The sequence below is a fragment of the Ochotona princeps genome, chromosome 23 (assembly GCF_030435755.1).
Source record: "Ochotona princeps isolate mOchPri1 chromosome 23, mOchPri1.hap1, whole genome shotgun sequence".
Classification (NCBI taxonomy): domain Eukaryota; kingdom Metazoa; phylum Chordata; class Mammalia; order Lagomorpha; family Ochotonidae; genus Ochotona; species Ochotona princeps.
The window spans coordinates 11,208,512-11,280,600 of NC_080854.1; the positions used below are offsets into that span (position 1 = coordinate 11,208,512).

The window sequence follows — 72,089 nt, forward strand, 5'->3', positions numbered from 1 at the left end:
GGTGGCCAGTGCACCAAATGGTGCCAGGCTGTGCCTACTGGCCGCCCAGCAGCAAGCTTTGGGAATTTTGGGATATGAAATTGCTGCTTAGGGACACCCATGAATAAGGCCAGCTTTAGTGTAGGTGAGAGATGAATTCCGGATGATTCCCATTAGCAGGGTCATGAAACTTTCAGCCAAGCATGGGGGCTGAGACCTGATGGTTTGGAGGGGAGTGTCCATAAGATCTATTTGGGCCACACTGATTCACCAGCCCAATTAGGAATCCTGACATGGGCTGTTAGCATAGAGCATCACTGACTGTCACACATCAGTCCACACCAAAGCTTTGGATGGGGGGCCTGTCTGGCAGGGCTAGGTACCATTACTTGACTGGGTGGTGGAATAGTGGACAGGTCACATTTGGCAGGGTCAAAACACTAACCAGCACGTGAGAGAACTTGGTCCGGGGCAAACTCTGTGGGGGAAGTGTGGGCCCAACCCTGTGGAAATACAAGTCCCACAAGTTAGCTCGCGAGCTGGGGTGGCAATGGGCTAAGCTAGGAGTGACCATGGCACCTGCCATCACTTATGGGTAAAGGAACTGATGGCAATCTGGACAGATCAAGGCAGCACCACCCGAAGGTGCATCCAAAAATAGGATGTGGGGTGGGCCAAGCTGCAACTGGAAGGGAGTGGACCGGGCAGGGCCAAGCAAACTTCAACTCACAAAAAAGAACAGAAATCAGGATGGAGCACATGTCATTCTGATCTAGGCTCTTACACTAACTGGTCTGCCTGAGGCAGGGATGCTATGCCACAGAATCGAAGGCAAAGGCTGAGACAGGTGAGGGGCTAAGCCAACTGGGTCAGAGCACCTACTGGCATGCATGCAGTGTAGGACTGGGAATAGACTCTGTTGGGGAGCTATGAGAGAACACCCTTACTGGGTTGGGATTCCCACGGGAGGGTGCGGGAGCCAGACTGGGGACTGCGTTCTGGTCTGGATATGGCTGCAATCTCCCTTGGCACAAGTGTGGACTGGGGCTGGGTGCACCAAGCAGGGCTAGATGCCTTCACCATCTGGCGCTCTGGAGAACCTGGGTAGATGTAGGACGGACTAGGCTGGGTCTCTGCCCCTACTGAGCCATGTGTGAGCAGTGTCTGGGTATGGACAAGCCTTGGCTGGGTGAAACAGCCAACACCAAGAACTGGAATGGATTGAAGGCCAGCAATGAGGGCTGGCCCATGGAACCATCAGTACACACAAGACCTGGCATAGGGAGAGGTTCTGAAGGAGGAGCTTGGGAAATTCCTCTGTCGAAACACGGTCCCTACAGGTGAGCGCAAGAACCACAATATGGAGCAACCTAGACCAAGCCAGAGGAAGATAACCACCATCATTCGTATAGCATAGGTGGGGGGCAGACCAGGCTGAACCCGTTCACATCAACCGCTGACGAATCCAAGTACCAGCACAGAGTGTAGGTCAGGCCAGTTTTGGTCGCAACACATACCAGTGCACATTAAGGAATGCCAAGGTGAGGTGAGTTGTACCAGATGTGGTTGCAGTGCCCAAACAGCACACGTGAGAACCGGGGGGGGGGGGGGGGGAGAAAGAGGAAGCAAAGGTGGCAGGGGAATGTGGGCTCCCCTGCTGGACAACCACTCCCACTGGAGAGCATGAGTTGGGTTGGGGGCAGACCAGACCAGGCAGGACTACAACACCTGTGGGCCTCATGTGAGCTAGACTGGGGAAGGGCCAGATTGGGCTGACTGACCCGACTGGTGCAAGCAAAAATTAGAGTGGGTGAGGGTTGGTTGGGCTTTGCCATATTATCAGATGGCAGAGGCTGGCACTGGGGGCCAATTCTGTTAAGTCAAATGCCAGAACCACCTGGAGAGTGTACAATGCAGAAGTTGGAGTGGCCTAGTAGGGAGATAATGGGCACCTCCCTTGCAGGTAACCACTCCCACTGGGAGAACATGAAAACCAGGACTGGGGCAGGGGTGGCTAGACAGAAAGGCACCTGCCAGTATGTGTGTGGGCTGGATAGTAGGTTGGTTGGGTTGAACTAGGCTTCAACGCCCATTGACAAGTACCAGAGCTAAATGGGATGTGGGACAGACTGAACAAGCCTGCGGTGCATACTGGCATACATGGGAACCAGGGTAGGGGGCAGGCCTGGTGGGAGTTATGGGGAGTCGCCCCAACTAGGCTGCAGCTCCCACTGGTTTATGTGAGGAACGAGTATGAAGCGGGTAGGATTGAGCTGGACTACAACACCCACTGGTTCAAGTGATGACAGGGCTGGAAACAGAACTGACCCAGCAATTGCAACCACCAGCATGTGAATAAGCTGATCGGGGTGACAGACTGTGCCAGACCCTGTACTGGCAAATTCACACAAGAACCAGATTTGGGATCATCTCAGATGAAGTTTCTTTGGAGATCCGTCCAAATGAACTGCTGATCTCAGAACCCCAACCATGAAGAGACTGTGTCAGCCAGTGGATTCTGAATAGGTTTCATCGTGATTGGAATGGCGAGATTGGCAGCAATTCAGAACTGTTGAACTATCAAAACTGCATGAGCAGGACCCTTAGAGCGTGCCTCGCATCAGGGACCTGGGAAGGGTGGGAGGCTGGGTGGGGCTTTTCCCTTTGTTTTTCCCCTAACCCCAGATACAGGAAAAAAAATGATATTAGTGTGGAAACAATGGTATTACCCACATTCCTGTAGCCCTTGACCCTTTGTACCCTAATCAACTAAGTAAGATCATTTAAAAAAATAAATTAATTTAAAAAAAAGAAAAAACAAAGCAAAACAAAACGAAAAAATAACTTTTATCTAAAACAAATCAAGGGAAAGAATAGAGACAAGTCCCTCCCAATGGGACTGCTAGGTAAGATAATCAAGCAACTTCATTTAATAACTAGAGGCCCTGATAAAGTCCCCCTATATTCCTGATATCTGTATGGTTCCTGAAGAAAAGACAAGGAAGGGGCCCAGTGCCGTGGCCTAGCGCTGTGGCCTAGCGGCTAATGTCCTCGCCTTGAACATGCCAGGATCCCATATGGGCACTGGTTCTAATCCCAGCAGCTCCACTTCCCATCCAGCTCCCTGCTTGTGGCCTGGGAAAGCAGTCGAGGATGACCCAAGGCCTTGGGACCCTGTACCCGCATGGGAGACCAAGAAGAGCTCCTGGCTCCTGGCTTCAGATCGGCACAGCACCGGCCGTTTGCGGTCACTTGGGGAGTAAATCATCGGACAGAAGGTCTTCCTCTCTGTCTCTCTCCACTCTGTCCGTCTCCACTCTCTCTATATATATATCTAACTTTGCAATAAAAATAAATAAATCTTTAAAGAAAAAAAAAGACAAGACGAGGAAGAAGCCTACACACCTCCTCCAAATTTGAAAAGGATGCATGAAATATATTCAAGTAAGCATCTTAGCTTTCTTAGGTGTCTCTGAAGATCTTCTCACACTCATGATGTAATGGATGTTTTTAATCTTGGAAACAAATTGGATTAAATAGAACTTATTTTTACTGTTCTAAAGAAAGTTACACTAATAATGATATGCCACGAGCACAGCGCATTAGCCTAGTAGCTAAAGTCCTTGTCTTGCTGCTTGTGATGTAAGCATCCCATATCAGAGTCAGTTCAAATCCCTGTTGCTTTATGTCCCATCTAACTCCCTGTTAAAGCACCCAGGAAGGCAGTGGAAAATGGCTCACGTATTGAATCCCTCTTATACTAGGAGACGACTAGGAGAGAATTCCTGCCTCTTGGCATCAGCCAGGCTCACATCTGGCTTGTATCCATTTGGAAAGTTAACCAGCAGATGGAAGATTCTCTCTCTCTCTCTTCTTCTTTTCTGTTCTTTTTTCAACTTTTTCCATTTTTAAATTATATTTTTGACAATCTTTACATAATTAATTAGGGTAAAAAGGTTCAAGGGCTACAGGAAAGTGCGCAAGACCACCATTTCCATATTGTTTCCTTCATGTATCTGAGGTAAAGGGGGATATTAAGGGAGAAGCCCCACCCAGTCTCCCACCTACCCACTCGCATGCATAGTTACGGTAAAAAGGTTTAGGGGTTATAGGGAAGTGGGTAAGACTATGATGTCCATATTGTTTCCTTCTTGTATCTGAGGTAAAGAGGGATATTGAGGGAGAAGCCTCACCCAGTTTCCTACCCTCCCCAAGTCCTGGATGTGGGGCATGCTCTGAGATCCTTGCGCAAGTGGTTTTAATAGTTCACCAGTTGTGAATCGCTGCCATTTTTGCCACTCCCAGCTGGGTGAGGTCATTGAAGAATCCACTGATTGTTAGAGTCTTCATTTGCCCAGTATTTCGCTGCCAAAATATAGCTGAGGTGGTTGATTGACTTGTTCTTTCTTCTGTCTTTTCTTGGGTAGGGTTCTGAGTCCAGCATTTCGATTGGGAAGATCCCCACAGAAACTCTGAGGTATTCCCAGACCAGATTCTTGTATGTTCTAGCAAGCACAGGGCCCGGCACAGTCCATCTCCATGATCAGCTGGTGGTTGCAGTTGCTGGATTGGTTCTGGTTTCAGTCCCAACTTGTACTGGAGCCAATGGGTGTTGCAGTCCAGCCTGGTTCTGCCCAGCACGTACTTGGCCCTCACATCAATCAGTGGGAGCTGCAGCCTAGTTGGAGCGACCCACAATAACCCCCGCTAGGCCCGCCCCCTGCCCTGGTTTGCCAGTATGTGTAGCAGACTAATCCAGTCTGCCCCATATCCCATTTGGCTCTCGTACATGTCAATGGGTATTAAAGTTTAGTTTCATCTAACCAGCTCAACTATCCATCCCTCATGGATGTTGTTGAGTGCCTCTCTGTCTAGCCACCCCAGTCCCCATCCTAGTTTTCATGCCCTTCCGTGGGAGTAGTAATCCAAGAGGGGGGAACCCACTATTTCCCTCCCGGGTCTGTCTCAATCCCGGTTTATGCACTCTTTGGGTGGTTCTGTGGTTTGACTTGACAGAATTAGCCCCCAGTGCCAGCTTCCGCCATCTGATGCTGTGGCTAAGCCCAAACAACCCTCACCCACTCTGGTTTATGCTTGCTGTTCTGGTTTTCAAATAAGTAAATAATTACATTTTTTTAAAATGAGGAATAGAAGCACAAGGTGTTCTTTTTTTTTTTTTAATGCTAAGTCCGATATACAGAGACAGAAAGGAATATCTTCCATCTGATGATTCACTCCCCAAGTGACCTCAATGGCCGGAGCTGTGCCGATCCAAAGCCAGGAGCCAGGAGCTCTTCCGGGTCTCCCACATAGATGCAGGGTTCCAAGGCTTTGGGCCGTCCTTGACTGCTTTCCCAGGTCATAAGCAGGGATCTGGATGGGAATTGGGACTGCTGGGATTAGAACCGGCACCCATGTGGGACCCCATGAGTTCAAGGTGAGAACTTTAACCGCTAGGTTGCCGTGCTGGGCTCATCCTGTGCATTCTTTTTTTTTTTTTTTTAAAGATTTATTTATTTTTATTACAAAGTCAGATATACAGAGAGGAGAGACAGAGAGGAAGATCTTCTGTCTGATGATTCACTCCCCAAGTGACTGCAACGGCTGGTGCTGCGCCGATCCAAAGCCGGGAACCTGGAACCGCTTCTGGGTCTCCCATGCGGGTGCAGTGTCCCAAATCTTTGGGCTGTCCTCGACTGCTTTCCCAGGCCACAAGCAGGGAGCTGGATGGGAAGTGGAGCTGCTGGGATTAGAACCGGTGCCCATATGGGATCCTGGCATGTTCAAGGCAAGGACATTAGCCGCTAGGCCACGCCGCCGGGCCCCATCTTGTGCATTCTTACACTTCTGCTGTCAACAGATGGAGTCTATTTATCGTCTTATTGAATTCTGCTGTCTTTATGATCTGCTTTGCCCAACCGAATGTTGCTGAAGAGATGTGTGCGTTCCAGAGCTGAGACCTTTCCAGGCACAGAAGTTGCTATTTCACTCACCTGGTGCTCTGTTATCTGGGAATTCTGTCTGACAACCTAGCTGGAGAAACTAGCGTGAGGACAAGGCTCAGATTTGGTATTCTGACTATCTCAACATTAAAACTGATTTTTGAATCCTCACCCTCAGGTAAGCCTGTAGTAACTGCAGTTGCCTGAGTAAACTCAAGATGAGCAGAACCGCCCAGCTGAGACCAGCCCAGAATCTAGAATTGTCAATAGGTATGTCATCATTGCAGTGAGTCGCCAGGTTTCAGGATAATTTGTCACATAGTCATAGATCATTAAAGTTCTTCTCATACCTTTCTACAAGGAACGGATAAGCTTGTTTGAAGTTTGTAGTGGAGGAACTAAACTTCAGACAGGTTAAGTAACACACCCAAGGTCATAAGACCAGTCAATAACTGAGCTGGGATTTTAAACGGGGTGTGTGATGTGTCAGACTCCAGGGTGCCAGCGCCAACCATTCTGTCTCTGAAAAGGGAATTCACAGAGCTAAGTCACTGTGAGTTTCCCACTCGCAATTTTCTAATCTGGAAATGAAATTTCAGTAACATAGAAATCGAATCTGAAAGAGGAAATAGCCCCAGCTTGAGGAGGACATACTTCTTCTTTTTTAAAACGTATACTTTAAAAAAGTGTTTTGCTTGAAAGGCAGATTTGCAGAAAGAGAAAGAGAGAGAGAGAGCAAGCGAGCTCTTCCATCAGTTAGTTCACTCTCCAAATGGCCACAATGGCTGGAGCTGGGCAGATTTGAAGCTGGGAACCTAGAGTGTCATCCAATTTCCCACATGGGTGCAGGGCCCCAAGGACTTGGATCATCCTCTGTTACTTTCCCAGCACATTAAAAGAGAACCGGATGGGAAGTAAAGCAGTGAGGGCTTGACCTATGCCCATAAGGAATGCCATTTGGGATCCGTTTTTTTTTTTTTATCTTAATTTTTATTTGAAAGACAAATTATACAGAGAGGGAAGGCAAGATGAAAGTTTTCTGTCCACTGGTTCACTGTCCAAATAGCCACAATAGCTGGAACTGAGGCAATCTAATGCCAGGAGCCAGAAGCTTTTTCTGGGTCCCATGTGGATGCAGGGTTCCAAGGCATTGGACCTAGGAAAAGGCTGCTTTCCCAGGCCTGAAGCTGATAACTGGGTTGGAAGTGGAGCAGGCAGGACATGAACCAGCACCAATATGGTATGCTATTGCCACTGGTCAAAGGATGAGCTTGCTGCACCTCCACACCAGCCACCTGGTCCTTTTTGTCAGCAGAGATGAGATCTCACTCGGAAAGGACAACACTGATCTTTGCTGTAGAAATGTCCCCTGTAGATGCTGGGTGAGGCATCAGTCTGTTTCCTGAAGGACAGTGTCTTTAGCCAGCCCCAAGCATTACAGAAATTGTCTTTGTTTAGTTGGTTGAAATGAAAGACATTTCCTTGGAGGTTTTCTTACCTTTGTGTCCGCCTTGTTTGAGGAATTGATTTCTGCTTTCAGCTAGGACACTAATAATGCATTGGCTTGACTTTGAGGGAGAATTGACTTAGTAAATCTTTGGGGCCTCCAAGACCTTTATTTAATTCCAGTCTTGATTTCAAGTGATGTGATGGTACATAGAATATTTTTAGGGCTTTTTCAAAGCCAAGTTAGATGATAGAGACGGAATTTAGTCCTGCAGACTCGTTTTGGCAAATGAAGAAGGTGGTATGCCCTTGTCATTACAATTAAAAGAAAACTATGCCATATTTTGAGATTCCAAAGCAACGTTTTTAAAGATGTTCTTAGCCCCTCTTTTAGGTTTTAAATATGTGTCTCCTAGATGAAGTGCTGGTTGGATGGATTATCTATGTCTTCCATAGAAAATGTAATACAAACACTTTTGGCAAAATAAGACAATTTCAAGTTTATTTGAAAAATCTTTTGTATTTTATTTTATTTATTTTTAAAGGTAGATTTAGAGAGGGAGAGACAGAGAGAGAGAGAGAGAGAGAAGGTCTTCTATCTGCTGGTTCGCTACCCAAATGGCTGCAATAGCCAGTGCTGTGTCTCTCCAAAGCCAGGATCCAGGAGTCTTTTCTGAGTTCCCCATGTGAGTACCAGTTCCCAAAGACTTGGGCCATCCTCCACTACCTTTCTAGGTCACAAGCAGAGAGCTGGATGGGAAGTGGAGCAGCTGGGACATGAACTGGCATCCATATAGGATGTTGGCACTTGTAAGGTGAAGGGTTATCCTGTTGAGTTATTGTTCTGGTCCCAAGAAAAGACAATTTCAAAAGCACATAATGGCTGTGTTAGATCACGGCTTCTGTTTCTCCTTGAACATTTAACTTTATTTCCAGAAAAAGCCACTGCTCATTCATTTAAAACAGAAAAATGAGAAAATCAAAAGGCAGGTATGCCCTGAAATTGCAGAATTTGACTATGATTCTGAAAATTCGCTGTGTCTCACTCTTTTTTTTTTTTCTCTAGAAAGGCCAGCATGTAAGCATGTGTATAAAACCTAGAATAAAGTAAAAGAAACCGATAGAATAAGAAGTGAAGCTAAAATCAGATAAGAGGAGTCTTCAGAAATTTCATGCAGAGATCCCAGTGTGATGGCTCATTGGCTAAATTCTCACCTTGTAAGCATTGGGATCCCATATGGACCCTGGTTTGTGTCCTGGCTGCTCCAGCTCCCTGTTTATGTCCTGAGAAAGCAGTGGAGCATGGTCCTAGCCTTGGGATCCTGCACCCATGTGGGAGCCACGGAAGAAGCTCCTGACTCTTGGCTTCGGATGGGTGCAGCTCTGATGTTTGTGGTCCTTTGGTGAGTAAGACAGCCAATAGAAGATCTTTTTTACTGTCTCTCCCTCTCTTTGTAGATCTGCCTTTCCAATAAAAATAAATACTTCTTTTAAAAAGTAACAACAAATGCATACATTAAAAGAATTTCTTGGAGGATGCATATTTTGAAGAAATGATACATAAATGTCAACTTTTTGCACCCAGATTTTTCTTTTAAGTCTATTTGGATGTTTTGAAGGACTGTCATTTGCGTAGAGGTTTAAGCAAGGTATACCCTAAAGTGAAGGACTAGATTGGCTTATTTTTGTTGTTACTGTAGTGGAATAACCATGACATGGTAACTTTATAGATAGGTTAGTTTTAGTTTACAGATCTGAAGGTCACATGTGTTGAGGCTTCTTGTTGTCAGAGTCCTGAGGCATCAACTCCATTCTGGTCACCTTATTTAATCCTAATCATCCTGGAGGTCCCATCACTAAAAACCACAGTAAAATTACTTTCTAAATACCTTACAATGGGTGTTAAACTTCAACACATGAAACCTTGGTCAACATGCTCAAACTGACGTGGGTTATGTGGAAGTTAGCAAAAGGGTGAGTCTTCCGGTAGTCTGTCAGAGTCAGGCACCACTGCAAATCCCACTCCCTTCGGGGCTGATCCAACATGGCTGCAGGCATGGCCCACCCACTTCCCCATCATGCAGAAGATGCCCATGTGACCGTGTGTGTACTGCAGCTCCTTGTGGAAATGCCAAGGTAGCTTCCTAGAGAACACGACTTGCACACTGCCCCCTACCCAACAAACACATGGGAGCTGAGGTGGGGAGAGGTTGTCCACATTCATGTCTGAGTATGCACAGCCTCTTGAAATAAATCTCCTTGTCCTTTTTGGACCTTTATTTGAAGAGACAAGAACTTAGAATAAACCCAGCCAGGGACTGCCAATCCCCCAACAAAACCATATTCAAACCATGACAAGGGGAAATGAAGTTAGGTAGGCTTCAAATGTAGTGGAAGAATTCAGTTGCTTACACAAATGAAATAATAGGAGAAAAATTTCTAACTAAATAATTTGGAAGTTATCCAACATTTAATTGGGGTATTTTGTGTGTTAACATCAGGGCAGTATGTTAAATGTTTTAGCCAAGAAAATGTCAACTAGGGTCAGAAGGTCAAATGTCCAAAGGAACCATGCAAAATATGGATAGTTATCATATATTTGATAAATATATAATATCCGGAGCATATAAAAAACTTCAACAAGAGGTCCAGCGTGGTTGCCTAGTGGCTAAAGTCCTTGTCTTGCACGTGCCAAGATCCCATATTGGCTCAGGTTCGTGTCCTAGCAGCCCTGTTTCCCAACCAGCTCCCTGCTTGTGGCCTGGGAAAGCAGTCGAGGATGGCCCAAAGCCTTGAGACTGTCCCCGTGTAGGAGACCTGGAAGAGGCTCCTGGCTCCTGGCTTCAGATCGGCTCAGCACTGGGGTCACTTGGGGAGTGAATCATCAGACAGAGATCTTCCTCTCTGTTTCTCCTTCTCTCTGTATTTATCTACCTTCCCAATACAAATAAATAAATCTTTCAAAAAAAATATTTGTACACTCATTTTTGTAGTCATTTTATTTGAAGTAGTCAAAAAGGGTGAAAGTAACCCAAATGCACATAAATGGATGATTGGATTAGCAAAATGTGTCATTCACTCACAATGGAATATTATTCAGCCATAAAAAGAAAATTCTGTCCACGTGCTATGATATGCATGGGCTTTGAAGACATTCGGGCAAGTGAAACAAATCAGTCATGAAAGTGAATCAGTGGTGGCTGGGGTATAGGGGAGGGCAAACATAGAATTACAGTTTCACAAAATGAAAAGAATTTTGCAGATTTGTTATACAACAGTAGGAATGTAACTGATACTATTAACCCTTTAAAAATGTTTAAGATGATGAGTTTTGGGGTCCGTGTTGTACAGTAAGTAATCAGGCGTCCATCTGCAACAATTACATCCCATTTGGATGCTGGTTTGTGTCCCGGTTGCTCCACTTGCAATCCAGGTCCTTGCTAATGTGCCTAGGAAGGCACTGGAACCTGGCCCAGGCAGTTTGGCTCTCTGCACCCTTGAGGGAGACCTAGTTGGAGTTCCAGGCTCCTGGTTTTGGCTTGGTCTAGCTCTAGTCATTGCAGCTACTTAGGGGAGTGAGCCAACAGATGAAAGACTTCTCTAGTCTTTGTTACATTACATCACTGACACTCCCACTTCTATCTCTCTCTCCTGTAGTTAAGGACCCTGCGGTTATACTGGGCTCATCGTTACAATTAGGAAAATGCCTTTGTTTTATGGTTAGCTCATTAGCAACCTTACTTCCATCTGTTGTATTTAAATTCTGTTTTCCATGGTATGGCATAACAGTGTTACTTGGAACCATGCCTGAGTTTCTTCTTCTTCTTTTTTTTTAAGATTTATTTATTTATAAGTTTATATATATAACTACTACATATTATTTATATATAAATCCTCCATCTTCAGCATTAGAATCCCATATGGGTGCTGATTCATGTTCCAGCTGTTCCACTTTTGATCCACTCCATGTTTATGACCTGGAGAAATAGTACAGGATGGCTCAAGTCCTTGAGACCCTGTACCCGTGTGGGAGATGCAGAAGAAGCTCCTAGCTCCAGACTTTGGATTGGCATAACTCTAGCTATGGCAGACTTTTGGGGAGTGAATCAGCAGATGGAAGATCTTTCCTTCCCAGTCTTTCTGGAAAATCTCTGTAAAATTTGCCTTTTAAATAAAATTTAAAAATTTTTTTCTGGATAGTGGTCTAGTGGCTAAGTCCTCGCCTTCCACATGCACTGGGATCCCATATGGGCGCCAGTTCATGTCCTGCTACTCCACTTCCTCCATCTCCCTGCTTGTGGCCTGGGAAAGCAACAGAGGACAGCCCAAAGCCTTGGGACCCTGAACACACAAGAGAGACCTGTTGTGGCCACTTGAGGAGTGGATCAGCAGGTGGAGAATCTTCCTCTCTGTCTCTTCTCCTCTTTGTAAATCTGACTTTCCAATAAAAATAAATAAATCTTTTTAAAAAGAATTGTATAAAATGAATCAATAAAAAAGGAATTGAGTGTAAAATAAGAACAAGGGATGATTTAATATTTACTGTCATCAAGCTATAAAAAGGCAGATAGACAAGTATCAATAAGACAGACACTATCTGTACTGTGCAGAGCCTCTCAGGCTGGAGAGTATACCCTTGTTGCTGCTCAGATATGAAAGCCAGTACCAACCTAAGGCATTGGAAGACAGAGATACCCACACCCTAGTCCAAGAGTCTAGAAATATGTTAGGTTCTATGTCTGTGATGTTTTCTCACACCAGTCAGTTGCCAATCACCAGACCTGGATCAAACATTGCAAATTAGTTTTCACGCTAACTGCCTGGACTTCAATCCCAAAAGATGGTTGCTGCCTCAAACTCCACCTGCAAGTCCTAAAGCTACATGATTCTGACTGAGCCCTCCATGACCCCCCCTCTGTTTTTAAAGATTTATTTATTTTTATTGCAAAGTCAGATATACAGAGAGGAGGAGAGACAGAGAGGAAGAGGAAGATCTTCCGTCTGATGATTCACTCTCTAAGTGACTGCAAAAGTCAGAGCTGCACCAATCCAAAGCCAGAAGCTAGGAACCTCCTCTAGGTCTGCCACGCAGGTGCAGGGTCCCAAAGCTTTGGGCCGTCCTTGACTGCTTTCCCAGGACACAAGCAGGGAGCTGGATGGGAAGCGGGGCTGCCAGTATTAAAACCAGCACCCATATAGGATCCCGGGGCATGCAAGGCAAGGACTTTAGCTGTTAGGCCACCGCGCTGGGCCCCTTTTGTACATTTTATGGGTATATCAAAAAAGGTAGAGTTTAAATTGTGGACCTGAGTCTAGATGGCCATGCATACAGCACAATTTCAACGTTTTGTGTGGCCTTATTACCCTGTAACATTGTTCCACTCACTGTGCATTTGTTACAGAGCAAGGACCTTTCAGTCATCAATGCAAACTACCATGGTGCATGAACTTTGTACAAAGATAACACAGGAATGAAAGAGGGACATCCCTGCCCATCAGAACATAAAAACAAGGACACAAAGCTTTGGTGACCAATGAGGTCACATTGGAAAGAACCACAGTGGCCAGAAAGATGCCACCCTCAGGTGGGAAAAGGTGTGGTGACTACAGAGGCAGCCCAGGCACCTTAGAGCACATGTTTTCAGAAGGAATATGTTAGATCACAGTGTATCACTAAGTTTCCCTTGACCGCAAAGAATCGTGGGAACAACATGGTGCTGATTCTCACTGCACAGCATGGCTCACAAGCCACAGGTGGGACAAACACTGGGAAAGCTCCATGGCATCTTCATGGCTGAAGTCTGTGGAAAGTCCTTCCAGACTTCCAGGCAGAGGGCAAGTCTGGGGTTTCGCATAGGAAACCTTGATGCGCCCAGCCAGTAGGCAGAGAATGCAGTGAGGTTTCCAGGAGGAGTGACTGCATTGTACTAGCAGGGCAGGTATTGCAAACACAGGGTCCCCCAAGGCCAGGCAGGGAACACTCCTCAGTGATGGGATTCTAAATGGCAAAATCATGACTGAGTTGTGCCTTAATATCCCCAGGTGAGATGGGAACAAGATTTACCATATCTCCCAATTAAAAAAAAAACACACACACAAAAAAATCTGGATGTTGTAGGTCGAATCTCCTGATATTCACAAGTTACAACTAATTTTTTTTTGTAAGATTTTTTTTAAGATTTATTTATTTTTATTACAAAGTCAGATATATAGAGAGGAGGAGAGACAGAGAGGAAGATCTTCCGTCTGATGATTCACTCCCCAAGTGAGCTGCACCGGCCGGTGCTGCGCCGATCCGAAGCCTGGAACCTGGAACCTCTTCTGGGTCTCCCACACGGGTGCAGTGTCCCAGTGCTCTGGGCCGTCCTCAACTGCTTCCCAGGCCACAAGCAGGGAGCTGGATGGGAAGTAGAGCTGCTGGGTTTAGAACCGGCGCCTATATGGGATCCCGGTACATTCAAGGCGAGGACTTAAGCCGCTAGGCCACGCCGCCGGGCCCAAGATTTATTTATTTTTTATTACGAAGTCAGATATACAGAGAGGCGGAGAGATAGAGAGGAAGATCTTCTATCCGATGAATCACTCCCCAAGTGAGTGCAACGGCCAGTGCTGTGCCGATCTAGAGCCAGGACCCAGGAACTTCCTCCAGGTCTCCCACACGGGGGAGACTTTCTACACGGGTGCAGGATCCCAAAGCATTGCGCTGTCCTCAACTACTTTCCCAGGCCACAAGCAGGGAGTTGGATGGGAAGTGGAGCTGCTAGGATTAGAACCGGCGCCCATATGGGATCCTGGTGCGTTCAAGGCGATGACTTTAGCCGCTAGACCACGCTGCTGGGCCCAAGTTACAACTAATTTAAATGTCACTGTGTGACCCAGAACAGCAGCAGCAATGACAACAACCAGCTGCTGGATGACGCATGGCAGCCATGAAGGAGTCCTGTGTCCTGAATGTGACATGACCATACAGAGCAGCTAGACTGGAAGGACAAGAGCTGGCTCCATGAGGACCTGTGCGTGGAGATGACCAATGACCAGAGAATTCTATCTTCCCCACACCGTTCTCTCTGATGCACATCTCCACCTGGCATTCAAAGTAGGACTGAGGTTCAATTCCTATCAATTCAGTAGTAATAGACCTTGAGATATTAAGGCCATTGACATAATAATAATAATAATAGTGGGTTGTGACATTTAAAAAATATTTATTTGAGAGAAAGAAAGAGACAGAAGCAGAAATCCCTTTTCCTGGTTCACTCTCTGGTGCACACAATGGCCCCTTGTTGGAGCCCAAGCCGGGAGCTGGGGACTCGGCCTAGGACTCCCATGTGGTTGGCAGGGACCCAGGTACCTGAGCCATCACTACTGCCTACCACAGTCAGCTAGAATTAGGATTCAGGCCCAGGAACCAACCCCAGGTACTCCAGCGTGGGATACAAGTGTCTAAAATGATGAGATTATGAATTTGGTCATGAATTTATGTCCTGTGATTCATGCGTGACACATAGTTAAAGGTGTCTAAAACTTCCATTGTTCGGTTCATGTCCTGCCTGAAGAGCTTTTTCTCTGCTCTGGTGTAGCAACACTCAATTACTCTCTCTATATATATATTTTTAATAATAAGGCCAAAAGGGCCAGACTGCAATCTGGAGCTTTAGATGCCCTTTCTCTCATGGCTTTGTTTACTCTCTTCTTTCCTTATAAATGTCCTTCCCAGTCCTCATATCTACCTACAAAATCCCATTATCTTTTTGAAAAATCCCAAGATGAAGCCACTGTTACAGTCGATTATGTCCCAAGCACCAATCCCTAGGACCTCAGAATGTTGACTGTATAGGGAGGCAGGATCTTCTAAGTGGTAATTAAGTTAAAATAAAATCATTAGGCTAGGCCCCCATCCAGTATGACTGTTGTCCTTACAAGAAGAGGCCATCTGGACATGGGAGTTGTGAAAACACAGGTGTCCGTTGCTTTAAAGACCCAGTCTGCTGTGCTTCGTTACGGCAGCTCAAGCAAACTCACACAGCTCCTTCTTCCATTCCAGTCCAAAGTCATCTTGCTCTTTTTTGCCTTCAGGAACACTTCCTTGCATCTGCTGTGGCTGCTGGCACAGCAGCAGCAGCTCGGTACCACACTTAGCTGCAAGTGTGTTTCCTTCCACTTGAGGGGTGAAGCTCATCTCGTGGTTCTTTGCTTAGTCTCAGAATAATTCACTGGAGCTGAAAAATGACTGCTGGCTTGACTTGAATGATGAAACGTGCTGTGGCTTTTAAGATGTGGTGATGTGGCTTTGCTAACAGTCTAGCAAACAAATAGTGGGTTCCAGAGAGGCGTGCACGTGCTACTGAGATTCTCCTCTCCCCATCCCCTGCCTTCTAAAATATTTTCATTTTATTTGAGCGAGTGAAAGATCTTTCATTGACTGGTTCATTCTCCAAACATCCACAACAGCCAGGACGTGGCCAGGCTGAAGCCAGAAACTCGACACACCATCGGAGTGTCCCACGTGGGTGGTAATGATCATATAGTTGAGTCCTCGCGTGCTGCTTCTCAGGCAATGCATAACCAGGAATTGAATAGAAAGCAGAACAAAAAGGATTCAAACCAGGCACTTTTGGTTTGAAACATGGTCAACCCAGGCAGGGACTTAACCCCTGTGTCAAATACCCACCCTCCTAGAACTTTTTTTTTTTAATTGGAAAGGCAGATTTACAGAGAGAAGGAGAGACAGACTCCCAAAATGGCCACAACAGCCGGAGCAGAAGCCAGGGACTAGGAGCTTCTTCCGGGTCTCTCACATGGATGCAGGGTCCCAAGGTTTTGGGCCATTCTCCACTGCTTTCCCAGACCACAAGCCAGGGAGCTGGATTGGAAGTGGAGCTGCCAGGACACAAACTGGTGCCTATATGGGATCCCGGCACATGCAAGGGGAGAATTAGCCATCGCCCAACTCTCCCTCCCCCACAACTTCCTAGAGCTTCTTTCGGGAGTGAAGGCCTTAATCCCTCCAGTGGAAGGAGCTGCAGGAAGAGTCTTCAGTTGTCAGCTCTGGTTGGTAATAAACTGCCTCAGCCTCTCAGGGCTGGTCTGCTGTCCCTGACCCACAAGCATGGTTATCTAAAAGCCTGGCTCACTCCCCACACACTCAACAACTCCAAAGGGTCAGCAGCTTGAAGGGCAACCTCATGGGGTCAGAGAGCCTGCGCTGGGCCTCCGCTGCAGCCGGACTCTCCAGCCTGCCTTTCCCTGGTCTGTAGCCCAAGAACACTCCTAAGGGTCCCGCATGGCAGCGTTTGTCAGGGAGTTGGTTTCTGGGTAGGCTTTCATTCCAAGGAATTCCTATTTTTGTTACAGATTTGAGGCTGTTCATACTGACAAAAGAAAGGATATGCCAGATCTATGTTAATTATGTTCATTTTGTCATATAAACTCTGCGAAAGAACAAAGATAGGGAGACGCCGTGTAGGGTGAGAAAATAGGTAGTAATTACTGAATTGTGAGAGAGTATAAATTTGTGTCACAAGTTTAGAATTGAGTTTATTATTATTTTTGTTATGCTAAATAACCTAGTGTGCTAACAGTCATGTCAACAACTTAACATTGTGTGAACAGGGTTAGCTGTCGTGCTGTTTGCTTTCTTTCTCTCATCTGATTTCCACCAGAAGCTCTTTGCCATGAAGGTTTGAGTTTGTTATTAACAGCCTCCCAGACACATTCCTTCTCTGAGGAGCAACAAAAAGCTGAAGTGAATGCCCTTGCACCTTCATCTCTGAACGTGCTGGGCAAAGATAAGTAGTAAGACTCCTGCACATTGAGTGAGTGGACAACCAAGATACGAGCACGGAATGTTCCCTTGATTCTGCTTTGAATTGTGAACAGTAAGTAATATCTAAGATAACCAAGGCTCATAGTGAGCAGAGAAGGCTGCAGAGGTGCCAGGGTGCAGAGGCACAGAAAAGGGTGGGAAGCTGTTCATGATTAACATTCAAGGGTACAGGTCCCAGATTAGGCTACTTGGCATTCACCATTTTGCCTTGCTTTCTAGCTGCATGAGCTTGAGCAAGTTCCCCAGACTGTTCTGTGCTGCAATTTCCTCAAGCATAAAATAGGGATATGGTCATTTTTACCCCATAGATTGTCATCATGGTGATTCAATGAGCTATTACATGCCTGGCAAGGAAATTGCTTAATAGATGTTACGCCTGGCCTTTCTTAGCCTGGAGTTGGAGGTTGAGTTCCCACCACATCAGGACTGACCAGAGTACACTAGAAGCAGCATTAGCAAGAGAGCAAAAAAGATAGCTTCTCCCTTTCGTTACTTCAGAGGACAGGCATGAGTGTCTCATGGGGGCACAAAGATGATTCAGGAGTCCTTAAACCCTCAGATCTACCTGTCAGGTAAGGGGCTGGTGCTCACCTGCTCCTGATGGATGGAAATCCATCCTTTGATAGGAAGGGATACCAGAGTGGCTAGTGACCACTCACACAAGTACCCTTAGTGCATGAGGCCTCTGGTACAGGGCCTGGTCGACTCTCTGTAATCAGGGAGCCTGGCTGTGCCTCAATCCGTTCTAAAATAGCAATGATACCTTACAGGTTTGCTGTGATACTCGAGACAGAATAAAATAACTGCTGTGGAAAAGAAGTGTTAGTCTTCTGAAAAAGCATTTCTTGAGTACTTGCTGCATTTCAGGAACTGTGCCAGGTAGTGGAGGATTAACCAAAGTGAAACAAAACAGAAAGAAAAAAAAAGCTGGCATCTAATAAATCTGAAAGAAAAACTATTCAGAAAAAGGGAACCAGGTCCAGAAAGTCTTGGTAATAACATTTTTTGAAGTTTATTTATCCAGTAGAAAGGCAGAGTGATGTTAGAAAGAGTTTTTTTTTTTTTTTTTAACTGTTTGTTCATTTTTCAAATGCCTCCAACAGACAGGACTGGACCAGGTTGCACTCCAGGATGCAGGAACCCCATTGAGGTCTGCCATGTGGAAATCAGGCACCCAAGTACTGAAGCCATCATCTTTTGCCTCCCAGGGTACACATTCACAGGCAGCTGGATCAGAAGCAGGGGTGGGACTCAATCCCACGCACCATAGGATGTAGCTGTACCAAGTAGCAGCTTCACCTGCTATGCCACAATGCCCATCCTAGTCCTGATATTTTTGAGTTCTTTTTGCTAAGAACTATGTCAGGTTGTATGCTTTATTCAGGTTACCTCATTTCACCCTCACATGATGAGCAGTTATGAATCTGACCCTGTGCACATGCTGTGAGTGACCAGAGATGGGACAGGTGAGTCATATTCCCATCACAGTGAACCTCATATCACAGACTGTAGGCTGTGCTGTATAGTTTGTTTGCTCCTCCCAATCTTCTCTCCATTCTTGCTCTACTCTGCTAGGGCCCCAGGAGGCAGACCTAGCAGGTCACTATGCTCTGTCTGTTGCAGAGGTTCAACCACTGCTGGTCTCTCGCAGAGGTTAGGGACAGGAGTGTGAGCTTAGGCCTTGATTCTCCTCTTTTCCTCCATCCCATCTTGCCTGGAGCTGCCTGTGTTCCCTCTCCAGGAAGCCAGGCCCACGTGAGCCTGCCCCTGCCCCTTCAAGGGATGGAATAACCAGGCTTCTACTAGTAGGGGGTCTCTGGATTTCCTTACCTACCACTTTATAAAAACTGATTGTGTGGCCCAGCTTGATGGCTCAGTGGCCGAATCCTTGCCTTGCAACCACTGGGATCCCATATGGTGATCCATTTTGGCTACTTGGGGAGTGAACTAGCAGATGGAAGATCTTTCTGTCTGTGTCTTCTCTCTGTAAATCTGCCTTTCCAATTTAAAAAAGAGTTAAAAAAAAAAAAGACTTGAAGACTGATTGTGTACCTCTGTGAATGAAGGCACGCCTTTTTTCCTCCCTACTACCACTCCTGCATCTACCAGGCTGGACTGGATGACTGGTTACCATTCCAATCTGTTTTACTGCACACTCTGTTGGAATAAGGGAAGGAATAAACATGAAATGGTTCTTGTATAGTAGTTTCATTGGCAGTAGTGCTTAGTGATAAAGTGTTGTTGAATTTTGCTTTCCTGTTTGTTGAGTATATCTTGGGTTCACTGACAGATTTCATCTGTCATTTCTTTTGAGAATTTACCGTTAAAGTATAGTTTTCTTTGTTGTTTAATATGAACTTATTTTAATTGAAAAGCAGATTTATAGAGAGCAAAACAGGAAGGAAGATCTTCCATCTGCTGGTTCACACCCCAAATGAGTCGATCTGAAGCCAGGAGCCAGGAGCCACTTCTGGGTCTTCCAATTGTGTGCAGGATCCTAAAGCTTTGGGCCATCCTTCAGTTTGCCCAGGCCATAGGCACAGATCTGGATCAGATCTTCCATCTGCTGGTTCACACCCCAAATGAGTTGATCTGAAGCCAGGAGCCAGGAGCCACTTCTGGGTCTTCTAATTGGGTGCAGGATCCTAAAGCTTTGGCCCCAAATGAGTCGATCTGAAGCCAGGAGCCACTTCTGGGTCTTCCAATTGGGTGCAGGATCCTAAAGCTTTGGGCCATCCTCCAGTTTTCCCAGGCCATAGGCACAGATCTGAATCAGAAAAGTAGAGCAGCCAGGACGTGAACTGATGCCTGCATGGGATGCAGTGCTTGAAAGGGGAGGATTAACCTTTTGAGCCACAGCACTGGCCCCCTAAAATATTATTTTATAATGAAAACATTGAAATATAGGACAGTAGAAAGACAGTATATAACCTTGCTTCAGTATTGCTAACATTTTTGCTAGCTCTTCCACCTTTTCTTCTTTCCTCTATTAAGTTGTTTTTTTTAAAGATCTTTTTATGGATTAATTAAAAAAAGATTTATGCATTTTTGCTGGAAAGGCAGATCAGATTTACAGAGAGGAGAGACAAAGATCTTCTACTGCAGGTTCACTCTCCAAATGGCCTCAAGGGCTGGGCCTGAGCTGATCCAGAAGCCAAGAGCCAGGAACTTCTTGTGGTTCACCAACACGGGTGCAGGGTCCCGAAGCCTTGGGCCACACTCCACTGCTTTCCCAGGCCACAAGCAGAGAGCTAGAAGGGAAGTGGAGCAAGTAGAATAGGAACTGGCACCCATATGGTATCCTGGCATGTGCAAGACGAGGACTTTAGCCACTAGTCTACCACTCTGGGCCCTCTTTTTAAATTTTGTAATCATTTAAAAGGTTATTTGTTTATTTTCATTTTATTTGAAAAGCAGAGACAGAGTCAGGTGGAGAAAGATCTTCTGTCTGCTGACTCACTTCCCCTATATCCACAACAGCCAGGGCTGGGCCAAATCACATCCAGGAGCCTGGATTTCAATCTTAGTCTTCCACATGGGTGGCAAGGGTCTAAGTTGTTGAGTCATCTTGTGCAGCTTCCCAGAGTGCACATTAGCAGGAAGCTGGATCTGAAGTGGAGGAGCTAGAACGAGATCCACGTACCCCAATGTGGGCAGAAGTACCCCAAGCAATTTAGCAGTTATGTCACTGGCTTGCCCCACAGTAGCACTTTCATTAGTCAGGACTGGGTCAACGAATGACGCCATCAGCCCCATCTGACCTGCACTGTAACAGCATGGGGTAGGGATGGTTTCATGGAGCAAACTGAAGCCCAGTTTCTACAGTGAAAGCTGAACAGGCAAAGGAAGGTATGTCCTTTCTTGTAGGTGAGATCCCTATTACACTGTTGTAGGACTATGCACATGTCTCCTTCATGCTGCTTGTTGCAGGTGCCTGTGTGATGATTGGATCAATGGTTATGTCTTTCACTAGGCTCTGAGTTCCACGACAGGCATGTTTTTGTTTTATGTTATTAATATATGCCCAGTGGATGCCTGGCTCCTGTTGGAAATACAGTAGGCATCTGTTGACTAATGAATAAATTACATTTGGGATGTCCTGTCAGGGAGGTTTCGGAATTAATCTGGATTTCAGTATTGACTTACTATTGGTTCTGCCATTAATTTGCTATTAGAAAAGTTAATAAATTGGCTGAAGATTACTTTCCACATCTGTAACATAGGGATAATACATGGCTCATTGAACAGTTTTGAGGATGCAATCAGATCATGAATGCAAAAGATCTGGCATGTTGTAAGGATTCAGTAAACAACTGAGGTTATTATTTTACTCCATCTATTGCCAGGAAAACTTATTATCCATCTTTCCATGGTAGGCTTGCCTCAGGGTTTACTCTCTCACTCAGAAACTTCTTCAACTGGAGCCATGGCATATATTCGCATTTTCCATTCCGTAAGGCTCTACCCTCTAGCCTGTTCCTGGAGAAAACTTGGGCCACACAATAAACCTTATAGACTACCTTACGGATGCCAGTGAAAGGGAGAGGGGAGAAAGAGAACAAGAACTGAGCCCAAGCAACACAAAATGGTGAGGGACAGAGGTGACTATTTTTTTTATATGTGATTCTTGTTTCCTCCCACTCATTGATTTGTACATTCCCAGCATTCAAGCTGGTGAACATAGTGATCTTTCACCTCGAATCTCCACTTCTATTTGTATTAGTGCCCTTGTTTCTTTCTAGCATCACCTACAGAAGGACTCTATCCTATACCCAAACTATCCAGTTTACTAAGCACACAGAGTCCTGACAACAGTAAGTGAACTTAAAGAACCACTGGGTCAAGAAGTGCAAAAAGAAAGGACACCTCCTGATAATGCTGGCTACCTGTCAGCATCCTATCTGAGAGTTAAAGAAGTAACCCCTGGGGCCTATGTTGTGGTGTCACGAGTTAAGCCGCCACCTGTAACATCAGCATTCCATATAGGTGCCAGTTCGATCCCAGCCACTGTTCTTCCCATTTAGCTCCCTGTTAATGCACCTGGGAAAGAAACAGAAGATGGCCCAAGTGCTTGGGCTCCTGCCACTCATGTAAGAGACCTGGATGAGGTTCCTGGCTCCTGGCTTCAGTCTGGCTCAGTCTTTGAGATTGTGGTCATTTGGGGAGTGACTTGTGAAAGGAAGATTTTCTTCTTCTCTCTGTAATTTTGACATTCAAATAAACAAACAAAATCTAAAAAGGAGAGAACTAACCTTTGTATCTCTCCCGGACTAAGTGTTTGGGGATCAGTAACTAGTAGAACAAAACTGGACAGGGAGGGAACAACTTCTGGGAAAAGAGTGGGTGTGGGTGTTGGGATGGGCAAGGCAAGATACTTTACAGGGCTGGTGTTATATAAGCTCAGAGATACCAGTGTTGAAGGTGCTGGCAGGAGAGGAATTGAAATAGCAGGCCGCAGGATAGGAAAACAATTGATATGACCCAGTTTTGGCTTTGAAGGAGTCTGTATCTTATCAAGGGAGACCAGCCTGAGAGCTAATCAGAATACAAAGTAAAAAATAAAAGTTATAACAAAAGTTTGCATAATGTCCTACATTGGAGGACAAACTTTTGCTGAGGGAGTTAGAAAATAAAAAAGAGCTAAGTGAAGGTTTGAGAGACAAGAAGACATTCAGGACAAGCTTGAAGTCGCAGGCCTGGTGGGTAAGGATGATTGAGCAGAAGGAACACAGAAGTGAAGTATGGATGCATAAAGCAATGCTAGGGGCTGAGTGAAGCACAGGCGATTTACACAGAGCTGAAAACTCAACAATGTTTGGAAGACTAGCAGGCCTATCAGTTAGAAAAAGGCAGGTGTGCAGGACCAGGCAATACAATCTTGATAGGACAGCAGGATATTTAGGCTAAGAAGTTGTGTACTGGAGAAATACCATATTGGCTTTGAAAGTTGGGATGCCGTGTCAAGACAACACACTACCACTTCTGTCGCACACCTGGGAGGTGACTCCTGGTGGAGGGAAGATTGTAGGCTTCCGATTCACAAAAACAGTGGCTGCTTTCTCTAGGCTGTCCTGATCCATCTCTCATCGCCTGAAGCTGCTGGTTCAGACTCAGCAATAGCCAGCACAGTTCTACCACAGTGTCTTAAAGGCATGAAGTCAGCTCACATCACACTGTACGTTTACCTTTTTAGGACATTGCTTTCTAATACCAGACATGCAAAGATTGAGAAAATGGGAAGCTGGGTTGCAACACACAACATCTATTGCTCTGTCCCTACCAGATGCCCTCCTAGCTTTGGTGAGCAACTGTTGTGTTGCTTTGTTCTTCCACAGAACTTGGGCTCTTGGGATCTCTCAAATTTTGCACTTAGCACAGAGGGCTTTTTTCAATGCCTTTGACTTTACACCTTACATTGACACACCACTGGATCTCAGATCTTTATTGCATTTGCCTTGGATGTAAATTTTAAACCCACTGGCTGGCACGGACATTGGGTACAGAGTAGCTGGCGACCAGTTGATATTTAACCAACATTGTCAAGTGATGACATGTGCCCAAGATACTTTCTTTATCTTTTGTTATTCCTTTCTAATTATTATTTTTTATTATTTCATTTTTTAAAAGATTTATGTATTCGTTTTGAAAAGGCAAATTTACAGAGAGAAGGAGAGACAGAGAGAAAAATCAGCTGGTTCACTCCCCAAATGGCTACAGTGGCCAAAGCTGAGCTAATCCAAAACCAGGAGCTTCTTCTGGATCTCCCATGCAGGTGCAGGGTCCCAAGGCTTTGGGTCATTCTCTGCTGCTTTCCCAGGCCACAAGCAGGGAGCTTGATGGGAAGTGGAGCATCCAGGACGTGAACTGGTACCCATATGGGACACCAGCTCAACTAATTTGTTGTGATAATGCATCTCTGAGTTAGAAAGAATCTGTGGTAACTCCAAGGTGTTGAGTATAGAGATCAGTGTGGGCAGTAGTACTGTCCATCGCTCAGGGAAAAACAGGGATGAATTATGTTGGAGAGGAAGACGGCAAATTCCTTTCAGATTTGCTGAGCACCTCAAGAGTGCCCAGGTAGAGAGGTGGACAACTTCGCCAGCCTGCTTGGGCTTTCCCGTGACCTGGGAACTCGCTCATTGTTGGATAAAGCAGGGCAGCTGGTTAGCCTACAGTCAGTAGCCACTGGTGCTACCAATCTGAAGCCTGTAGGGAGAAGGAAATTAGTGACAGAGATAACTGTGTGAAAGGGATCCTTAACACTTTGAGAAGAATTGTGACAAGTCAGGGGGCAACGGCCATATGAGAAGGCCCAACGCTGTGACACAGAACTTCTCTCTTTGGCTAAGAGATTTCTCCAGGCCAGCCACCATAAAGCATGTGTTGGTGCAGATTCTTCTTCCTACCGCTGTGAACTGTTCATGAACTTGCTGCTTTAGAAACAGGAATCCACCTAGGCGGTGATTATCTGCCTGCCAGTCTGCGATTTCCTAACTAGACTCGTTATTAATTTGGAAGATTTCATTGCTATTTTTGATGTTCCTCCTTTTTTAATTCAGTTCTTTGCAAAAACTTCCATGGCTACTCATGATCATTATTTTTCAATTCTGAATTATTTCCCAGCATAGTCTTTTCTACAACAAGCTCCATTTTTCTGTATCACAAAATTGATTGAAGTTTAGATCTCTGGTGAAATGAAGTATGAAAACATTTGAAAGATTATTTAGCCATGGATCTTATGAAAAATCATGGAAATCATGTCTGCTCATTATTTGAGAAAAAAGGAGTTTACTTGGAACTCAGTTGACCTGTGGATTCACTGTATTAATATGCTACACACAGTTTCTCAACTAGTTGTTCATTGGGCCTTGTTTTGCCCAAAAAAGAATTTCAATCTAGTAAGTCAAGCATAAGTAATTAGTTTGGCTCAAGGTCTTCATTATAGATCTGCAGGGCCTAAAGATCACTTATCCGAGGCTGTTCCTGCCTTTGCTGCTATACTTAGCCTTCTGAGGACAGCTGATGCTAACCTTGACACATGTGGGCAATGTTGTAATAATTCCTTATGTTTCCACAGCAGTTTCTTAGACTAATTTGACTCTTACACCCATATAGTTCTGAATAGTTTAAGTACTGCTATCACTTTCATCTCAAAAAAGAGATACCTGCAACATAAATGTGACTTTATCAATGTTATATGAACCAGAGAAGGTTCATAGTGGAGGGAGTGGTTCAAGTGGAGGGAGACAGATTTTTTACACGTCTCCCTTTTTATTTAAGATTTATGTATTTATTTGAAAGGCAGACTAATGGAGACAGAGAGACAAAGAGCCTGATCTTACATCTACTGGTTCAATCTCTGAATGGGGATTTGGCCAGGCCAAAGCCAAGAGGCAGCAGCTAGCAGCTCCTTCCATGTCTCCCAAGTCGGTACAGGAGCCCAGACTCTTGGGCCATCTTCTGCTGCTTTTCCCAAGCTCCTGAGCAGATAGCTGGATCAAAAAGGGTGCAGCCAGTCCTCTAACTGATGCTCATATGGGATGCCAGTAGTGTAGGCGGGGGCTAAATCTGCTATATTGCTGCACAACAGGGTTGATCCCAGACTTTCTATTCCAAACTGGTGGTCTTGTCAATACATTAGATGGCCAACCCCAACTTTGTATTCTTTTTTTTTTTTTGATTGGGAAGTGAGATATACAGCTTAACCAGTTGAGCCACAGTGTCAAACTCCACATGAAAGTTTTCGAGCTTCATCCCCACAGCCCTCCCCACTTACCCCTCTTTTCTTCCCCCCTGCCACTAGGCAGTAGGTTCGGAAACAGCCTTTTATCAGAGTGGTTGAAAATCACTGCACCAAGGCAACTTGCCTACTTCAGGCCATTTCCTTGCTCTCCACAGCTCTTTCAATCAAAGCGAAATAATGAAGAGCTAATATATATTGAATACTCACCTCACCCAGTGCCTGGGATGTTGTGAAGGTTTGTGAAAGATCTCATTTAACCAGCACACTTAGTCTAGACAGTAGAAACTTTGAATACAGACACTTTCACATTTTATAGTGTGAAATCTAAGGCTCAGAATATTTGCATTAATTTAACCCAAGATCACATACTGGCAGGTGGAAGATTTGATTCTGTCATCTGTTATTCTTAATGGGTAAATTAATCTGCTTTCCAATTCAGACACCTTTCATCCCTAAGCAATGTAGCTCACCATGATTGAAAATATCTCCTATTTTACATTCCAGGAACATCTGTTACATGTTTGCTTTTGCTTATATAGCAGCACAGCTGGCTAAATAGGTGATAAAAGACACATAACAGGAGGTGACAATGAGAAGTGCTGATTCCAGGTGAAATATTTGTATCTAGGATAACACTTCCCTTTTGAAAATGCAATATTGAGGATAAATATATTAATTATTCAGATGTAACCTGAGATATGGTAATCATCAAAATAGTATTGTTTTCCCAAAATACTTCATGCTCAATGCACCTAATATCAGGAGTTGTGTTCACTCTAAATTACTTCACTGCTTCAGGTTAGGTTTTTTTCTATTAAATATACATTGTCCTGTGTGAGTTAATTATTGTGTTAAAACACCTGGGGGTTGAGATACTGATTGCTTTTATGTTCCAGTGTGCTGCAATGTAGATAACATGGACTCTGGCATTTCATGTCATTAATTTTTTTCCTCCTAGTTGGGATATAACAGATGACTTTTCCTCTCTCTTTCTGTGTGTTTTACATATACATACATGCACACATTTGGAAACACATACATACTCACATATATATATATAAATTAAGCATATGCATGTCAGCTATTATACATATTATAAATAAATATATAAATATAAATATATGATATATATTAAATATATAATAATTGGCATATACATGATTAATTTTCTTATTGGAAAGGCAGGTTTACAGAGAGAAGGAGATACAGAGAGAAAGCTATTCTGCCCACTGGTTCACTCCCCAAGTAGTCCCAATGGCTGGAGCTGAGTCGATCTGAAGCCATGAGCTAGGAACCTCTTCCAAGTATCCTATGCAGTTGCAGGGTCCCAAAGCTTTGGGTCATCCTCGACTGCTTTCCAGGCCACAAGCAGGGAGCCTGATGGGAAGTGGAGCAGCCGGGATATGAACCCGTGCCTAATAGGATCCCAGTGTGTGCAGGATAAGGATCTAGCCACTGAGCCATCACACTGGGTCCTGGCTATAGTATTTCAATCTCAGAGATTTGGTCATTGTTTTAACATATGATGACTTGAAGCTGTACAGCTAGATGTTACACATTGATGACATTTCTGTTTGCTCACTCTGATGAGCAAAATTATGTACAAATAATACAGGCAGCTCTTCCTTCTGAGAGACCAGTTTGTGGAAGAAAACCTTCATGGGAAATTCCATGTGATCTCAGGCAGGGAGAAAGTTCCCTCCATTTGTCATTCCATTTGGCTCCACTGTCTCTGCTTTGGGGACAGACTTGGGCATTCTAGCTCAACTGAGCACCCCTTTTTCTGCTTGCTGTAGTTGGAAATGGTTTGCATGTGTTCCTCCAGGGTTCTTGTGATGAAATTTCACCTTCTGGGCCCTGCGCCATGGCCCAGTGGCTAAAGTTCTCGCCTTGAATGCACCGGGTATCCCATATGGGCACCGGTTCTAATCCCGGCAGCTCCACTTCCCATTCAGCTCCCTGCTTACGGCCTGGGAAAGCAGTTGAGGACAGCCCAAAGCCTTGTGACCCTGCACCCGTGTGGGAGACCTGGAGGAGGTTCCTGTTTCCTGGCTTCGGATCGGCACAGCACCACCACTGTGGTCACTTGGGGAGTGAATCATCGGATGGAAGATCTTCCTCTCTGTCTCTCATCCTCTATGTATATCTGACTTTCCAATAAAAATACATAAATATTTAGAAAAAAAAGAAATTTCACCTTCCATGTGAGACATTCAGAGGGTGGCAACTCAGTGTGACTATGGTGTTCAGAGGTGGAGCTCTGGGTGGTGACTAGGATTCGATGTGACTCTCAGGGTGGGGCCCCGATGATGACTACTGTTGACTTAATAGGAAAAGAGGGAGGTCAGAGGACATGCCCATGCTCCCTGTCTCCTGCTGCAGGATGCCCTGCGCTGTCTAGCAACTCAGCCAGCTGGATGGCATCGCTCCTTAATCCTTGAGTCCTTGAACTTCCAGAATGGCAAGCTGGATGAAACTCCTTTGTTTCATCAGAGAAAAGGGATCAAAGAAAAAGGAAACCAAGTGATACTAGATGTGACTGATAGACAAAGACATAAACTTTGCTACCCTGGTCAGCACAACCCAAACCTGGGGCTTAACAGAAGCCTCTGGGGCTGTGCAAGAAACTGAAGGGATCTCATTATTAGCAAAGCAGACTCATGGGGTAGTCATGTCAGTAGCAATAAATGACTGAACCAACTGGGAAGCCATTGGAGAGGACATGATAATAACTAGCATTGATGAAGTGGGATTCCAAGTTTTATATATAATTCTCATTTAACCCTCAAGATTATCCTACAATCTAGTTTGCTTAATTTCCAGTTTGTCAATGAAGGGGTCCAAAATAAGCCACCACTGTAAGTGCTGCTTTGGCACAAGGGTTATTTAGGGATAAAGGCATTTGAGAAGCGACAGGTGGAAGAACACCTTCCAAATGCCAAGTTGCTGGGCATACATTTCCCTTTGGAAAAGTGGCATAAATTCCCCATCTTCCAGTGCTAGGAAGAGGAGAGTATCCCTGATGGTTCAAGATAAGAGCTAACACTGCCCATATAAATCTTAATAAAATTACCTCTTTCTTCCATTAATGCCCCCAGTATATTCACTGGTCACCTTCCCATGATTCATTATCCTCAGAAGCCAAAACTTCTTTTTTTTTTCTTTAGTCAGTTCTGCACAATTTATCACTCTTTCTTAAAATGGTATGCAAGTAGAATGCTCTAATCTACCCACTTTATAATTTTTACTTCTTTTCCCCAAAGGCTTCATGAGTTTAGAAATATTAATATCTGTAAAAATCGTATTGCTTTTTCCTTCTAATTTGTCTTCTGTCTGGATTGTTTTACAACTGACTGAGTCTATGAGGAAAGCTTGATCTTTCTTTCCTTAAACAGATAATGAAATTGAGATTTGTAGACAAGGAAAGTAAGACTTCGATGTATTAGGGTCTGTATTAGGGTAAGACTGTATTAGAAGTATTAGACTGTGTTAGACTGTATTAGAAGTAAGACTTCTGCAATAGGGTCAGCTTCCACTCTTAGCAAGTAGAATCAGGATTTGACATGATGGAGGACGGGAGCCTGCATACCTAAACCCCACAACAAACATTCTCACAAAATCACTTACTGGAAGTTAGTAAACATCCGGGAGACTCTAACTGTAGTGATTAATTTCTACAAAGCAGAGCTGGAAATACCTCAACTCCTGCCACAACAAAAGGCCAAATCCGAAAGACTTGGCATGCCCCTGGAAGATCTCACAAGAACATTCATGCAGTTTTAGTCTTTCTGGTTGTGGTGATGACAGTGGGAGTTGACTTGTGGTATGTGATTCATGGACATATTAAAGTACTTGTTAGGGTTCATTTATATGACCATTCGATGAAATTTAAATAATAATAAATTGGAGGATGTCATTTATAAGAGGTTACCTTATCTAACCTTGAACACACCAGGATCCCATATGGGCGCCGGTTCTAAACCTGGAAGCCCCGCTTCCCATCCAGCTCCCTGCTTGTGGCCTGGGAAAGCAGTCGAGGACGGCCCAAAGCCTTGGGACCCTGCACCCATGTGGGAGACCCTGAAGAGGCTCCTGGCTCCTGGCTTCGGATTGGCTCAGCTCTGGTTGTTGCAGCCACTTAGGGAGTAAATCAATGTACAGAAGATCTTTCTGTCTTTCCTCCTCTCTGTATATATCTGACTTTCCAATAAAAAATAAAATAAATCTTTAAAAAAGGTTTATTTTTGCTGTTGCTGTTCTTTTTGCAAGAACTAATATTGAATTATACTGATAGTTATTTATCAATTCAAGTGGTAAAATCTAATATATTTTTTGAGGTTCTTTACTCAGAATTTATGCCAGAGTCATTGGAAAGATTGCAGATAAGCCCTTGCCACTGGCAAGAAGGTAGTTTCACTTACTGCTTCCTTATGGTAAAAGGGACTGACAAAAATATTTCGACAGATGTATTTTGGTAGTTGATTCATTGGTGAAGTTCTTGAACAAGACTATTCCTGAGTGAGCATTCATCTGTTCAAGAGGCAAAGTTTACTGAGCACAGTCCTCGTGGTAAGAGCGAAGAATTAGCAAGGGAGCAAATAAAGTGTGGTCCATACTATCATGAACTACGGCACAGTAGGGAGATGGACAATAGTGAAATTATCAAGTGAATATCCTATTTTAGAGTAAGAAGTGTCACAGTGTTACATAAAATAGAGACCCAGTTAAATCTGACAAAGTCAATGAATGAAAACTTCGCTTGAGAGAGTTGTGTTTGAGCAGAACAGGAAGAATGAGCACGAGTTAGGCTGAAAGAGGAGGTTGATATAGCCTGATGGAGGGTGGCCAGGGAAATCCTGCCTGGCAGAGGGAACAGCCCATGCACTGCCCATGTATTGGTGATGAGGACATACATAGAAGGAGAAGACGTCAGTGTGGTTAGATCCTAGGATCCAAATGGCTGCAACTGATGGAGTTGGGCTGATGTTTGCAGCCAAGCTGGTATAAGCTAGGAGCCAGTAGCTTCTTTCTGGACTCCCACATGGTTGCAAGGGCCAAAGCACTTGGGCCATTCTCCTCTGCTTTCTCAGACCATTAGCAGGGAGATGAATCAGAAGTGGAGCAGTTGGGACAAGAACCAACACCCATATGGGATGCTGACATCTCAAGCAGAGGATCATCTTGCTAAGGAATTGTGACAGCCCCCATACTTGGAACTTTTAAAAACAAATTGAGGACCTGGCACTATGGCCTACTGGCTAAATTCCTCACCTTGCATGCACTGGGATCCCATATGGGTGCTGGTTCTAATCCCAACTGCTCCACTTCCCACCCAGCTCCCTGCTTGTGGCCTGGGAAAGCAGTCAAGGATGGCCAAAAGCCTTGGGACCCTGCACCCACATGGGAGACCCTGAAGAGGTTCCTGGCTCCTGGCTTAGGATTGGCTCAGCTTCAGCAATTGCAACTGCTTAGGGAGTGAACCAGCAGACGGAAGATCTTCCTCTCTGACTCTCCTCCTCTCTCTATCTGCTTTTCCAATAAAAATAAATAAAATCTTAAAAAAATGTGTGTTTTTAAAAAAAGCAAATTGAACTGACTGGTAGTGAGAACATATTGAAAGTACTGAAATAAATGTGGGAATCCAATTAGGCTGTGCTAGTAATATGGATGCAATTAGGCTGTGCTAGTAATATGGATGAGATATAATGATGGCTTGGACTAGCAGGTTGACATGAGTTGGGGAATATGAGGCATATTTAATGGGGAAAATAAGCAAGATGGATAGATGAGGAGTAGGCAAGTGTCAGAGATAACTTCTAGACTTCTGGCTTATATAAATAAGTAGATAATAATGTTGTTGACTTCAGACAGAAAACACTGGGGAAAGATTAGATTTAGATGTAAATGCATAGAGGGCTGGTATTGTGGCATAGCAGGTAAGCTACTTCTTGGCTGTGTACTCTGCTTTCTGTACAGCTTACTTGTCATATGCCTGGGAATGCAACGTAGCATGGCCAGAGTACTGGGGCTCCTGTCCCCATGTGGGAGTCAGGTATGGAGTTGTGGACTCCTGGGATTAGCCTGGCTGCTGCAGCCATTTGAACAGTGAAATAGCACAGGAACGATTTCTCCTTCTCTCTGTGTGTCCACTCTGCCTTTCAAATAAACAAATAAATAAATGGAAAAGAAACAGGAGAAATACATGCATAAGACATGTCAACATGGAAGTTAGACAGTGTTCTGAATATTACTACGAACGAAGTCATCCTCAAACTCCGTGACTTCCTTCAATAATCGTCATGTATCACCTCTGTTGGTTTCTGTGAATCTGAAGTTTATAAGTGACTTAACTGAAAGGTTCTTACTCAGCTGTCTCCTGAGGTTTCACTCAGTGGTGGCTGGCTGGCATCTCCTGGGAGATTGTTCACTCACACGCCTGGCCCTGGGCTGGGAAGACTGTGGCGCTGAAACCGCTGAAGATCCTCAGGCTTCTCTCTTTGTCTGAGGTCTCTGCCCGCAGGCTGTGCAGGCAGTATCAGGTTAGCCCAGCCTCTGTGGTGCTTCAGGCCTCTATAGTCTGCACCCTGAGGGAGGGCCATGAGGAAGCTCTACAGTTTCTTCTAACCTAACCTCAGAAGCCACACAGACTCACTTCTAGCCTCCACTATGCCGTATGTTTTCTTAGAGTCTAAAGGCCAGGCCATATATAAGCCATGGAGAATCGGATTCTTTTGTCAAAGGATTGACAGACAGGTTTAAGGGTTTATAGATAAATTGGGGAGTCATCAGCACAGGAAGCATTGAAGAAGTGAAAGTAGGAATTTGATGAGGTAAGGCGAGAGAGAAGAGAAGGAGTATGGCACTATTTGTTACCAATGCTTTTTTCCAAGGGTCCTGAGGACTGTATTTAGAAACACAATCTAGCCATTATGGTTTCCATTGCTTCATAGTGATTTAATATCAACTGAATAGGGAACAGACTTTACTTCCTGATTCTTGGATCAACAGAAAAGTTCACCTTAGCCTACAGATTTAAAAGAAGTTGTATAGAAAGGAATAGGAAGTAAGAAAAAGGTACATAGAGTCTGAACAGATGTGTGTATTGCATGATCTCTGCCAGAAAAATCAAAATCTTTCTGATCTATCAGGAATAGAACTTACCTTTACTGCATCCCCGGACAACATATCCTCCTCTCAGAGTCTGCATCACTCTAGATTCTGCCAGAATGATGCCCAATTGGTATGACAAAGAGCACAGAGGACCCAGCACGGTAGCCTATGTGGCTAAAGTCCTCACCTTGCACGCATCAGGATCCCATATGGGTGCCGGTTTGTATCCTGGCAACTCCACCTCCCATCCAGGCTTGTGGCCTGGGAAAGCAGAGGAGGACAATCCAAGGCCTTGGGACCCTACATCTATATTGGAGACCTGGAAGAAGCTTCTGGCTCCTGACTTTGGATCAGCTCAGCTCTTGACATTGTGGCCACTTGGGGAGTGAGCCAGCTGATGGAAGATTCTTCTCTCTGTCTTTCCTTCTCTCTGTATATCTGACTTTCTAATAAAAAATAAATAAATTTTTAAAAATTAGAGCATAGACTCAAAATATAACATGTGCATGGTACTAACGGTGAAAGGAAAGGCTCAGCCTGTAGCCACGTGGGTGACCACACACCCTGTGAGTCCCTTTTTCACTACTGTGATAAAATAACTAAAGCTGAGTACTTCGAGAAAAAGGAGGCGTATTCTGCTCATGGTTTTGGAGGTCTAAGAGCATGACACTGATTTTTTTTAATTTCATTTTATGACAGTTTCATAGGCTCCGGGATTCATTCCCTCAACCCCTCCCCAAACCCTCCGCCCCATGACACTGATTTCTGCATGGCTCTGGAGAGGCCTCATCATGGATAGCATTATGATCGCGCAAGTACATGTTGAAATGATCACACTGCAGGATAGGAAGCTGGAGAGATTCAGGGGTCAGGCTGGCTCCTTCCAACAATTCACTTTCATGGGAACTAACTAGAGTCCCCTGGTAACTACTTTAATCTTCCAGGTACAGCACATGGTGAGCTAATCACCTTTGAAAGACTCTGCCACTGTGCACGCATTGCTGTATTGGGGATCGAGCTTCCAACACACAACTTTTGAAGGTCAAAGTCACTGAAACCATGGCACAAACCACGGTTATATTGCATTCTTTATATCCAAAATATGTAAGATTTATTCATTTTTATTGGAAAGGCAGACTTACAAAGAGAAGGAGGGACAGAGAGGAAGATCTTTCCTCCATTGGTTCACTCCCCAAGTGGCCATATTGGCTGGAGCTGAACTGATTTGAATCCAGCAGCCTGGAGCTTCTTCTGGGTCTCCCACACATGTGCAAGTGCAAGTTCCCAAGGGCTTGGGCCATCTTTAATTGCTTTCCTAGGCCACAAGCAAGAAGCAAAATGGGAAGTAGAGCAGCCAGAACATGAACCAGTGCCCATATGGGATCCTGGCATGTGCAACATGAGGATTTAGCCATTGAACAATAGGATAGGACCCTTCAAGAACATATTCTAAGATCTTCTACACAGTTGTAGTCTAAAGAATTTTTTTAAATATTTATTTTAGGGCCTGGCGCCATGGCCTAGCGGCTTAAGTCCTCGCCTTGAACGTGCCGGGATCCCATATGGGCACTGATTCTAATCCCGGTGGCCCCACTTTCCCATCCAGCTCCGTGCTTGTGACCTGGGAAAGCAGTTGAGGACAGCCCAAAGCCTTGGAACCCTGCACCCGTGTGGGAGACCTGGAAGAGGTTCCTGGCTCCCAGCTTCGGATCGGCACAACACCGCCATTGCGCTCACTTGGGGAGTGAGTCATCAGTCAGAAGATCTTCCTCTCTGTATATCTGACTTTGCAATAAAAATAAATAAATCTTTAAAGAAATAAATATTTATTTTATTTTATTGGAAAGGCACAGAGAGAAAGATTTCCATCCATTGGTTCATACAACTGCTGGAGCTCAGCTGATATGAAGCTAGGAGTCAGGAGTGTCTTCTGGGTCTTCCACATGGGTGCAGGATCCCAAGGCTTTGGGCCGTCCTTGACTGCTTTCCCAGGCCACAGAAAGAGAGCTGGAAGGGAAGTTGAGCAGATGGGACATGAATTGGTACCCATATGGGATCCTGGCAGGTGCTTGAAGGTGGAGGGTTAGCCTATAGAGGAGCCATCATGCCAGCACCAGCCTCAGGACTCTTAAATGAAGGGAAGGGAATCTTCTGAGAAGTAGGAAGGAAAAATAAAGCTTTGGGATATACATCAAGGTAAGGAAAGTAGACCTTATTTATAATAATAAGTCAGTTTATATTAAAAATGCAACTTCAAGTTTTATTTATTCAAACGGCAGAATGGCAGAGAAACCATGTGTTGATTCCCTTTCCTGATACCTGTTGGTTGACAACTTTGTGTTGGAAATGTGCTAAAGGAGCTTTCAGGTGTTGTCAACTCACACATACACTCTGTGAGAAGATGGACATGTTAATTTGGTTGACTGTAGTAATCGTTCACTGTGTAGCTCAAACGTCATGTTGCCCACCTCAAGTATACACACATTTTTATGAAGATAGCAAATAAGAAATTAAAGGTCAATATTGATTTTCACAAATTAAAACTAAAAGCATTTCATGTTCTCAAAGGAAATAATAATTACTTTTCCTCCATATAAATTAATGAGATGTTAAGTGAGGTAAACAGAATTACAGAAGTACACCAGCATACCCAGAGTGACGTGGGATTTTAGATTCAGCCTGTGCGCTCAGCATGATGTTTGTTCTTTCAAATCGTGTCACATCAGCTAGACTAAAGCTACTTCAGACCACGTTGCAGATTCTCGGCTTTTTCTTTTTTGGAGACTGACAGATCAGCAAAACCTGTCCCCTTCCCTTCTTGGCCTCCACTGCATGTGTTTGCTTAACTATTTAAACAAATGTGAATTATTCCAGAAAGAACATAGAACACAAATATATGCTTAATCATTATAGGGCAAATATAAGTATAATTATTCCAGTATGAAAAGAAATAATTCAAACAAGATAGTCATGCTGCAAAGGAAAAGCTAAGATAATAGTAGCACAAAGTATTCACAATCTTTACTCTTTCCCGTCATAGCCAATTAATAAAAATATTTATTTATTTGGAAGGCAGAGGTACAGAAAGGAACACACACACACACACACACACACACACACACACACAGATCATCCATCCATTGATTCACCGCTCAGGTACCTGCAATGGCCAAGGCAGAGCTAGGCTGAAGCCAGGAGCTTCTTCCAGGTCTCCTGTGGGGCTGGCAGATGACTAAGCACTGGGGCCATCTTCTGCTGCGTTTCCCAGGCTATTAGTAGGGAGCTGGATTGGAAGTGGAGCAGCCAGAACATAAACGAGCACCTCTATGTGATGCTGGTGTCACAGCTGGCAGCTTTATTAGATAAACCACAGTACCTGCCCCTTTAATATCCCGTTTTACCTCACTTAGTTGTGACTTCTTTCCTGATATTATGGTAGTCACTTACTTTCTCTCTCTCTTTTTAAGCTTCTGCTTAATGCACCTGCTAAATTCTATGGCAAGGCTTCATAAAGTCTATGGTGGAAAGGCACATTGCCTCTTAATTCCACTTTCCATGGACTCGTTGAAGCTCCCAGTACAGTTTAGCTTTTGTGAACTTTTGAATTTTGCGTAAATGTAACTACATCTATCCTTTTCTTTTGTGTTTATGTCATTCAACATTTTTAAATTCATCCATGCTGCTCCATGTATTTGAACATCTACACTTAATTGCTGTAGACCTCAGCTGACTTTCCGACTCCACTCACTGGGCCATAGAGTTCCTTTGGGGGTTGAAATCTCCTTAACTGTCCCTGCTGTTGATGTTACTTGGTGATGCCTTTTGAGTTTCGTTGCTTGCAGATTCTTTCTGTCAAACCAACTGGCCTGCTACATACTTCATATATGTCAACCCAAAGGGAAAACATTCAAGAATCCTTGGTGTCTTTTATTTGAGAAAAGATGAAGTAAAAGAAAAGTGATCTTTCTAATAACATTTTTCTGTCCTCAACTTGCTCAAAACATCTGTAAATTTAAGTTCTATTGGAGATGAGAGTGAGTTATCTAAAGATAATCAATACTATGTATTTTAACTTTTTTCTTAAAGGCTATATTGTAGCTCTTTCACTTGTAGTTATACATATTTTCTGGTTTAAATAGAGGTTTTTATTTCTTTAGAAAAAAACCCTACATAATTTATTTTAAAATTAATATTAATATGGAATTCAAACACATTCATATGATAATTTCATCATTCAAATTTATAGCTGTAATTGAGAATTTTAAATTATTTGATCTAAGGATAATCAAAATGAATAGAGAGCTCTGGTCAGATCAAAGTGGGTTTTCAACACATGCAACCAAACCAAAGAGGGTAATTTAACAGTGCCTAATATAATATTCAATATTCATGGAATGCTTCCCTCAATTTCTTTGGAAAGAGTTATTATTCCCTACAAAGGACAAATATGAATAAAGAAGCCACCACAGATGCTATTACATATCAATTTTAACACATAGATATTCTTACCATATATGAAATACTAACCAAAGACTTTTCTTCATTTGCACATTCTATAATAATATGTAGTGTGCTTATTAGGCACCATATTGAGTACTAATAATGCAGAACCAAGTCAAAACAAATCAAAACAATTGGTCTCTTACTGGTTATTTGGATGGTAAAGACTTGGGAAAAGAGACCTAGAGAAGAAATGGAACATTAATCAGAATGGCCTCGCAGTGGGATACCTGCTACGATGGATGTAGGCCTAAGGTGCAAGGCAGCGATTCTGTGACACATGTTATTTGTAGCTAAAATTTGGGAACATTTCCTAGAGTCATGGAATCTGAAAAACAGTGAAGGCCAGTGAAAGGTGATGGCAAGGACCTTTCAGGCAGAAGTGGGCAGAAAGATCTAGACCTAAGAAGGATCATCAGAAGGTCATGGAATTGCAAAGGGCTTAGTCTGATCTGTTTCGGAAGAGAGGCAGGGAGCGGTAAGAGATGAAACTGCTGAGAGGAGTTGGTAACAAACCAAACTGAAACTTTTGAGTTCATTTTGGGGCCTGGCACGCAATGGCATAGTGGTTAAGGTCCTTACCTTGCACGTGCCCAGGATCCCATATGGGAGCCGGTTCTAATCCCAGTGGTCCTGCTTCCCATCCAGCTCCCTGCCTGTGGCCTGGGAAAGCAGTTGAGGATGACTCAAAGCTTTGGGACCCTGCACCCACGTGGGAGACCCGGAAAAGGCTCCTGGCTTCAGATTGGTTCAGCTCCAGCCATTGCGGTCACTTGGGGAATGAACCATCAGACAGAAGATCTTCCTCTCTTTCTCCTCCTCTCTGCATATCTGACTTTCCAATAAAATTAAAATAATTCTTAAAATAAAATAAAATAAAAAAGAATGCCCTTATCTGTTAGATACATAGCAAACTACAGATGAGATCATATGAAATATGAGGTTTTAAAATATTCCAGTAAAATTCAAAATGGGAGGACAATTGAAACAAGATGGAAAATTATTACCAAAGCTAGTTGGTAGATTCATAGGGTTGATTATATGATTTCCTCCACATTTGCATACACTTAAAAACTTTTACATATGAAATTGTTTTAACTGATGAGAAAAACAACATGCCTGGAATATATTACAGCTGCATTCTCTTATTTTGGCTTGCTCTTTTGATTTCTGATGAATTCTCTAATCTTAAAATGACAAGATAATTCCTATGTTTCCCAAGTTATTTGAGAATATGGAAAAACATTAAGAACTTCACAATCTGACCAGATGAAAGGGATAATTATAAATAATAAGATGGGAAAAATCCAGAGTGGGTGGCTGGTACAGGTGGGTAACCTGCCACTTGGGATGCCCACATCCTATATAAGAGTCTGGTCTGAGTCCTGGATATCCCATTTCTAGTACAGGAACTTATTTACTCGGCCGCCTGCCACCTCTGTGGGAGGCTCTCATTCCATTCTGGTCTTCTGTTTTCAGCTGACCCAGCCTTGGCAGTTGTGGGCTTAGTGGAATGAACCAGCAGATGAAAATTTTCTAGGGCCCTGCGCGGTGGCTCAGTGCCTAAATCCTTGCCTTGCATGCGCCAGGATCTCCTACGGACACCAGTTCGCTATCCTGGCAGCCCCGCTTCCCATCCAACTCCCTGCTTCTGGCCTAGGAAAGCAGTAGAGAATGGCCCAAAGCCTTGGGACCCTGGACCCACATGAGAGACCTGAAAGAGTCTCCTGGCCCCTGGCTTCGGATCAGCTCAAATACAGCCCTTGGGGCCACTAGCATGTGGAAGATCTTTCTCTGTATATTCTTTTATCTGTAAGTCTGCCTTTCAAATAAAAATAAAACAGATTTTTTAAAAAAGATTTATTCATTTTATTACAGCCAGATATACACAGAGGGGGAGAGACAGAGAGGAAGATCTTCCATCCGATGATTCACTCCCCAAGTGAGCAGCAACGGGCCGGTGCGCTCCGATCCGAAGCCAGGAACCTGGAACCTCTTCCGGGTCTCCCACGCGGGTGCAGGGTCCCAATGCTTTCCCAGGCCACAAGCAGGGAGCTGGATGGGAAGTGGAGCTGCCGGGATTAGAACCGGCGCCCATATGGGATCCTGGGGCTTTCAAGGCGAGGACTTTAGCCGCTAGGCCACACCGCCGGGCCCAAAAATAAAACAAATTTTAAAGAGAAAGAGAGAAAGAGAGAGAGAAATATCTGCCCTCTCCCTTTTCTCCCCCTCACCTTTCACCTAAGTGTTCCAAGCTGCAGGCTTCACTCTGACCAAACTCTGAGCATTTGCGGAGTGTACCAGCAAATGGAAGCTCTCAATCTGTGTCTCCCGCTCTCTCTCACTCCGACATGCTGTAACTAGTTGAATTATAGTTGAGGTGAGCTGAGTCTTGTATCCCTGCAAAATAATGCTATCTCTTTAACTGTGGAGTTGCTACGCCCACATTCCCAGGATGTGCCGGTCATATCCGGAACCAGGGTGCATGTTTAGGGCTCCCCTTCCTTGTCCAGGTGAGGTGTTTCCACCTTTCGTGTAGAAGCAGGTGGGAGAAAGGAGAAAGCGCTTTCTCCCAAGGGTGGGTCTCAGAAAGACTTCTCGCAGCCACGCACAGACCTCCGCTGAGTAAAGGTATGGTTCTCGAGTTTTTTTTTTCTCAGTCACGGACAATTCTCTGGGCCATTCATGTTGGCCCAGAGTGTGTGGTGGCCCACGCTAGTGTGAGAATGTCTGTTTATTACCTTACTACTAAGTAAATTCTGTTCATTTTGCCTGTGACATTAGACTCTACTTAGTATTTTTGTCTCTGCAGGAGGCAAGAAAACATATAAAAATATATTTATTACTTACACCAACTCTGCCTTTCAAATAAATAAATAACTTTAAGATTTATTTATTTTTATTGGAAAGACAGATTTACGGAGAGAAGCAGAGGCAGACAAAGACTTGCTATTCACTGGCTCACTCCCCAAATGGCTGCAATGGCCTCATCTGAGCTGATCTGCGGCCAGGAACTAGTCTACCTCTGGACCTCCCGCACAGATGAGGGGTTCCAAGGCCTTGGACCATCCTGCAGCTGCTTTCTGAGGCCACAAGCAGGGTTAGGACTTTAGCGACTAGGCCGTGGCACCGGGACCGACATTTTCTTTTCTTTTCTTTTTTTTTTTAAATTTGTTTTGTTTATTTAAAGGCAGAGTCTACTGTCCACAGGTTCACCCCTCAGATGGCTGCAACAGCTGGAGTCAGGACTTCTTCCAGGGCTCCCATGTAGGTGCAGCAGCCCAAACCCTTGACCCACCTTCTGTTGTTTTCCCAGGAGTGTTAGCAGGGAGTTGGATTGGAAATGGAGAAGCTGGGACTCAACTGGCGCTCATATGGAATGCCAGCAGTATAGGCAGTGGCTTAGTCTACAATGCCACAATGCCAACTCTAGACAATTTCTTTTTAGTTTTTAAATATATTTTTAAATTTCAAAAGCAGAAACACACACACACCTTCCGCAAAATGCCTACAACAGTGAGTGCTGGATCACAGTGGAGCAGCTGGGACTCAAACCAGTGCCACCACGTGATGAAGGCAGACCTAACCTGATGCAGCACAATGCCAGCCCCAGCATATCTGGATTTTTAAAATGTACTACGTATTTTTTATTTTAAAAATATTTATTCTTATTTTAAAGGAAGAGCTAGAAATAGGGATAGATCCCTCTCTCTCTTTCCCTCTCTCTCTCTCTCTCTCTCTCACACACACACACACACACACAGGCAGGCAGAGAGAGATACACACATGTAGAGAATCTTCTGTTAGTTCACTACCCAAATGCCCACAACCAGGCAGGGCTGAACCAGGCTGAAGCCAGGCCTCAAGCTAGGTGTCCCACGTGAGTGGCAGGGGAGCCAGGAGTTGAGCTATCACTCCAACCTGTTGGGGTACACATTAGCAGGAAGCTAGAATGGGATGCAGAGCTACAATTCAAACCCAAGCAATCCTATATGGAATGCAGGCATCCCAAGCAGCATTTTCACTGCTGTTCCAAGCACCCAACCCCATGTAAATTTTAATACATCATAAATTTCATTTTGTCTTGTGGCATAAAAGAAAAAGAAGCGGACACACACCCTGGTTGCGCAGCTGCACCCGTTTTCAGTGGGATTTCGGAGGTGTATGCAGTTGTCTGGCTTTTGCATAATCATTCTGTGAGTGTCTCTTACCAAATAAGAGTTATTTTAATGACATGGAAAATGCAGAAATAACTGCACTGCCGCAGTAATTTGGATGTATTTCTTTGCTGTTGCAGTTGGAAATTTCTTATATTCCTGGACTTATTTTTAGGAATTTCTTTTATCCACAAATGCAGGCACAATACATATTTTCAAAGAAGAAAAATGTGCAGTGGATAGAAATGCACAAAACCAAGGTCCTATATGGCTTTTCAGTACAAAGCACGAGAAGACAGTTTTAGAATAGTAGGAGGATTGGGAGCTGCAGGGGACAAGTCCCTAAAGGAATGTCAAGGACTCAGCACTGTTGTATGCATGGTGAGAGGGCTCCAGCCTGGCATGCCAGTTCTCTCCACAACGTCCCTTCTGCAGGTTCTATGGGTTCTATGCTGGAGCTGTTAGCGGGCAGCAGCCCGGGTGGTGCCTGTCAGGCTGCCATCCTGAGGCAGCTGCCGCAGCTGACTGCCATAAATTGTCCTGGGTAGACGGTAGTGACTATAGTGCCCCTCTGGGTCATCTATCTTTTTTTTTTTTTTTTAAATATTCATTTATTCATTAATTACATTGCATTACATGACACAATTTCATAGGTACTGGGTCATCTATCTTGTCAGGCAGAATCCTGAGGCCCTGCCTTTCAACTCCACTATGTGTCCTCCTTCACCGTGTGGCCACCAGGGATGGACGGCTCCTCTGTGCGACAGCCCCAAAGCACTGTGCCAGAGCTATTGCCTTGTCAGCCCAACCTGGGTTTTTTCATGAAATGTGAGTAGACTGTCTTCTCTTGCAATGCATGAGCCACAGACTAGAAAGACTGGCTGCAGGCGGGAAAGAGGTCTGGTGGGACTGGAGACTTGATAAGAGAGCAGAAGGGCCTGGAACCTAGTGGCAAAGGTGTCTAAACTCCAGCCCCAGGACGCGGCCTTTCGCTGAGGTGATCCTGGGCAGCGGGACGGAAGGGGCTGGGGTGCAGGAACCATGTCAGTGTTTGCCGCATTTGTGGAGGGAGTGTGGTGGGAGGCGAAGTGTGCGGTGAAGGTGGAAGCAGCCTTCTGGGTGAAGAGTGATGACAGCCTGCATCAGGGAGGCTGCTGGTGCACATAAGGAGGCAGGAGTGTGTTAGAGAGATCCAAGCGGCAGAATTCAAAGCGGGGTGACACTGGGCGTGAGGATGGAAGCCAGGGACCCTGGGGAGCTGGTGATGCCATCCTTGGGGAAGAAAACATGGACGAGCCTTCAAAGTGGTCCCAGCCTCATGGGCAGGTGACCTGAGCCACCAGGGTCCCCAGGTTGGCCTCAGCGCTCTGCTTTGAACGTCCTCATCATTTTTGAACAACAAGCCCCATGGCATTATTTCCCACAAGGCCCCACAAGTTTTGCGGCTCTTCCTGCCGTCAGGCATTTGGGATACCAAGTCAGAGCTCAAGACAATAAGCATCTGAGGTGGGTGCCCCAAAATGTGTTTTCAAAGAGTACTGACGGATATTGTGTTAAAAAAAAAAAAAGAATCAGACCCATTTTCAAGTACACTAAGAAAAGACCAAGTTAAGCAAAGTTAAATCATCCTTTATTATGTGGAATATCCCAGAATTACTGACATCTGAGTGAGCTGCAGTGTTGTTGTTGGTTTTTTTTTTTTTTAGTTTATTTATTTTTATTGTAAAGTCAAATATGCAGAGAGGAAAGGCAGAGAGGAAGATCTTCTGTCCGTTGATTCACTCCCCAAGTGGCCACAACTTGAAACTGAGCCAATCTGAGGCCAGGAGCCAGGAACCTCTTCTGGGGCTCCCACACAGGTGCAGGGTCCCAAGGCTTTGGGCTGTCCTCGACTGCTTTCCCAAACTATAAGCAGGGAGCTAGACTGGAAGTGGAGGAGCTGGGATACAAAGTGGTGCCCATATGGGATCCCAGTGTGCGCAAGGTGAGGACTTTAGCCACTAGGCTACCATGCTGGGCCTGTTAGCTGCAGTTTAACAAGGAAAATCTAATATTTTATCCCCAGTTCCTACTGCAGAACCTGGAGATAGGAAGTTGGATCACTGGTTAAGATGCCCACATGCCATGGCTGAGTGCCAGGATGTGAGTCCTGGCTCTGCTTCCCATCCTACTTCCTGCTAATTCGCATCTTGGGAGACAGTAGTGTGGTGGCTCAAGGACTGGAGTCCCAGCCTCCTAAGTGGGATTCCTGGCTTCGGCCTGGTTCCTCATGCAGACATCTGGGAGTTGAGCCATCCAGAGGAGCGATCCTTTTCTGTCTGCATCTGTATGTCTCACTCTCTGTTACTCTGCCTTTCAAATAAATAGCTATAAGTTATTAAAAAGCAACACACCATTGGAATGTCCCGAGATTCTTTGTTGTGCAATTGGGGTGATCCCTGGAGAGATGAGACCCCTGCGTGTTGGACAAGGCTGGTCAGAGTAAACGTGGATTAGAGGGTTAGAATGTCATCCACCCCACCTCCAAGCAGGGAGAGTGAGAAGACGCTAAGCTCACTCAGGTGACCCATGATTGAATCCATCATGTTTTTATAGTAAAAATCCCAATCCAAATCTCTACACTCAACTACGCAGTGGGATTCCCTGCTTGGTAAACAGTCTGTGGGGGTACACCCATATTCCATGAAGTTCCATGAGAAAGGGCATCCGAGTCATGTGCCTTCCTTCACATCAAACTTTGCCCTGTCGTTTGCATGCAACTGCTCCACAGGTGTAGCCTTGCTAATAAAACTGCAATTACAAGTGTAATGCTTTTGATATGAGGGAATTTGGGAAATCCCTCAGTCTGTCACCAACTGATCAGAATCACAAGTGGCTTTGTGACTTACAGCAGCTGTCTGGAGTGAAGATTGTCTTGTTTTTAAGAGCATAAATATCTTACCTGCTATTCAACATTGTTGCCCCCACCCAGATAAGAGCTCAAAGCAGAAGGCATGGGGGCCTGATGCAGTAGCCTAGTGACTAAATTCTCACTTTGCCTGTGCCTAGGATCCTGAATGGGCACTGCTTTGTATCCTGGCTGCTCCACTTCCCACCTAGCTCCCAGCCTGTGGCCTGGGAAACAGTAGAGGATAGGCCAAAGCCTTGGGACCCCAAACCCATGTTGGGGATCCAGAAGAAGTTCCTGGCTCCTGGCTTCGGATTAAATTAGCTCCGGCCATTGCAACCACTTGGAGGAGTGAACCAGCAGATGGAAGATCTTTCTCTCTGTAGATCTGCCTTTTCAATTAAAAAAAAAAAAGCAGAGGCATGACTACAGTACCCAGTTGAGAGCAACATCTATGAAAAATGAAACAAAAGTCCATGCAGGGGTGAGTGTGGGCAATACCATACGGAGAGACACCAGTCATGTGTGGGATCAAGTTGTTCCTAGGAAGAGATAATGGTGGGAAGAGAGGGCCAGAATAAGTTCAAATATATATAAATAAATATAAATAAATAAATATAAAATCTTGTACCGAGAGCAAAAGAAGGGTAAAATGTCATTCACATGTCCCCACTAGAAGGTAGGAGGTGGTATCGCAATTGAATATACAAATGGAGTGGAGTGTGAGTGGGTTTAGTGTGTGTGTGAGGTATTCTGGAACTTTCATACGGCTATCACAGTGTCTCTGCCTTCCCAGTCCAGATGACAGATGCCTTATGGGGAAGTGGGCATACTGAGATGATAAGAAAGAGGGTGGAATTACAATATGGAGATTGTAAGAAAATATTCCACCTTGGTTTTTCCTACCTAACTTTCCTGCCTAGTTCCCCGTATGACTGGGAAGGGCTTTGTGCTAAGTCTTAGCAGTCAGCAGCAGAACCAAACTGACACCTACACGATGTCCGAGACTTAGCACAGCCTCAGAGTGCAATGTGCAGCTTGTTGCACATCCACCCCAGGTTCCCTCTTCAGAACAGAAACACTGATTCTCCCAGGTGCAAGAGGGAGGGACTGGTGGGTGCATACTCAGGAGAGCTCTGTCCCTTGCTGGAAGGCGTCCTGGCAGGAGAGAACTGAATCACACATGCTGGGTTCTGCTAACGCCTGGTGCAGCTGGCACCAACTGGTGGCAGAAGCTTGAGTCTTGGTTCAGGGCAGAGCCCTTCTGGAAGGCTCTCCCGGCTTTGGCACTGCCTGCAAGATCGGCTGAAGGCCATGTGGCAAGTGCGTTGCAGTTAACACTTCGGTTCAGTCTTCTGGTGCTTGAAGCACATTATGTACATCCTATAAACACTTACAGGTGGTGTTTGGAAAGCACTCCCCAGCACCACCTACACACAAACCTCCCTCTCTGTGTGCTTCAGAAAGCACTGAACTTAGGATGGGGCACACCATGAACTTCTGAGCAGGTGAGGAAAGCGGGCAGTCTTTTCTCAGCTTATTTGACAATGGAATCTTTTCCGACCACATTGTGTAGAAGGAGTGTGTTCCTGGGTGCCTTTGAGAACTGAAGGATTGGCAGGGATTTATCAGCTTGCAGAAGTGTGTTCCCTGGGGCAGATTGTCCTTGATGGATTAAACAGGCCAAATATAATGGTGGCTACTTCTGTCAAGGACTACAGAACAGTTGGTTTTTTCTTTCCTCCCTCAGGAACATGGGAACTTAAAAAAATATGCTCAAGGAGCGATTCTTTTTTGCCATTATTGAATGCAACAAGAGAGTGAAGCTGAGACGATAAAGTAACTTGTACAAGATCAGAAAGAGACAGGGAGAGAATCCACATGGCCGTATATTAAAAGGAACTGTGAAACTACAAGTAATCGAGACAGGGGAGTACTAGCCTGAGGCAGACATCAGATCAATGGAGCTGAAAGAGTTGAGAGTCTAACATACAACCTTTACACTCATGTCAATTGATGCTTGCATGGAACCAAGACAATTCAAGGGAGGAAAGAATAGGTTTTTTTTTTTTTTTTTTCGACAAATAATGAGACAATTATAGCCACTTGTAAAAGAATAAAGTTGCTAATCAGCCATACTCAGGATGGCTGCATTTTGAATCAAAGATCCAATTAAAAGAACTGAAACTATGGAAAGTGTTTCTTATAAGAAAACATAGGATTCTAGATCAGGCCAAACGTTTGTAGTTATAACACATGCAAGAACTCATATCAAAAGAAATGGCAGACTTCACGATATAGAATTGGATTTCAATCAGATAGAAAGCCTCTTATATGGTAAAATATATCATCAAGAAATTGAAAGGGCTGGCATTGTGGTGTAGCAGGTGAAGCTGCCACTTGTTACGCTGACAGCCCCTGTAGATGTTAGTCTAAGGTCCCAGCTGCTCCACTTCCAATCCCTACTAGTGTACCTGGGAAAGCAACAAAGATGGCCCGAGTCTTTGGAGCCCTGCACTCATGTGTGAGACTGAGATGAAGCTCCTGTTTCCTGGCTATAGACCAGGGCTCTGGCCAGTTCAGCCATTTGGGGAGTGAATCAGCAGATTTCTGTCTTTCTCTACTTTTTTTTTTCCTTTCCTCTCTTTAACCCTGTCTTTTTGTTGTTGTTGTTGTTTTGGAAAGGCAGATTTTCAGAGAGAAGGAGAGACAGACCGAGAGATCTTCCCTCGGCTGGTTCACTCTCCAGATGTCCAACAGCTGGAGCTGAGCTGATCCAAACCAGGAGCCAGGAGCTTGTTGCGGGTCTCCCACATTGGGTGCACATGGGTGCAGAGCCCAAGGTGTTGGACTGTCCTCTACTGCTTTCCCAGGCCAGAAGCAGTGAAGCTGGGTGGGAAGTGGAGCATGCAGGATGAGAACTGACGCCTATGTGGAAAGTGGCACTTGGAGTTGGAGGATGGGCAGGATGAGCTATCCTGCTGGCCCTGTAACTCCGCCTTTCAAAAAAGATGTTATTTTTTTTACTATTACTTTATGACACAGTTTTAAAAAAAGAAAGAAAATGAAAAGACAACCCCCAGAATGGGAGAAAATATTTGTAAATCATGCATCTGGTAAAGGAGTTGTATTTACAATACACAGGGAATTTTTATCATTTATTTATATCCCAATGAAGGGCTGGGGAAAGGGTTTAAACAGGCATTTTCCCAAAGAAAATACACAAATGGGCCACTAAACTATGAAAAGAAACTTGACATCATTAGCTTTCAGGAAGAACTCAATAAGATGGGAAATGCACAAGAGTGATGCACGTGGTTGCAAAGTCCCAAGGCTTTGGGCCGTCCTTGACAGCTTTGCCAGGCCACAAGCAGGGAGCTGGAGGGGAGGCAGGGCTGCTGGGATTAGAACCACTGCCCATATGGGGTCCTGGCATGTGCAAAACGAGGACTTTAGCTGTTAGGCTACTGCTCTGGGCACCAAAAGGTGAATATTTCATTAAGCTCAAAATAAGACCAACTTTAGAAGCCACTGTTTGGGGCCTAGTTCAGATGCTTGTATTCAATATCAGAAGGTGCCTGGATCTGAGAAGCCTCACTCCTGGAGGCAGCAGTGACAGCCACAGGGCCTTGCTTCTTGCCACAGGGAAAACCTGAGCTGGATTCTTGCTGCCTGGCTTCAGCCTAGCCCTGTCCTTTCTATCATTGGCATCTGGGGAGTGAGCTAGTTGGTCAGAGCTTTCTGTCTCTTTCTTTCTGTCTGTGTCTCTACTTGTCAAATAAATAAAATTTACAAAAAGCAAGAGATTTTCTCTAAAATATTCAGTATCGTTTATCAAAACTTAAAAAAACAGTACAAATCAACACTAGTAAATATCAAGTTTTAAAAGTTGGATTTTATTCAACTATTTGGAAATTTAATTATGTTTTATTATATAAGCTTAAAAAAAATCAAAGCAAGGAGTGGGTATGTTTAACCTAAGAGTTCAGATGTCTGAATCCCACATTTGAGTACCTGGGTTTGATACCCACTTCCGGCTCCTCATTCCAGCCTCCTCAGCAAGAATAGCTCAATATTTGGGTTTCTGTCACCTAAACGCAGTGGTGAATCGTAGCTTCAGTCTGGTTTATCCTCGGCATTATGAGCTTTGAAAAATAAACCAGTAGATGAGAAGACCTGTCTGCAAGTGTCTGTTTATTTAAGTAATAAACAAACAAACAAAAATAAACTAAACCATTCTGGATTTAGGCACCAGTGCCTATCCAACTGCATTGGAAAGAATGCTATTGTTGGGCCTGGCATGGTAGCCTTGTGGCTCAAGTCCTTGCCTTACATGCGCCAGGACCCCATATGGGCACTAGTTTGTATCCCAACTCCTCCACTTCCAATCCAACTCCCTGCTTGTGGCCTAAGAAAACAGTCAAGGATGGCCCAAAGTCTTGGGACCCTGCACCCACGTGGGAGACCCGGAAGAGGCTCCTGTCTCCTGGCTTTGGATTGGCTCAGCTTTGGCTGTTGCGGCCACTCCAGGAATGAATAAACAGACAAAAGAGGTTTCTTTCTGTACCTCTTCCTCTCTGTAAATTTGACTTTCCAACAAAACTAAAATCATTTTTTAAAAATTAAAGGAAAAGAATGCTATTATTGGGGCCAGTGTTTTTGGTGCAGTGGGTTAATCCACCAGTTGTGAAAACAACACTACATATTAGAGCGCTAGCTTGGATCTGGACTGCTCTAGTTCCAGTCCAGCTTCCTGTTAATACTCCTGGGTCAGCAGTGGATGATGATCCCTGTCCTTGGGCCTCTGTGACCTGTGTGGGAGACCAGGATGCAGTTCCAAGTCCTGGCTTCTCCTGGCCCAGCCTGGCTGTTGGAGCCATGCACAGAGTGAACCAGCAGAGGAAAGATATCTCTGTTCTCTCCTTTCTTGTTGTCACTCTGCCATTCAAATAAATGCAATTTTTTTTCCTAGAATGTTGTTTTTCATGTTTGTTAAGTTTAAATCTACTACAACATGCAGGGCCAGTTAGGAAAACAGAAATTATACCAATTGTTTGAAAACAAAAAAACTAAGGAATTAGACAGCTATCAGAATACTAAAAAAGCAAAAAGAGAACCTGAAAATAATTGAAAAGAGTACTCCAGTGGGTCCCAAACTCAAGAAAAGTACTCAGCCTTATAAATGAAAGCATTTCAAAAACATTCAGGAGAAATGGAATGAAAAGATTGTTTTTGTCCAAAAATGTTGTTATTTATTTATTTACTTATTTTTGTGATACATTTTTTTGTGCACTGGGATTCCCCCCGCCCCTCCCAAAACCCTCCCCCACGGTGGATTGCTCCACCTTGTTGCATTTCCATAGTTCAAGTTCAGTTGAGATTCTTTCATTGGAGGTATTTACCAAGCATAAAGTCCAGCATCTTACTGTCCTGGTAAGTTCAATGGTTTCTTGGTGAGACCATCTCTGGTCTGAAGGTAGAGCCGGCAGAGTATCATCCCAATCAATTAAAAGTCCCAACATAATATTTCCAACCATTTACAACATGGTATTGATTAACCAATATGTTAATAGGAAAATGCAGGTTCTCAACCACAACCTGTGACTTCTTCATAGACATTTAAATTTTGATTCACATTCAACTGGTTCTATACACCTTAAAATGGCTTAGATTGCTATTCAGCTGTCTCATGCCTATTTTAATTTTAGTATTTAGCGGGCCCGGCAGCATGGCCTAGCGGCTAAAGTCTTTGCCTTGAATGTGCTGGGATCCCACATGGGCGCTGGTTCTTATCCCGGCAGCTCCACTTCCCATCCAGCTCCCTACTTGTGGCCTGGGAAAGCAGTTGAGGACGGCCCAAAGCTTTGGGACCCTGCACCCGCGTGGGAGACCCGGAAGAGGTTCCTGGTTCCCGGCATCGGTTCGGTGCGCACCAGCCCGTTGCGGCTCACTTGGGGAGTGAAACATCGGACAGAAGATCTTCCTCTCTGTCTCTCCTCCTCTCTCTATATCCGGCTTTCCAATAATAATAATAAAAAAAAATTTAGTATTTAGCAGTTTATAGCATTGAAGCATGATTTCGCTGAACCTGGCTGTTTTTCGGGTGGTCTGACTCTATAATTCTAACAGGATATATGTCAACAGTTTAGGTGAGCATGTTTAGGAGGGGTGTGCAGAGAAATCTTCCATACCCCAGTGAGGAGTAACTAATCTTTGTGTCTCACCCAGTGAGGTATAAGTGCATCCCCGCTGACCGTTTCCTGTCTGGTTCTAAGCTTTCCTTGTTGTTCTCTGTCTGTCTATTCTAGTTTTGTTTGTTTGTTTGCTTTGAGGGGTTTCTGGAGCGCTCCTGATGATATTTACTTATGTTTGAAAGGCAGACACAGAGAAAGAAAGAGAGGAAGAGCGAGAGAGAAGAGAGATCTTCCAGCTGCTGGTTCACTCCCCAGATGGCCACAATGGTCAGAGCTGGGCCCATTTGAAACCAGGAGCCAGGAATCTGGAGCTTCTTCCTGGTCTTCCATGTAGGTGTAGGGTCCCAAAGATTTAGGTCATTCTCCACTGCCCTCCCAGGTCATTATGCAGGAACTTGATTGGAAGTGGAGCTGCTGAGATTAAAGCTGGCATCCATATGGGATACTGGCGCCACAGGTAGAAGCTTAGCGTGCTTGTCTAAAAGTTTTGAAATTCATGCACACAGGGAGTTGCATGGATTCAAAAAGTTAAGTGGAAAATTCATATTCTGAAAAAACTTACATGAGGGGTTCAAAGTTTTTTGAAGTATTGTCATGAAGTATTCTCATGAAGTATTACTATAAATGCTTACATTCCTGTATATAGAAATCTATGATGGTCTTATTAAACATGAAGGCATTAACAATAATAACTAATAATAAAATAGAGCAGCCATAATGTTACACTGTGATGAAAGTTATCTGAATGTAATCTCACTTTCCAGAGATCCTATTATCCTGTACATCTGAGTAATCTTAGCACGCAGTATTTTTCTTTCCTTAATAAGAAAATAAAGAATTTTATTCTTTTCATTAATGGGAGCCCCTTTATGGCTTCTCTCTGGTAAATCCAGATTGCCAGCATCATTATTACCACTCTTGTACTTTGGTGCCATTAGCAGGTGAAACAGATTCCTAACGGAAACACAAGCCCTCGGATACCCTGACAGTCACTCTGATGATCGAAAGGGCTACTAAGTGATAAACAGGCGGGTGGCATGTAGTGTGTGCACACTGGACAAAGGGGTGATTCACGTCCTTGGCAGACAGAGCAGGAGAGTGTAAGATTTCACTGTACCACTCCACTTACAAATTGTTGATTTCTGAAAATTTCCGTTTAACATTTTCAGACTTTGAGGGCAATAACTGAAGTGAAAAATATGGGAAGTGAAATGGAAGCCCCAGAAATGAGGTGGGGTGGGAAGACCACTGTTTTCTCTGCAGAAATAACCACAGTATCAGGCTGGGGAACCAGAATTGGGAGGAGGTGCCATGCAGAACTGGGACACAGTTCTTGAACTGGGGAAGCTGCTTGGCCAGTGCGGGCGTCCCCCGGGAGAAGCCACAAAACTGCTTCTGGCACTGCCAAAAATTAGTGGGACACTTGGCCAGCTGTTGCTGCTGCCTGGAAGGGCTCCTGAGGAGGGGATGCTGGCAAGAACATCTGGCAAACAGGAGAGGCAAACTCTTAACCTCTAGAGTCCCCTGTGGTCAGACAGCAGAGTCCTGGGAATCACAAAGCAAAATACAGAAGGTGGTTTTGAGATCTGACCTATTATACAAATTGGAGAGTGACATGAAATATTCCTTTGCCACCATATGCAATTGTTGTGAACACAACATTAATTCACCCACTACCTGAGAAACATGAATTGGAATGCATACGTACACAAAAAACAAGACTCTGGCATTCTTGGGAAGTAACTTCACCATGCAAGAATCTGTTGCCTCCTCATTCTCTGAGAAGGATTTGACCAATTAACAAAAGCATCTCGTGTCTTACCTAAGCACTCTTGCTGCTTAAATCTGCCCTGAACTCCTAAAAAAGGCATTGGTTTCTGATGTGGGCTGTAGGATAACGCACAAATCTCCCTGGCATTTTGACATTGTTGCCTTTGTGTGTGTGTTGGCTGGGGTAGGGGGAGATGTAGGGCAGAACAGGTGAAGACTAACTCTCCTGGGGCCTGAACAGCTTAAGTCATCCAAGCAGATGTGTACTTGCCAGTACAGGGCTTGGCACAGTCCGTCACCTCAATCAGCTGGTGGTGGCATTTGCTGGGTCGATTCTGTTTCCAGCCCTGTCTTCCACTAGAACCAATGAGTGTTGCAGTCCAGCCTGATTCTGCCCAGCACACACTCGGCCCTCACATAAACCAGTGGGAGCTGCAGTCTAGTAGGAGCGACTCACAATGACCTCCCACCAGGCCTGCCCCCTGCCTTGGTTCCCATGCTTGCCAGTATGTATAGCAGACTAGTCCAGTCTGTCCCACATCCCATTCAGCTTTCTACATGTCAATAGGCATTGAAGCCTAGTTCAACCCAACCAGCTCCACTATCCAGCCCACACACACGCTGGTGGGTGCCTTTCTGTCCAGCTACCCTTGCCCCAGTCCTGGTTTTCATGTTCTCCAGTGGGAGTCGTAACCCAAGAGGGAGATGGCCAGTATTTCCCTCCTGGGCCCACTCCTGGATCATGCACTTTCTGGGTGGTTCTGTAGTTTAACTTTACAGATTAGCCACCGGTGCCAGCATCTGCTATCTGATGCCGCAGGAAAGCCCAACCAACCCTCACCCATTCTACTTTATGTTTGCACCAGTAGGGACAGTCAACCAAGCTTGGCTCTTCCCTGATCTGGCTCACATAAGGCCCATAGGTGTTGTAGCCCTGCCCAGTCTGATCTGCCCCCATCCCAACTCATGTTCTCCAGTGGGCGAGTTGTTCCAGTGGGCTCCAGGGGAGCCCTCCACATTCCCCTACCAGCTTTACCGCCTCCCTCCATGGTTCCTACTAGTTGGGTGCTGTGGCCCAGTCTGGCATGACCCATCTCACCTCACCATTTGCTAGTGGGTGTTATAGCCTGGCCTGGCCCGGCCCACCCCCCATTCTAGCTGGTGAAGGTTACTGTCAAGCCCAACCCAGCATGTACCCTATCCCAGAAGTATTGTAACTGGTTTGTGTTGCGACCATACCTGGCATGACCCACACTGTTCTGGTGCTTGGATTCGTCAGCAGGTAATATGAACTGGGGCAGTCTGGTCTGCCCCCGACCTATGCCAAATGTATGACAGTGGGTATCTTTCCCTGGCCTGGTCTGGGCTGCTCTCTTTCATGGTTCTTGCGCTCACCTGCAAGGATGTGTTCTGACACAGGACTTGCCCAGGCTCTTCCATCAGAACCTCTCCCAATGCCAGATCTTGCGCATACTGATGGGTCCATGAGCCAGCCCTACTCAGTCCACCTACTGTCCTAGCAGCAACAATGGCCTTTGCTGACTGGCCTTCAACCCATTCTGGTTCTTACTGTTAAATGCTTCAGCCCAGCCAAGGCTCATCCATACCCAGACACAGCTCACACATGGCTCAGTAGGGGCAAAAACCTAACCTAGTCCATCCTACATCTGGTCCTCCAGAACACCAGATGGTGCTGGAGTCTAGCCCGGCTTGGTGCATCCAGTCCCAATCCACGCTTGTGCCAAGCAAGGGACACTGCAGCAATATCCAGACCAGAATGCAACCCCCACTATGGACCCTGGACTCACCAGTGGGAACCCCAACCCAGCCAGGATGTTCTCTTAGCTCCCCAACCAGGCCTGCTCCCAGCCTCAGATTGTGCGCATACCAGTGGTTGCTCTGACCCTCCTGGCACAGCCCCCCACCAGTCTTGGCCTTTGCTTTAGATTCTGTGTCCTGGCCTCCCTGGCTCATGCAGACCAATAGGTGTAAGAGCCTAGCTTGGCATGACCTGTGTTCCATCCTGATTTCTATTTTTGCTTGTGAGCTAAGGTTTGCTTGGGTCTTCCCTTTCTGCCCCTCAAAGAAGACTGGTATATCAATCTGACCCATAAAGATCATCTTGTTGATCCTCCAAACCACCAGATCTCAGTACTCTCACTTAACTTCACAGGAAAAGTTACTCTGTTGTTGGGAGTCTTCAGGGTTGATTCGCAACCCAGAAGCACAATGGGCTCAACATGGAGGTACCTAGGCAGCAATACATACCTCCCAAACCCCAGAGCTCGCCGCCGGGCATCCAATAGGCAGAGCCTGGCACCAAATGGCAAACTGGCCACTTGGGGAGGGCTCACCACATGTTCGTGGTGGCTGGAATCAGGGCTCTGATCATGGAGTCTGACTCAGCCTGGGACCTGCCAGCAGCCAACAGGCTGCTGAAAGTTCTGTCCCCCAGACCTCAAGGTCGCCCCCTCCCGATCCCCTCCACCGCATGATGTTGATGGCTGGTGGGCCCAGGCCACCCTGTTCTCCAGAATTCCCCTCTCTGTGTACTCACCAGGAAGTGGGTAGCCTCTCGAGCTCAGGCAGACCCAGGGACAGCTCACTGAGCATGGAGTCCAACCCAGGCTGGGACCTGCCAACAGCCAACAGGCTGCTGAAAGTTCTGCCCCCACCTTTTTCTTTTTTAATCTCTGAGTTTGGTCATGAAATTTTCCAAGCATTCAGAAAATTTCAAAAAACAGTTCAGCGAATACTGATGTGTTTTTGGATTCAGCCATAGCTAATCCTCAGACTTTGTCACATTTCCTTTTTCCTCCCTTTGAAAATGATGTATTTATTTCCTTTGAAAGTAAGTTGTAAAGATGAGTATCATGACATTGTACCCCTCGCTGAGCTCGACGCTTGTTATCAGAATATGGGAATGATAAGAAAAATAAAATGAATTTGTTTAGAGAAAGGACAGGCAAGAGAAACTGTCAGAGTGACTTCTGGGAAAGAAGGCTTCTAGCACTTAGCTAATTCTCACATTGATTCTTTGATAAGTGGTGCCATTTTGTAAGACATGCATAATAAATTCCGTCTTAGTAGTTCTTGTTTCAGTACCTTCAAAGGAGACAAAGCAACTCTGTTTGAATTCTGTGCACTTGCATGTTCATTTCTTCATTGTTTATTTCAAAAACACATCTTCGTTAAAATGTCCGTTTGGACCTGCTAAGAGATAGAGTTTTTCTTTTCTTTCTGCATATTAAGTACCAGAGCTATTGTGTAATACATAGTTGGGGCTATTAAGGAGAGAGTGAAGATATTTCATTATTTTGCTTGTGACTTGAATCATAATAAAATACTCACTTTTCAAGGTGAAGGATGTTAAACATCACATTAGCAGTGGCTGATGACTCCAAGGCATTACTGCACGGTACATTATAATAATGGTTATCTGCTCCAGAAAAATAATTACAATCCTTTAATGCACTCATAATATCTTTGCAGTTTTTAACTGCTGTTTCGTTCCCACAGCATCTTGTACACAAATAGGGAACTTAGTGCCAGTTAATCAGTGGCTAGAAGAGAGAAATAATTCATTAGGAAGCTACAGATGTCCTATCTTTGTTTTAGAACACACCAGAGAATTTAATTCAAAGTTCTAAAAAAAATGTTGACAGACAGATGGCATATGAACTTAATGAACCAGCTTTGGAACAACAGCTCTCTAATAGCACAAGTTAACCCCTATCTGGTACTTTTCTTTCTGTTTATCAGCCCGCTGTTCTAGGTTAACACTTGGCTCCCATGACACGTCCTTGACAATAATGGTCTAAGTTTGGAAAACAAGCCACTGGGACTGAGCAATAATGATATGTAAAACGGTATTAGCCAGCTGTTTCAGGTACAAAGCAGCTTGCCTATTGCCTTAGTTCTTTTGGTATTATCAATACCACAATACCAAACCCTGGTAAATTGTAAAGAAATGAGGCTTAGGTTGGCTCGTAGTTCTGGTCCAAGATTGAAAGGCCACACATAATATTGGCCTTTTTTATGTCAGAAATTCACACTGCACATGGTAAGATGTGAAAAACAGAGAGAAAGAGAGGGTTTACAAAGCAAGAGGCCAAGAAAGGTTTTGTACTGTTATAGTATTCTGTTCTTGGTGGAACTAACCCATCCCTGTAAGCTACCAACATTAATGCTTCGTGAGGACAGTCATGATTCACACATCTCCTACCTGACTCAGCCTCTCAGATGTCCCACTCTCTTTCAGTAACGTTACTTTGAGAACCGTGAATCTTTAGAAGACAAGTCATACCTGAACCATTGCAGCTAAATGACCAGGCACCTGGTAATATGGCATTACGTGTGTAGCATGCATTTTCTTTTTATTTTTTCAAGATTTTACTTATTTTTTTGAAAGGCAGATTTTACAGAGAGAAACAGAGAGATCATCCATCATTGGTTTATTTCCCAAATGGCCAGAATGGCCATTGCTGAGCTGCTGATCAAAAGCCATGAGCCAGGAGCTTCTTCTGAGTCTCCCACATGGGTGCAGGGGACTTGTGCCCAAAGGGGACTTGTGCCATCCCCTGTTGCTTTCCCAGGACACAATCAGAGAGCTGGATTGGAACTGGAGCAGCCAGGACACGAACTAGCTCCTGTATGGGATGCTGGTACTACAGAGCAGAGGATTAACCTTCTGGACTACCACACTGTCCTCCATCATGTATTTTCTTATTTGTTGTTCTCAAAGTCTAGCATTCCCAAGAATCAAAATCTGATTACCAGCAATATTCTGCTTCTTTGGTTATAAGCCTAGAGGTTCTGACTTAGTAGGTTCTTTAATGGGCCCCAAGAAGCTTCCATCTGTCTGTTTCCTTAGGGCTTCATACAGGCCATGATGGAAAGTGCTTTCACCTATCCCTTTTCCAGCACCTGAGCTACTAAGAAGGTGAGTCACTGCTAGGCCTAGTTCATCGCATGTCAACTTACTTATTGCTTGTCTTTGCTGATGGATGAGTGCTAAAGCTGTCCATGCCTTCTTGGATGAATTCTTCATCAAGGGGAACAGAAATTCCATATCCTGCATAGGCTGGCTCTCTCAAGAGCTATTTCTTCCCGTTAAAAAATCTCCAACAAACTTATGTAACAGAACATCCAGCTGCTACTAGTTAAACACAGCCCGTACATATGTGTGTATTCTAGCATGCATGCGAGCAGTTACTGGACCCAAAATAGTCTTTCAAAGGTTTAACTCCATACTTCAAATATAGCTCTTCTCAAATGCCGCCAGTGTCCTCATACAAGTCACTATGCTACGCACAACGGTTCAGTCAATCCTTCAGGATTATGGGGAGAAATGTGCCGAGGGAGACAATATTCCTAAGTTCTTGAGTGACAAAGTAATACGTATACTCATTGGTTGATAAATTCATAAATAATGTAATGGACAATTTGGCTTTCAAAAGGCTCAAGAGTTGTTAGTAGAAGGGGACATTGGAAAGATGGCATTGTGTGGTCTGCTGTGAAGTGGTAGGAAGGAAAGTTTTCTGAGCACAGAGGAAAAGTTGTGATACCAGAGGTGGATGGGTGTGACTTACAACAAACTTGTGACAAGTTGAGATAGTCAGTAGGTGTTTGGGTGGTGTGTGGGTATGTGCGTGTTGTGTGTTCCCAAGCAGTTTGGTTCAGTTACATGCAGCTTTCAGTTCTCATCTAGTGTTTCTCACTCACAGAGGTCAGCACTCATCTAGGTTACGCTCAGTATTTCCTAACACTCACATTTGGAATCAATGTGTGTTTTTAAAATCAATGTTATAGTAGAACTGACATAGCTCAGAGATGTCCATATGGTATGCGTTGACTCCACATTTCCAAGAAGGCTCTTCTACAGAGTATTGTATGTCTTAGAGGCTTTGGGGACGAACGTATGAAAGTAGACATGGTGGTTTTCCCTTCTACCTACTGGCCACGGGAGAACTCAGCATCCCATGGGTATTGGCTTTTCCCATATTTTCATAGCTTAACCTGAGTTAATAATTACCCAGGATTTATTGTATTTATCATAAATGTTTGCTGTATTAAAAAAATCAACATTGGAGTAAGCCTTAGAAGACCACGTTTCGTTTTTAGCTCCATAAACTGAAATCTAAGCAAATTGCTTTATCGATTGGATTCATTTCTTCATTGTAGACTGAATGGGTCTGTCATCTCTCTGAGTTCCCTTCTTGCTCCAAACTCTCTTGACTTTGAGGCCTTCCCTTTGGATTCAAAGCAGAGCAAATGAGCCATGTTTATCTTTATCACTTCCCACGTTGCTCAGCAACGTTTATTTTCATCCAAGGTTGACTTGCTCAGTTGTTTCCCAGAGTGAAAGTTCTAAGCTTACTATGACCCTCGAACTCGGTCTCCGCCGACAGATGGAGTCCACCAAGGCTGCTCAAGTCTAAGTTCATAAAGCTCTTGTTTGTTCTGTTTACAGCTTTATTGGAGAAAAATGGACACAATAAACTGCACATACTCAAAGTGCATCATTTGTTAGGTTATGATGTATGCATACACCCATGAAACCATCACTACAATCAAGGTAATAAAAATATCTTCATGTACCCCGCCTGTTGTAAGCCTTCACTCTCTTTCTACTTCATTGCCCGCAAAGAAGACAACAAGCAAGGATTTGCTTTCTTTTATTATGAACACATCGGATTTTCCAGGATCTGACATAAAGAGAACCATGCAGCGTGCACTATTGTTTTGTCTGCTTTCACTCAGCAGTATTTTGAGATTTGTTAATGTTCCTTTCTGTAATAAAGGAGGTAAATGAGATAGGTAGTAATCTATCATATGAATCTGCAATATATTTATCCCTTTACATGATGGTGGGCATGTGGGCTGTTTATAGCTATGTGGGCTATTTATAGCTTTTTTAAAAAAAGATTTTTTTTTTTATTGGAAAGTCAGATATATGGAGAGGAGGAGATACAGAGAGGAAGATTTTCCATTCGATGATTCACTCCCCAAGTGGCCACAACGGCTGGAGCTGCACCGATCTGAAGCCAGGAGCCAGGAGCCTGTTCCAGGTCTCACACATGCGTGCAAGGTCCGAAGGCTTTGGGCCATTCCTGATTGCTTTCCCAGGCCACAAGCAGGGAGCTGGATGGGAAGCGGAGCCACCAGGATTAGAACCGGCGCCCATATGGGATCCTGGTGTGTGCAAGGCGAGGACTTAAGCCACTAGGCTACCATGCTGGGCCCTGTTTATAGCTTTTGCAATTTTGCAAATAAAATTGCTGTACACATTTTAAAAAAAGTTTTTATATGGATGTAGATGCCCATTTATCTTGCACAATTAACTACCCATTTACCTTGGGTAAATGATGATAGTTAGATATGATAAGTGTATGCTTCAGTTTTCTAAAAAATTGTTTATTTTTATTGGAAAGACAGATTTACAGGGTGGAGAGAGAGATCTGTTTGTTGATTCACTCCACAATTGGCAGCAATGGCTGGTGCTGAGCCAATCCAGTGCCAGGAGCCTCCTCTGGGTCTCCCAGATGGGGGCAGGATCTCAAGGCTTTGGGCCATTTACTGCTGCTCTCCCAGGCCAAGGGAAGTTGATCAGGAGAGACATTAACTGGCACCTGTATGGAATGCTGGTCTGCAAGGTGGAGGATTAGCTGGCTATGCCACCACACCGGCCTGACCAAATTGTTTTCTGAAGTACTTTTACAATTTTATATTCCTAACAGCAGTGTGCAAAAGTTCTGATTCTTGTACATCTTCTTCTGGACTTATTATGATCAATATTTTTAACTTTTGATTTCTAATAGGCAGTTGGTGGAGTTTCACTCTTGTTTTACTTTGCCTTTCTTAGTGGTTAATGATATTGAACGTCTTGCTACGCTTATCTTTCACTTGCACGTCTGCTCTGGGAAGGTGTTTGTTCAAATATTTTTTTATCCTGGTCTTTAGCCCCCTGGCTTTCATGAGTGTCTCTTTTTCAAACCTGTCATTTTGAAATGTTACATACATGGCATCATGCATTCTATAATCTTTGAGGATTGGCTCCCCACCCCACCCCTGCCCACCTCGATTCCGTACCGTTATAATTCCCTGAAAACTCATCCAGGTTGGTTGTCAGCTTGTCCCATTTTGTTTCTATTGTATTTGGATGTATATTTGGCAGTTTGTTTAACCGTTTAGCCTTTGAAAGACCTTTGGACTGTTTCTAGTTGGGGGATATTATGAAGAAAATCACCGTAAATACTGGTGTACATTTTGGTTAAAAACACAATCTCTCGTTTCTCTAGGGTAAATACCTAAGGTGCAGTTTGTGGATGGTATGGAAGGTACACATGTAGTGTTTAAAGAAGCTGCCTGTGTTTTGGATGGTTGTCCTATTTTCCAGCCTGTTTTGGTTGTATGTAAGTCTTAGGCTTTCCCCACAACCTCAACAGCACTTGCTATTGTCTCTCTCTCGGGTTTGAGTTCACGCTGAGAAGTGGTTCTCATTTCCATAATGCCTGGGGATGTCCTTGTTTGCCATCTGTATATATTCCTCATCAGCTGTCTCTCCAGTTTTTTAATTGAATTGTTTAATTTCTACTGTTAAGATTTTTAAAGTCCCTCATACATACTAGCTGTTTGTCAGTTTTTAAATATGTTCTCCAATTCTGTAGCTTATCTCTCCTTTCTTTTAAGAGATATTTTATGGAACGAATGTTTTTGATTTTGATATTTATTCATTTTTTTTCCTTTGAGGAGTTGTGTTTTTGGTGTCAAGTCCAACAGCTCTGCCTAACCTGGTTCCTAAGATTCTCTGTTGTATTTTGTTTCTTTCTCTGAGTCTTATGGTTTTGCATTGAATGTTTACATCTATAATCCAGCTTTAGTTCACTGTGCCGGTGTGAGGTTTAGGTTGTGCTTGGTTTTTTCTTTTTCTTTTTTGTCTGTAGATGTCAGTTGCTTCAGCACCATCTGTGGGAAAAGCCATCTTGTTTTCCACTGAATTGCTCTTGGACATGTGTCAATAACTAGTTATCATAATTTTCTATAATTACTTTGTGCCCATTTAAAGTTTTTTAAAAATTCGAAACTCTTAGATGAGTTAGTTTATGGATCTTCTGTCTTATTTTCTATCTTATTTTCTATCTTATTGTGTTATTTTCACTAATAACATAATCTTGATTACTATAGCTGTCTAATAAACCTTGAAATTTGATAGTCTGATTTCTCCTACTTCTTTTTTTTAAGTTATTTATTTTTATTGGAAAGGCAGATATACAGAGAGAAGAGATAGAGAGAAAGATCTTCTCTCCACTGGTTCACTTCCCAAGTGGCCGCAACGGACGAAGCTAAGCCAATCCAAAGCCAGGAGCCAGGAGCTTCTTCTGGGTCTCCCACTCAGGTGCCGGGTCCCAAGGCTTTGGGCCATCCTCAACTGCTTTCCCAGGCCATAGGCAGGGAGCTGGAAGGGAAGTGGAGCAATCAGGGCATGAACTGGCACCCATATGGGATCCCAGTGCATGTAAGGCGAGGACTTTGGCCACTAGGCCACCACGCCGGGCCTGCTTACTCTTCTTGTTCAAAACTCTTTTGACTAACTTAATTGCTTTTCTTTCCCATGTAAATTTTAGAATAATTTTGCCTACATTTACCGAAATCTTGCTGGGATTTTGAATAGAATTACATAAAACCTGTATATCGATCAATTTGGGAAGAATTGATATATTTTTTAGGTTGCATCTTGAAATCCACAAGCATAATTTGCCTCTTCAGTTTTGTGTAGATTGTTTTGAATACTTTCATTAGCATTCTTTAGTTTTAGGCAAGCATATAAGCCTTGGACATGTTTTGTCAGATTCATACCTAAGTGTGCCATTGAGTTTTGAATAATTGCAAGTGATACTATATTTTTCATTTCAGTGTCCATCTGTTTGTTGCTAGTATACAGAAAGATAGCTGATGTTTGTGTTTTTCTTGTGTCCTGAGACTTTGATGAAGGCATTCATTAATTCTAAGAGGTCTCTTTGCTTTTTTAATTCCTTGGGGTTTTCTATGTAGACAATCATGTAAATAGGAGTAGTTTTGTTTCTTCCTATCCAACATGGTTACCTTTTCTCTCCTTTTCCTGCCTGATTACACTGGCTAGAACTTGTAGTGCTATGTTGAATAAGATTGAGAGAAGATATCTTTAGTATGTTGATATGCTATATTACATTAATTGATTTTCAAATACTGAACTTTGCATACTTGCAATAATTCCCTCTTGGTCTGGTATATTATTTTATGTATTGGTGGATTTTTCTTGCTAAAATGTTGTATTTTTTTCTAGGTATTTGTGTAAGAATGAGGAACATGGTTGCTTTTTAAGATACATACCAATGGTTGAGATGTTTTTGGTTCCCAGATACTGGGCCAGGGCCTAACACAACAGCTCAACTGGCTAATCTTCCACCTGAAAGCGCTAACATCCCATATGATACTGGTTTGTGTCCTGGCCACTTCACTTTCCAATCCAGCTCTGTGTATAAGGACTGGGAAAGCAGTAGAGGATGATCCAAGTTCTTGGGACCCTGTACCTGCATGGGAGACCCAGAAGAAACTCCTGGTATCTGGCTTCGGATGAGCTCAGCTCTGGCCATTGTGGATATTTTGGAGTGAACCGGTGAACAGAAAAATCCTTCTACCTTTCCAGGAAATATAGATCAATTTTTTTTAAAGATACTTAACTGAGTTATGAAGGCAAGACAAAATTAACATAATTTGGAGAACTGTATCATGAACTAAGTATTCTCAGTGTCTAGAAGATCTGATAATGCCCAGAATGGCAGCGAAGAAGTCTAGGGACTGGGTAAAATACAGTTTCCCAGAAACCAGGGCTGCTTTACAGGAGGTGTGCAGTGCTTCTCAGGGTTAGAGAGAGGACCCTGGGGCCCTTACAGAGAAAAGATTCAACAAGATTCCGCAAAAACTAAGCAAGCTATACTCTGTCTTACCATAGAGCCACATCAAACTATCCTAAACTCAGTTTGTACCCCTTGGTCTACCACCCCTAAAAAGCAACACCAAAGGGAAGCGTCTGCTTGTTAGGAATCCCAGAAGCTGTGCAATTGAAGCCAGCAGGGGGTTCTTCCTGTTACATTAGGATCTAACACTTGTTTTGTGGTAAGTGACGTGAGAGAACAGAGTGCCCCCAGAGGCCAGTCTTGGTAGTGTTGGCAGCTCTCAGACCTAGTGATGCTGAGGAAGTTACTCAGGCTGTTTTGCAAGGCTAGAATCAGGGACAAGTGTGTGGCTCCCTCATTCCTGAGCAGCGTGCTATGGGCCAAGGGCAGTGTGGAAGAATACTGAAGATGGTAACAGTTATCAGATTAACCTGAATGGTGAAAACAGCACTGGGACTAACTGTTCCTTAATTTTTTTAAATTACTTTTTATTTTTAGTATTTAACCAATTCAGTATAGTTCACAGATATAATTTTAAGAATATAATGATATTCCTTACCTTCTTCCCTTCCATTTCTTTTCTTTTTCTCTCTCTTTCCTTCTCTTTCTTTCTCCTTCCTTCCATCCTTCCTTTGTTTATTTTTCGCCAAAGCTTTAACTTACATTGCCATCAAGGGCTTACTACTCCACATAATAAAGAATTCAACAAATAAAAAGCAAAAGGACCCAAGTTTAGTGGAAACATAGGCAAGGGCTGTAAGCAGTAATCAAACAGAAATGTTATGACCCACTCATAGCAAATTTCAGAATAATCGTGTCATTAAAATGATGGTAATATAACATTCTTTTAAAAAGTTTATTTATTTATTTGAGTATCAGAGTTAGAGATTGAGAGCTAGCTTCTGTCTGCTGGTGCTGGTAGACCCCCAACTGGCGGCCATAGCTGGATCTGGGACAGGTTAAAGCAAGGAGCCAGAGCTTCATTCAGATTTCCCCTGTGGTACAGGGACCCAAGTACTTGCACCGTCTTCTGCTGCTTTCCCAGCACATTAGCAGGGAGCTGGATGGGAAGTGGAGCAGCCAGCACTTGAATTGACTCCCATATTGGATGCCAAGGTCATGGGTGGCAACTAACCCCATTTTGCTGCTTGCGGCCCCTAGTTTAACACTCTTAACTGTTAGTTTGATAAAAGTATGAAACAAAGTAAGATTAAAAAAAAAAAACTCTATATTTGAGTAATACTGATACACACTGATACTAATTTCCTGTTTTGCTTTTGTTTTTTCCTCATTTTTAGTTTTAACTCCCACATAAAAGAAAGAACAGATGATATTTTCTTTCTGTGTCTGATTTATTTCACTTAACATGATGCCTCCTAGTTGTGTCCATTTTGCTGCAGATGGTAGATTGTAATTCTTTCTTATAGCTGAACATCATTCAGTTTTTGTATAAATGCCACAATTTCTTCATCAGTTCATCTGATGATGAATATATTGGCTGATTCCATATTTTGCCTACTGTGAGTAGGGTTGTTTTAAACAAGGTGGTACAGTTATCGCTTTGATACAATATGTTCTGGTGCCCATATGGGATCTCAGCACATGCATGGCAAGGACTTTAGCCACTAGGGTATTACCCTGGGCCCACTGTGAATCTTCTTACCACAGAAAAAGGATCATGAGTGTATTAAATGAAAGCATTTGTCCTAAACAGTTCCTGGGGCCAAGTAACCCTATGGATGCCATTTTCAGATCCAGAACATGCAGGTGTCTGTGTTTGCTGTAGTGTAAAATGCACACCTTTTACAACAAATGTTTGGGCCACGAAACTTTCTGTTCCAATGAACAAGGAGTATATATTATAGAGGAGAAAAATTGAAACCCACGTCTCTTATCCTATGAGATTGTAAGGGGAAATGAGGGGGAACATAAAGAGAGAACTTTTTTTTCCTTTTTGCTTCTCCGGCTACCCCTTGGGATAGTGAGAAGTGTTAGAGACATTCTGGTAGCCAGAAACTATCAGGTATGGTAAACTCATTCCCCAGGAGTTTTGCTGGGCTGGAATTCTTCCTCCACCATGCCTGGGGCAGATTGTTGCGTGAGGCGAGCTGGGATCTCACAGGCAGGGAACTAGAGGAGAAATAGCTGGTTCTCACCTTCCTCCATCCATGTGATGGCCGTTCAGGACTCCTCACTGGCCAGATACCCCTAGGGGCCAACCAAGGAGTCACTGAGGTCATCCAGAGAGGTCAGGAGAAAGCACAGCTGGAGGGACACGATGGACAAGCCTGCGGACCGCTCTCTTCCTCGTGTCTTTGCAGACCTTCCACTGCTGTGCTCACACATACACGGAACTCAGCAAGTCTTGGTTTGCAACTTGGAGCACAGTCACTGTATTAGGGGGCATTACATGTTGTTCTTATTGTCTAAAACACCACTCTCTTCACCTGTGCTTACTCTTCCCTTCTCAGTTCAGGTATCACTTCCTCAGGGAGACTTTCTTGATCCCTGCTACTGGCTGGATGTGCATGGGTTTCCAGACTTCGTCAGCTAAGGATATGAAGAGGATGGAAGCTTAATTATGGTGGTAGGACCTGTGAGTAGGTCCTGAGGTCACTGGGGCTTGTGCTCAGAAAGTAGCTCTCATGTGCTCTCTGAAAATCTTACCAAAAATTTTATTAGCATCTAAGTTTCTTCTCTCTCTCACTCGATCTTTGCTCTACCCATGGCCCATCATGTGCCACAGGCCCCTTATCAGAGCTAATGACTGCACCATGTTTTAGACTCTGAAACTTCCAAACTGAGTATAAAAAATACTTTTTTTTATTGATCGAGTTGGCTGCCTTAGGTATTTCACTGTAGCAATGTGAAGCTGGCTAGCAATCCAGCCCACGAGCCTGAGTCGAACACCTTCTTCAATGTTCCACAATTGTGGTGGTCGTGTTAGTTTTTGCATTGCTGCTATGGAATGCCTGAAGCAATTAGGCTTTATATAGAAAAGTTGACTTCAGGGGCCTGACGTGATAACCTAGTGGCTAAATCCTCACCTTGTATGTGCCAGGATCACATGTGGGTGCCAATTCATGTCCCGGCTTCTCCACTTCCTATCTAATTCCCTGCTTGTGGGCTGGGAAAGCAGTTGAGGACGGCCCAAAACCTTGGGACCCTGTGCCCATGTGGGAGACCCAGAAGAGGCTCCTGGCTTTGAATGAGCTCAACTCTGACCATTGCAGCTACTTGAGGAGTGAACCAGTGGAAGGAAGATCTTTTTCTCTTTTTCTCTCAAAAGTCTGTCTTCCCGATAAAAATAAAATAAACCTTAAAAAAAAAAAAAAAGAAAGTTGATTTGAGTTCATGGTTACAGAGGTTCACAGTGTAAGATCAGATGCTACTCTGCTGGTTGTGCTCTCGGTGACAGTGTCCTGATGGATCACAGAACATCGCAGGGCAAGAGACAGGAGCATGTGGCCTCTCCTTACAAAGCCGTAAGGATTCAATTATGGGGATCTATCCTAACAAACTAACCCAGTATAATCACTTCCCAGAGGCCCCAACTGATCATACTGGGATTAAATTTCAACCTTGTTAGTACTGTTAACATAAGACTGTGAGGCTAAATTCCTGCATGAGTTCTGAGAGAACTATTGAAATCATGGGAGTGCTTAGCATTTTAAAGTGTATTTTGTAGTAGACACTATTTTAAATAACCCCTAATGTGTTAGTTAATGTATCCTCTATAACCTTATCAGAAAGGTATGGTAAATAACTGCAATTTACAGGTACTTGATGAAGATCACACAAGTAGTTAATGATGAGGCCTTGACGGGAGTTCAGACAGCTGAATGTGCTAATTTGTTTCTGGTTCCAAATTGTACTAATCCCCAGGTGTTTCACAGTTTCTGCTATAAACGAGGCATCCAATGATTACTAGATTTAATTAGTCAATTTGTTGGGACTGGATTCCTAAGTTAGTTTTTAATTTTTTTTTTAAAACATCGGGAAGAAAGGGGTTTGCTAGCTAGCTTTTCTTTTGTTCCCTTGAAATGCTTACCTGAGAATGTGTTTTAAAGCTGAAGATCCAGCTAAGAACTTGTGTTATGCCAGAATTGATTACCCTGGTTGCTGTTGGGAGTTCAAGTGTGCATGTGGTGAAGGATCTGACAGCATAGTTTCTGCAGAAGCCATTAATGGTGTTCACATCAGCAATTATATTTATCATTTCCCACTGGGGAATGCAAGCCCTAGCCTTTGTTCACATGCATGTGTAGTCACTTATGGATTTGATGCAGCGTCTGACGCCACAGTTTCTGCAGAAACCATTAGTGATGTCTGCCTCAGCAATGAGGGACAGCCCTCAGCTCTTGCAAGAAATCAGCGAAGAAGAAGGTGGCTATGTAGACGAGTTGTGGGAGGATGGTCTAATGTACAGGAAGGAAACAGTTCTAAGAAAGAGAGCAAGGAAGGCAAATTGAATTCGATTAAATGAAGAGTTAAAATGAGATTTTAAAATGAAGAGAATGCAACTAAATATGTGGAGTGTAGCTTTTCTGTACTAGGCACTGTGTCTTATGTAATGATTCATTTTATCACTACTACAACCCAGAGGATGTTTTTCTGTTTACATATGATGAAATTGAAGATCAAAGAGGCTACACACTGGCCCAAGGTTATACAGAAAGAGACCATGCTGGAATTCAAGCCTTTAGTTTTGTTGACTGTTCATATCTTTGGGTACATAACTTAGAGCTCCGGTGTGTAACCCAGAGACTAAATACCACTCATCCAATGATATACAAATATGTCTTGAGTGCTTGCATTGTTATAGACACTACACTAAGTGCTGGGGATACTACAGTGTTGGAGGCACATTCAGTTTCAAGAATCTCGGGCCCAGTGCCATGGCCTAGCGGCTAAAGTCCTCGCCTTGAATGCCCCGGGATCCCATATGGGCACCTTTTCTAATCCTGGCAGCTCCACTTCCCATCCAGCTCCCTGCTTGTGGCCTGGGAAAGCAGTCGAGGATGGCCCAAAGCTTTGGGATCCTGCACCCGCGTGGGAGACCCTGAAGAGGTTCCCGGCTCCTGGCTTCGGATCAGGATAGCACTGGCCGTTGTGGCTCACTTGGGGAGTGAATCATTGGACGGAAGATCTTCCTCTGTCTCTCCTTCTCTCTGTATATCTGACTTTGTAATGAAAATAAATAAATCTTTAAAAAAAAGTTTCAAGAATCTCATTAATCAATCATGTAGTGACTACATACTATGGGGGTTTAAGGGCATTTAAATCAAACCTGGGGAGATGGAAAGAGACATTGATTCCAAAGAAATCTTGCAAAGGAAGTGCATTCAGATGAAACCTTGGGTGTCTGAGGATAATGAAGAAAGAAAGTGGGACTGCGTATTTCTGGGAGAAGTTATAGCTAGTGTGAAGGCATGGGGATTCCCTGGAAGCTCAGGAGGAGCTGGGATGATGGCATGAGAAAAGACAAAGCAGGGGACCATATAGATAGAGCCTTCTATAATATATATAGGGTTTTGAACTTTACTTCTCAAACAATGAGGAGCTAATGGAGTGATGTTGTTGGACTTGTAGTATACAAGGGCTGCCTGGCTAAGGTGTGAAGAATGAACCACATATTGTAGGAGGCAAGAATGAATACTTGAGCTAGCATAGTAGCATGTGAGAAAGGGAACATATTCAGGAACTGTCAAGAAGGCAGAGTGAATAGGATTTGGTCATGAAATGACCATGAGGAATACATAGAGGAATAGAGTTGATTATAATGCTATGGTTTCTGATTTTTCTATAGAAGAGGAAAGGTATTGACATGAAGAGGAACAGACTTGGGGCTGATGGTGATGATTTTAATTTGTGGACATCCAAATGAAAAGTCACTTGATTACAGGGCCCTGGACCTCAGGATCGTGACTCAGATTGAAGGGAACAGTCTGAGATATCAACACAGAGATTTGTTGTTTCTGTGCTTGGTGAGGAATCAGAGTTGCCTGTGGATATTTTGCAAATAAAGATATCTGACATCATCCTAAACCTACTGAATCTAAATTTTTAGGGAACAAATTATAGACCCATATTGCTGAAGAGCTTCATTGGGATTCTGTTGCCCTCCAAAGTGGAAATGTGTTGCTCCTGTTCAGGGAAACCTGTTCGTTCCCAAGAACCTGCTATAGGAAGTGTAAATGACTGATCCAGCTGGTTGCCCTCTTTGGCTCCAGCACTGTGTTCACACCGACATCACACTTTCCAGCTGGTGGAGGGCTACTTTGCTACCAAGATAGCTCCATGAGCTCTTTTAGAATTATCTTCCTGGTGGTCTGAGTCTTTCTACCCTGACATGAAAGTATCTACTGCATTGAATAGGGCTGGAGCTGTCAGTGAGGGTCTTCTGCAAAGTGAGAAGCCCACACTGCAGCAGCAAAGGAATAAATGAAGGATGAGAGAGTGGAAACGTTGAGGGCAGGCATTTCTTTGAAGAGTCTTGTGTTTGAAAGGGTAAAAGTAAGTTGGGATATACATGAAGTTGAGAATGGCAGATGGGAAGAAAAGAGAAAGAGAAAGAAGGAGAGAGAAAGAAAGGAAAGAATGAAGGAAAGGATAAAAGGGAGGAAGGAAGGCAGGAAGGGAGGGAGGAAGGAAGGAAGGCAGGAAGGAAGGAAGGCAAGAAGGAAGGGAGGAAGGAAGGAAGGCAAGAAGGAAGGGAGGAAGGAAGGAAGGCAAGAAGGAAGGGAGGAAGGGAGGGAGGGAGGAAGGAAGGGAGAAAGGGAGGGAGGGAGGAAGGAAGGAAGGAAGGGAGGAAGAAGATAGAAGATAGAGTACGCTCCCATTGATGTGTTCACTCCCCACATATCCACAGTGGCTGAGGCTGGATCAGGCTGAAACCAGGAGATGGAAATTCAGTCCATGTCTCCTAAGGTGGTAATAGGAACCCAGTTACTTGAGCCATCCCTTGATGTCTCCCATTGTCTGTATTGACAAGAAGCAGGAGCTAGGACCCAAAGGCAGAACCCAGGCACTCTGATATGGGATAAAGGTATCTTAATCGGTAGTGTAGGGCCCAGCACGATGGCTCAACTGAATAATTCTTCCCCTGCAAGTGCTGGGATTTCATATGGGCGCTGGTTCGTGTCCCAGCTGCTTCACCTCCCAGCAGCTTCCTGCTTGTGGCCTGAGAAAGCAATAGAAGATGGCCCAAAGCCATGGGAGACCTGGAAGAAGCTCCTGGCTTCTGGCTTCAGATTGGTTCAGCTCTGGTCATTGTGGTCATTTGGGAGTGAACCAGTGGATAGAAGATCTTTCTCTTCTTCTCTCTGAAAATCTGCCTTTCCAATAAATAAATAAAATAAGAAGAAATGAGCACTTTAATCACTACATCAAACCCCTGGTTTCATTTTTTAAGATGAGATTTACTTTTGCATATTTACATGATTTTTTAAAATTAACTATTAATTTGAAAGAGTTACATACGAAGAGGTAGAGAACCAGAGCTCCAGAGAGAGTGTGCTGCTCTGCACGGTGCACTCTCCTAAATGACCCTGATGGTCAGGACTGGGACGGGCCAAAACCAGGATTCAAAAGGGTCCTCCTCATGGGAACAGGGACCTAAACACCTAAATCACCTTCCACTGCTTTTCCAGACATTCTATCAGGGAGTTGGATCAGAAGTGAAGCAGCCAAGTCTCAAACAAGTTCCAGCACCTCAGATGGTGGCTTAACAAACTGCATCACGGTGCCGGCCCCTAAATACTTCTCACGAAGAGGCAAGGTGGAGCAGGAGTGAAGATACAACACTGGGAGATGGTAGAAATAAATGTTATCAGATTAGGAAGCTGAGAGACTCCGTTATATTCCCATTTTGGCAATGGAGAACAGAAAGAACAAGAGGTATAGGCACAAGTAAATGTGGGCATTTGATATCACATAATCGAAGGAATTCCTGTATTATGGCTACTTTTCTTCCTTGAGGTGAATTCTCAGGTGAAAAAATAAGGAATCATTGGCTTTTCAAAGAAAGGAAAAGTTAGAAATGATCTCTGCGAAGAGTGAAAAGAAGACTTGCCACACAGCCACTGAGGAGCTGGCTAGAGTCCGTGAGCTGAGAGGTCTGATTCTATGTGTTTCTATCCTTTCTTTCCATCAGTGCCTAGAATACTGCGGGGACACACAAGGCCAGTGGTAGAGTTCTCCTGGTTTGGAGTCTTGCTGGGTGGGGATAACGAAAGGGCTAGAGGGAAAGGTATAGTGGAAACTGAATAAAGTAGTATGAAATGGGGTCTATATGAGATAGGAAAGGCAGCACAGATAGGATTTTAAAAGTCAAGAATAGACTGGAAATTTCAGAGTAAGAGAAATATAAGAAATATAAGGATAGGAAATTGTGGTCAAGTAGATGGAATGTTTGAAGTCAGGCAAAGCTCAGGTGAATTACACTTCCAAAGGACCACCACTCTAGCTGAAGAATGACAGGGTCACAGTTTTCCTACTCTAAGATAAGGTGAATTGGGAGGGACTCTAATAATTACTTCAGAGATGGGGGAAGAAAGAGTATATTACTCACACATCATGCTCTCCAAAACATTATAA

General features: G+C 44.1%; 1 long non-coding RNA gene and 1 pseudogene across 1 annotated transcript; both read left to right on the plus strand.

Annotated features, from left to right (window-relative positions):
* Positions 1–6,052: 6,052 nt before the first annotated feature.
* Positions 6,053–46,507, plus strand: LOC131483065 (uncharacterized). Its single transcript, XR_009247495.1, has 4 exons — positions 6,053–6,191; positions 17,030–17,245; positions 23,259–23,368; positions 46,341–46,507. It is a non-coding gene; the product is annotated as an uncharacterized LOC131483065 (long non-coding RNA).
* A 21,258-nt stretch (positions 46,508–67,765) lies between these two features.
* The window catches only part of LOC131483081 (small ubiquitin-related modifier 2-like), a 15,113-nt pseudogene continuing 10,789 nt past the window's right edge, over positions 67,766–72,089 (plus strand).